Source organism: Sturnus vulgaris, chromosome 5, assembly GCF_052056855.1.
Source record: "Sturnus vulgaris isolate bStuVul1 chromosome 5, bStuVul1.hap1, whole genome shotgun sequence".
NCBI classification, from domain to species: domain Eukaryota; kingdom Metazoa; phylum Chordata; class Aves; order Passeriformes; family Sturnidae; genus Sturnus; species Sturnus vulgaris.
The window spans coordinates 7,265,980-7,318,186 of record NC_142247.1 but is presented as its reverse complement, the minus strand read 5'-3'; the positions used below and the strand labels follow the sequence as shown (position 1 = coordinate 7,318,186).

Sequence of the window (52,207 nt, the reverse complement as noted above, 5' to 3'; positions counted from 1 at the left end):
AGATTAATTTCCTCTCACACCCACTGCAGCAGTGTTCCTGAGTGATGAAGTGTCCAAACCCTGGTGCCAGTTCAGTGTGTGACAGACACACTAATTTGTCCTTCAGCTGTCCCAATATGAATGCACCAGGAACCAGGTGGATTTTAGGAGCAGGTATTCCATGCTGCAGAGCCTTGCACGGCTGAACCCAGCGTGCCTCACAAGGAACAGAGCCTGCACCCACCTTTAGAACACTCTTTCACCTAGGAAATTCAGCTGTGGGACAGGCATTTTAGTACCTCTCTGATAATGAAAATTTACATGTGTGATGAATCACATCACCTTAGAGAAATGGAATCACAGAACCATGAAGGTTGGAAAAGACCTCCAAGATTGTTGGGTCGAACCTGTGACTGATCCCCACCTTGTCACCCAGACCAGAGCACTGAGTGCCATGCCCAGTCCCTTCTTTAAAAATCTCCAGGGATGGTGACTCCAAACATCCCTGGGCAGCCCCTTCCAATGCCCGACAGCCTTCTACATTTCCAAATACATTAAGCCCTTCCTGAACTGCAGATATATCCTTGCCTAGTCCAGAGCTGGGAGCCACTATTGTCCTCACTCCCAGGACAGACAGTTTTGGATACTCCTCCCTTCTCCTTCCTTAGGAAGATTGTCAGAAAAAGCCTTTTACTGCCCAAAGCATTATTGTTTTGCTTAGGTACCCGGCACACTTTGTACAAGAAAAAATAAATGAAAAATGTAGGTATTTGAAGTATGTCTTATAAACCCTAAACTAAGATAAGATTTAAAAAGAGATTTACTCATGCTGAAGGCATAGCCTTCATATTTGCCATTCAAGTGCTTTTGCTGAGGAACATCTGATTTGGTAAGGCAAGGAGGTAAAGAACTAAACCTGTATTTCCTTATGATGTGTAGCTTTGCCATACAATCGTGCACAGTCAAGGGAAGAAAAGGGTGATCCCATTAAACAGAATTTGCACAATTCTGTTGCATTTTTACCTTTACTGAGAGCAGCAATTCTGGAGTGGAGGGAGGCCTCCTGTTCTTCTCAGGAGGGCTCCAGACAAGGCCAGGCAGTGTCTGCTTATTTCTCTTGGCTTTCAGCTGCTCCACTATGATCATTTTTTTACACAACTTTCACTGCTTCTGCTGCTCTGAACTTGGCAGGGAAAGTAGAACAGTAGGACAGAAAGGTTTCTATAGTGGATCAAAGGACACAACTGCCCCTGGAAGCCTTTCCTGGATAAATTAGCCTATGGGGAAGGTAAGACTCTAGAGATGAGTTACCATTTGCAAAGCAGCTTCTTCATGTGACTGCAGGTAGGACAAATCAAACACTATTTGCTTTCCCTACTTTCTGATTGAGTGTAACAACACTGGGGTGTTCCATTGTCCATGAAATTCAAGATGAGAACCCACAAAATTGGATCTCAATTTCCTTAGATGTCTCCCATTCTGGAAGAGAAATCCAGTACACCAGAATAAAAGAAATGAAAACTGCAACTTTACAAAAAGAATGCTACTTTTATTTTCAAATGCTGTAAAAAGCCTCATATAAATTTTTATAATGCTTCTATGTAACTTTCCCAACCACAACTAATGAAACAGTCTAGGAAAAATATAGCAGTTGCCATTTAGACTCCAAGAACGAGCTGCTGTGAGATCCCAACAGTAAAAGGACAAGGTACAGTGTGTTACAATTGCTCGTGTTATTGAGAAAGTGAGAGCACTTCCTACACATTACCTGGGCTAGACTGCAGCATTCCCTGCTTGCTGGGCACAGGAGGAATGTCACCCCTGGGGAAGGAGCTGACAGCAGAGCTGTGTGCTGTTCCTGGTGCCTCCCAGCTCAACTCCCCCCAGCAGGTGCCTTTATCCCAGACTGTCTCCAACGGCTCAGGTGGGGAACAATTGACCTATAAAAATAACACCTCTATAACTCTCCAGCAAGGCAAATTGAACAGTGCAAATGCAGTATCAACACGATTTGATTTCTGAATGCTGGCAATTTTTTTTTAAACTCCTTTTGCACATGAGACAACCTCTGCTGATGTCCTGTACCTAAGGCCACTCACTCATTGCTGATTGGAGATGGAACGAAGTGCAAAAGCTCAGCTGCAGTTCCCAATCCAAGCTTCCTCCCCACTCTCAGGGAATTCCAATCCAGAATTTGGATTCAGGCTCTCCACTTCCATCGACGCACTCAAGTTTTCCCTGCTGGAATAGGTAACATCCCAGCAAAGCTCTGATAACAATTTGCATACACAATTTCACGTTTTAACAAAAGTTTAACAAAACATACTTCCAGAAAATAAATTTTCACATGGTTGCAATCATCAAGCCATTTCAGGATCTTTGGTACTCCAAGAATAAGAAAAATAAATGGCACAGTGACAAACATTGCCAAAGGAAAACACACAACCATCCAAAAGAATCAGACAGAATTAACAAAATTAAAGATATGTTGCACTTCAATTTTTTTTGAAAGCCAGTGTAGATTAACCTGCTGTCCTCTTTAATCCATTACAGTGTCACAGTTTCACCTTGGAAAAAAAAAACCTATCATCCTAAAAGCAGTAGTTAATATTGTTTAACTTGACTTACTGATTAAAATAATGCTATGTTTACAAAAAAATTTTAAAAAGTCAACTATCACAATACAGGAGTTTATGCTAGATAGGCTGCAGGCTGTTTCCTTATGGATATAACTCCTATGTGAGCACTGATATGATTAATCATCTGCAGTTTTAAATTAGTATTATCTTTAGTGTTGCAAATAGAAGGGTTGAGCTTCTTCTCAAGGTTGTAAACCAGTGAGTATGTACAGACATAGTTGTTTAATAGATAGCTTTAAATTAAGTGTGTATTTCTCTGCCCTCCCCTAAGCCCCACAGGAAAAAAAAAAAATCACCAGTATCACTGAGCATTTGCAGTTTCCATGAAACTGAGTTTGTCTCAACAAGTTTGAGCAAAGACTTGTTTGTAGGTCACGTTAATGGGGTTACTGTGCTCTTCTGAAAGGTGGTGTTTGCAGGAATTCCAATTCCAGTGCACACGGTGCCCCATGGATGAGACTGGAAATTAAAACCAATGAAAATTGTTTTGAATAGCAGTGTCATTTGAGGCCAAGTTTGTATCTCAGGATTTTTTTTTTCTGCCTGAGCTTCCCTGTTTTGGAGTCAAGGCGTTAGGAAAGGCATTTCCTTTCCTGAGAAGCCTTAGGAGCTGTTGGGACACTGGCAGAACGATGCCTGAAAGGTGGATTTAAGTGAGTTATTCTTTTTATACAGCCTTTGGGTGGCCACAGGTTGAGCCTCAGCACACTGACAAGGCTAAGACAACACTGGAGAATTTTTAAGACCCTTGCCCCAACAGCACCCTGTTAATTCATGTAAGGTCTGGGAAGCAAATCTGGGAGATCAAGGAACTGTTCCCACCTCAGTCCAGCATTCAGGCAGAAGCTCAGCTTAACTTTGCTCTGATATAACACTGAATGGGCCTGAGGCAATGGCTACTCCTCTTTGAGGAAACTGGTATAAATAACAGATATTAGATGCTTCAAGGGAGATAAAACCATGGAGGGAAAGGCTGAATCAGGGATCCTGGCTACATCAGGGAAGACTACCTGCACATCACAAGCACTGGTGCCCAGAAATCCTACTGGCAAACGGGCTCTTGTGCAACAGATGAACATCCCAGTATGTTTTTCAGAGCATACAAATAATTCAGAACAGCTGATACCACACGGCCTAACAACAATAAATATTTCTCTGATGGCTTTATCACAGTAGTTTCCATATTGCTACAAAACTCTGTCCAATGGAATCTTTCCTGCTGTATGCCAAAACATCCTGTGCTCCACTCAGAGGGGGCTGCAAAACTTTTAGGGTGCCTTACACTGGTGTTCAGAGGAGTGAGACAGCAACAGTGACTCTGCTTGTTCAGCCACTGGGGAATTGTTCGTTGCTGTACATCTCTTTTGATCAGAAAAAGACAGCAGAGATCTCTGCTGGATGTGACAGAGTCAAAGCCCTGCAGATAAGCTGTGAGTACAGGCAGAGAAAATCACCAGTGACCAGATAATTGCAAACTGCTCAGGGAGTGCAACTCGGTCCTGAACTGCTGCTGGGCTAAAGAACAAAACCAGAGCCTGCACATGGAGCTATTTCTGCTTCTGTTTGCTCTGCCTGGGGGAAGGAGACCTTGCTCAGCTGTCAGGTTGTCACCATCCTGCAGGCTGGCCTCAAGAACATTTAGGTGGTCCCTGGAATTTGAGCTGCAGGCTCAGCTAATCTCTTCTAATCCCATGGCCATGCCAGGTGAAGATCCTGGAACAAAAGGAGAGTCTGAGTCTAGTGGGACACTCCATTTCCTCTATGTGAGCAGAGGCTGCGATTCCAGAGAGGTTAGAGCAGGATCCCTTCTGCCTGCAGCTGCTCAGGGAGGAAAAACAAGAAAAAAGCACCAATCTGATCACTTCTCTAGAACACATTTTGCACAGAGAGAAGAGAATGTTTGAATTATGAGCAGCTTTAGAGCAGAGGCAGGAATGCAGTCTTGGAAACTGCCATCTCCTCAAAACTTTGCATCAGAGCATTTCCCTTCTGCTAAAAATATTGATACTTTTTATTCAGATTCGTTTTTTCTTCTGAAACTGCCAGCAGGCATCATCACCTCTAACAGCAATACTGCCAATGATCACTTAAACAAATACCACTAAACAGATGACAGGGACTGCCTCACTGCCACACACTGTGGGAAAAGGGACAAAAGGGATGATGATAAAGGGCTGACAAAGTCCTGCACTGGCACACAAAGAGGCCCAGAGGACACTGCTATTTAAAATAATTCCATGTGCTACACTCATGGGGGATCTGCAGACCACAAATGGAACACCCTTGAGCAACTGCTCACAGAGGTTTGCAAATGTGGACAGTTTTCTTTATACTGCATATCTAAACCCCACCAGGTGAGCAGTACAACAACAATGCTGCATCAAATGATATGTTTCCCTCCTGGGTGGATTAGATGGTTTACAGTACAAACAAAGCCACAGTACAGAGAGGCATAATTAACCGTTATCCACACGTAGGCAGTGCAGGAAAAGCAATGCATGTTCCTTTTATTCCAGTACCTTTGTATAATAAAGTTAACAAAAATATTCAAATATTAAAAAAAAAAAAAAAGGAAAGAAAAACAAAAAGGAAAAAAAAAAAAAGCCAGCTGGCACTGCCAACTAATTCCTGTAGTAGTCTTAGAAATCCTAATCCTGTAGAATTTCCGTGTGAAATCAATGCGCACCAGTCGATGTGTTGGTAACTAACGCCAAGCGGGCCTGGTGATGCAGCTACCTGAGGTTTGTGTTTGCAATTTCCTTTGGGGGGTTGTGTTCTGCTTCACAACTTCCCAGCTTTCATGTAGGAAGGGATGGAGCCACGCTGGGTGAGCCCTTCAAACCTCTTGTAGGTGTAATTGAGGAAAACCCAGTCTTTGGATTTGTAGTCAGGTTCCGTCGTGTTTGGCACTAGAATTCAAAAACAAAAGCAAACACACATTAAAACAGTTAAACCCAGGCTGCTTCTGAGAGGAGCTTTCACAGAACTAAACAGCCCTGAACTCTTATTTCCTTAGTCAGCAGAAACTCCTGGAAGAAATCCTATTTCTAATCAGGTCAGCTGTCTTTTGTCAATGGTCTGAGTTATAATTTCAGGATAAACTCTGAAGAAAAGAAGGGGGGTTTTTATTTTGCCTTTTTTTTAACTATGTCTACACACTCTGCCAGGTTTCCATACCTTGACAGAAGTGTCTAACATACCCACAGGACACACAATTACAAACCTATGACATTTCTGATATTCTGATTTTTAGGTATCTACATCTACAGTACCATTTTCAGTGGGTATGAAATGCCAAAATAATACAAATGTTCTTGGCATTATCCAAAAATGGACATAACCAGTTTAGGCACTGGAGATGGGTTGCTTTGCATCAAAAGGACAAATTTCCTCACCATTAAATAAAAGCCATTTCAGAAAAAAAGAACCAACAGCTTTTGGATAATTCTTATGGCTGTTAACACAGTTACATTTAGCAGACAGCAATTAATTGCTGTTAAACATCTGCCAATCTTCAAGTAACTGAAAACAGTGGGACTTGGGACTATTTGTATGCCACAGAACCAAGCCTTTTACATATGAAAATTTCCTGTAACTTGCCAAGAGAAATCGACAACTAAAAAAAACCCTGAAGTGATTTACAGAGCCACTCAGGTTCATGAATTACTGTGTTAAGTAATCAGCTATCTGAAAATTCTTACCCACAAATATCTCAACAATTGTGTTTGGCACAAACCTCAAAAGTCACTGAAGATGAAAAGCAAATCAGTTCATGATGTTTTACCAGAATCCGGTTAGACAGACTGCCTAGCAGAAAACTCCACTGCTTTCTGTGCTCACTACCTGTACAAATCATTTTTACCAATGGGTTTGAATCTTAAAATCTCTGGGCTTTGCAGCTATCAGAGATCATTACATTCGTATTTCAGAGAAAAAAATAGAGACTTGATCTAGAGACTAACTTGATTGGGGCATCAGAAAAATTAATATGAACAACAACAAAAGCATCTGCACAGTATTCTAGCATGTCACAGAAGGAGACTTGGAGTTTACAAGGGCAGTCTCACCTGGCTGTAAAATGTCCGATTCAGGAAATTCATCGAAGTTGGAAGTATCATCAATACTTTTGATTTCTATAGGGATTGCAGCTGGTCTTTCCCTGCAAATAAAGATAAATGCCAGAAGAGTGAATACTGTGTAATGGCACATGAAGTTCCATTTCTAACTTAGCTTTTTACACTTACAGCTCCCCTTAATGCAGAGCACAAGGGTTCCACTGAGTGCATCACAGATGAATCTGACTCTCCTGTTTGCTGACACCATGGGGAGATTGTTTGGTTCCCTGTCCCCACTGGTGTCTTCTTGGCAGGCTTGGGACAAACATCATTTTCCCATTAAGTGAGAGAGCATCCCACACTTATCTGCCACACAGCTATCACCCTGATCTTGTCACCAGCCACCACTGTGGTTACTCTGTTTCACAAACCCAGCCCAGCAGGATTGCACTTGCACCCAGAGCTTTACAATTCCAGTGCTAATCAGCCTGGACCTCATCCAAAACCTTTGGACTGTAGCTCCTCTTTGTGACACTCAGCATCTCTCTCCCAAACCAGGCTGGCTCTGCTTTAGCACCTCCACAGTCAGAAAGCCCTTGAAGGAATTTTAAGGTGGCTTTTGAAACTGCCCAAGGAATCTGTGCCACCAAAACGTTCACACTGGGACACAGCACTGTGGGAAAGGGAGTGATTTACACGTGTAAACTCAGCACAGTTCTAATTACTACACTTATAATTAAATCCACAGCCACCCTACAACATTTTTTTGCCATTCTGGAGCAATCTGAGCTATCTCAAGACAGTTAAACTCTGACCATTTCTATGAATGTCAGCAAGGCCAGAAAACCTTCAGTATCACCCACCTACTGCCAGTAGCTGCATTTCAAAATGAAAGATAAATTGGAAATAATTGTCCTTGACATCACACTACTTGAAAATTCTTGCTTTCATGGCTTTCATTCTCCCTGTAAAACACGTGTGTATATACATACCTGATATGTCCCCAGTCTACCCCTTCAAAAAATGGATGACTTTTTATTTCTTCTACTCCATTGCTACCAATTCTGTTTTCTGAGTCGATACAAAATCTGAAAAAGGGGAAAAAAAAAAAAAGGGAATGTTTTACAGGGAATGTTTTACAATAAATTCGGACAGAAGCAACAGTATCCAGTATCAAAAATTTCAAGGAGTTATTTCAAATTGTTCCACTGCTTGGGGTAACATCAAAGCAGCCCATTGTCCCTAGGAGAGAAGGGAAATAGAGGCAGAACATTGTTAAATCCAGAAACAAAATGCTATGATAACACCTTTACTAAACTGCTGCTTGGCCAGGTCTGTGAAAAGTTGCTGCATGTTCTGGTTGTGTAAGATCAGTTTGGAATGGAGGCTTAAATCCCTACTACTGACAACTGCTCTGTTCTCAACTATTTAAACATCCCTGTTTCAAAGTAAAACTAAGAAGAATAGATACTTAGTAAATCAGGACTGCTCTCTGATGTCATATTTTGGAATCCCAGTGAGCTAGCCCATTCCAAACATGCCATGTCCTTATTCTCCCCCTTCCCCTTCCTCAGAGGTGCAGGTGGTGCAAAGACCCAGGGCCTGTTTCTGATACAGCCCTGCTGCATAACTTCAGCTCAGACCCCACAAAAAATTGCCAGTTTATGACAAGCAGCCATGAAATAGCAGGAAGGTGAAATCAGAGACAGAGACAGGATAGGTGAGATGGGGACTGTTACCTGCTCCAGCAGGCCAGATAGGAAAAGCCTAAAATCCTAAAGAAGGAAAATAGGGAAGTGGAAGCTCTCTGACAGCAGCTCAGAGACCTCAAGGCTTTGCTCCAGGGAGCAGCAGAGGCTGACCCTTCTCCTCTGGACTGGAAAAGCCTTTCAAGTATCTCAGCCAGGAGATGGGAATACCAACATTTACCTTGGAATTAATGAAATCCCAGCCATCTTCTGCACGTGTAGCAGAGCAGGTTAGGCTATAAACTGTTTCCAATTTTAAATTAAAGTTCTTTTGATTGTAGTTGGGTGTCAGTGGGGAAGAAAACCTGCATGTATTTGTATTGCAGCCCAGCAGACTGGGTGATGCCAAGGACTAACAACAGATCTCAAACTCTGCAACAACACTCAGCCACAGGATTTGTCAGGCTTTGTCTGAACTTGAGCTTATTTTAGTTTGGATTTATCTATATCCATAACCCTCTAGCTTTATCTTCATCTCCCTTTAAGCTAAAGCACATGTTGCCCAACTTGTCCAAGCTGTAATGGATAAAGTACCCAAAACCATGTGGTGTTGTCCAACTTGTTTTGACCTCATTTTAATAGATTACCTATAACTAAGATGTTTTACCCCAATTTCAACTCTTCTCCTTGTGGAGGCAAACTGATAAATTCAAATGCTCATTGTGTAAGTAGATGCATGAGCAAGACATGCTAACAAATACACTGAAATCTCTAAAAATTCCCAAAACACAGCCAGGATTGAGGAGGAAGGAATCCTCAGCAGTAATGCTGTACTCTGTTCAGCAAAGAACTGGAGATGCTGACAAGGAAGGTTGAGCAGAACAGGATAGAAATAGACACTGAAAATGCAATATAACTGTTTTACACAAACTTATTCATGAGGGTTAGCAACAATTCAATCATTTGAGCTGCTAGTATATTACTAGCTGGATACAGGATAACTGTTTCTTGTATTTTATGTTTTTGTAGGTTATTGGAGCATTGCTGGAACTAATAATAAATTCTAGTTTTGTGAAGTACATTCCCCTTTTTGCCTGTAACAATATTGCATAAGGCTATAACAGTAGCTTTGAAAAGGGAAAAAAAGGAAAAAATACCAAACCCAAAACCAATGTGCCCCCCAAACCCTCGCAGGACAAGAGAGCATTTCTGCCTGACCTTGTCAGCAAAACCCTCACAAAAACCTCAGTGCAAACTAAAAATTGGGACTTTGAAAGAAGTGAGTAAATCCAAAACATCCCATGATTTCTGTTCAATACATTAAATGCTGGTGAGTGGTTATTTTCTTGCCACCTCAGAGGAGAAAAAAATTCTGTGTTGATCACTTTATTTTTGGTCTGCTCTGTTTCTCCTTGTACCATGGTACAAATCAAGGTCATTCCAGCTTATTCTTTCATGTCAAACAAATGGCAAAGGGAAAAAGAATTGAAAAATCCATCAAGGATGGTGACAGAAGAAACCAGCCTTCCCTCCAACATCCAGCTTCATTCACACAGAACAGGAATTTACCCTGACGGAAGATGACCCTGTTTGGGCAAGAGGCCAGAACTGGGTTTTTCTTACTGACCTTAGAATTAAATCCTTTGCTTTCTCCGAAATGGGCACCTCTGGAGGAAATACCAACGTTTCTTTCCAGTTCATAACTTTCCTGTAAGTCTCTTGTGGCGTTTCTGAGCAGAAAGGTGGATACCCTGCACAAACAAATAAAGAATTATTAAACTTTTTCCAGGAGAGAAGTGACCTGGGCCTCTGCCTTTGTCACTGGGGCTCCCAAATTTAACAAATATTAGCCAGAGGTCTTCTCTTCTGAACAAATGGAACCTGTTACCTTAGAACAACTCTTAAGTTGGGGTTTTTAACATACCTATTAGCATTTCATACATAATCACTCCCAAGGACCACCAGTCACACAGCTTGTTGTACCCAGTCTGCATAAACACTTCTGGAGCAATATAGTCTGGGGTTCCCACAGTAGAATATGCCTGGAAAAAAAAAGAATCATCTCTTTAAAAGAGAAATACTGCAGTTTTACACTTGGCAATACCTTTTCCTGAGGATACAGGATCTTGTTGTCTGGGTGAGCAAGAATGCTTAATTTGAGAATTTAATTCGAGAATTCACAGGAACTAAAATCCCAAGAATATTATTCTTTCATATTAATAAACACAGAGAACCTCAAAAATAAATGGAAATAATCCTCTTGTGAGGAAATCATAAAATGTGATGAAATCATAAAATATTGCAAATGCAGTATCAGAAGGTCATCTTAGCTAAAGTTTCTGGTAGCTGCATTGCAAAAATACCCAAGAAGTTCTATTGTTGTGGTCTTTGTTTATTTTTAAAGGCATAACCAGTGGTAAATTCCCAGGTGTGACGCTCATGATACACAAACTGTGTATTGAGAATTTCTCTTTACTGATGAAAAAACTTCCATTGGGCAGAAGGGAGAGAAAAAAAACCAAAATCCAACAAAAAAAACCCTCAAAGACCAAAAAATCCCCCAAAAGCAGTTTTGCCACAAAAACATGTTATTTTCCTTTGTCTCAATAAAATAAACACTTTGATTGAATAGACCTGAGAGATTTAGGATTGAAACAATGGAAAACCAAAAACGTGACTCCTTCTCCAACAGTGTTGATGCAGGTTGTCATTTTGGCCCTTTATTGTCTCTGTGGGACTGGTCTTCAGCACACACTTCTGCCACATCAGCCTTTACTGGACTTGAGATAAAGTCTTTTCAGGGATCTAATTCCAGGCTGGAATAAGGGTGTGAAATGCAGCCCCATGGGGCAGCGTGGTGGCTGCAATGTAATCTCATTCTGTCCCATAAGGAAAGAAGAGACCACCCTCAATCTGTATGGGAATACTGCAGTAGATCACTTTTTTAAAAGGGTGTGGAAAAATAAAAGGTTGCAAAATTTGACAGCTGAGATTTTTTTGGTGAAAATCATGGGCAGGGATGGAAGTCTAAAATCCCACGGCTAACAGACACTTTGCTTTGGTTCAGTTTATGCCACAAGTCCCCCTGTTATGTGACCACTCCAGCACCAACACCCTCCCACAGCCTTTCCATCACATTCCCATTCAGCAGGATGGGAATTCCCCACATTTCTCTGAAAAGGAATCCTGCAGCCACACATCTGCTGGGGACTGAGCTGGAATCAGAGGCAGGAGCCCACACAGGTCCATGTGCTCCAGACACAGCCTGGCCATGGGCTGAGGACACCTGAGGGCTTGGGCCAGATACTCATGAAGGAAAACAAAGGCATAGACAAGAGCAGGGTCTTGCTATTCCAACCTGGACCCCCTTCTTTTGAGTTGTGATTTTGGGAGCTTGTAGAGCCACATATAAGGGCCTTGCAGGTTTTCAAAACCACGAGCATTAGCACTGAGTTCTAATTCAACACTTTCTGTAAATAGTTTAAAGGCAAAACAAGAATTATACATTATTTAATTAACTCACCAGCTGTCGCCTGTTCTTCTTCCATGTTTCTGCTTTCCTCTTTGAGTTCATATTCTGAAATGCTAATTTACAAAGTAGTTATTAAATAACAAATGTATTTGTGAGAATTAAGAGAAAAAAGATTTATAGGGCTCCAGTTTCAAATAACTATTTTGTACATTTAGAATCCTTTAGTCTAGAAACAAATACTTGATTATAACTGGAAATGGGAATATGAGAATAACTACTGTCCAATGCACAGCTGAAAATCATCTAAGTAGGACACATATCAGCAATTCTAAATTAGAACCTGCTAAAATTTTTAGATCAGCTTCTGGAAAGTTTCCTGAGACTGTCACTGAATTCAGTCCTTTGGCACATGGAGCCCATGTCCCTCCTGAAAGAGCAGTTCTATAACTTCACTAACATTATGAAAAATACATTAAAATATAGATACATTACATTAAGTATATTCACATCTGTGTTTGAATGTGCAAAAATACATGCCTACTGCAGAAATCATCATTTCTTGCCAGTGAAATTCTCCCATGACCCAGAGAACAAGCATTTCCAGTTTTCCAATTAAATGCAATCAGCCTGTCCCATCTTGCTTATCCCAGCAGAAACAAAGGTACAATGTACAGCTGCAGCTCAAAACCATTTACATGTTAAACTAGGACAGCTCATACTCACAGAAGTCACTTGGTGGGTTGTGTGTGAGGTTCCTGTAGAACTCTGTTCTGTGGGCTTTCTTTAAACCTGTGCAGAGCCCAAAATCTGACAACTTTACATGACCCTAAAAAAATAATCAGAGAACATTAAATCATTATTCAGATAGGTAGTGCTTGGGGAAAAAAAAGTGTTTCAATCACTGCACATCTCTCAGGCCATGATGGACTGGCACAGGACAAGCGGGGAAGCAAAGATTGAACCTTGGTATATTGGAAGGGTCTGTTTTCTCTCCAACATGCTATGGCCTCACACCGATGGTTATAGCTATAATTTCCCAACAGCTGAGGGCAGATACTTTGCCTGGTTTTGTTTTGAACTGGATACCACTGTGACTGGGAAAGCCTCCAGGACAAAATTCCTTTGCTTTGTTGATGGTAACCTTGGCTTTAATCAGGTTTCCAGATATCAGTGCAGATAGAACCCATCAAACCTGACAGACCTGTGCATGCTGTGATAATGCCTGGCCTCCATGATCTTAAAGATCTTTTCCAGCCTATATAATTCCATGATTTGGTGATGCTTACTGGGTGCATTTCACGGCCAGAATGGTCAGTCTGAGGGAGTTTCCACAGGTGAGTGGGTGATGAAATAAATATAACTGTAGGAATTGAACATTCAGCATTGTCTGAATTGTCCATAGCTACTTCAAGATGCATGAATGGAAGGGTACCACCTTTTAATGTGTATGAAAATCAGCATCTGGTCACCATGTATGCTTGTTATCCCTTAAAAGCCTTGCCTTAAAATGATTAAAAGGCTTCCGAGCAAGATTTGGCTTTGTTTAAACATAGTGGTGTTCTCCAAGGAAAATACCACGGCCATTCCCTGCTTCCCTCCAGCCAGTTTAAATCTCTGGGGTGGCACCAGAGGCTCCCACTGCTCAGCAGCAGGATGTGCAGCCTGGCATCTTGGAAGCACCAGCACTTGGTGAGCCCAGTACATGCCTTGGCATCCAGCAGGAGATTGTCTGGCTTGATGTCCCTGTGGATAAATCCCAGCTGGTGAATGGCATCGATGGCCAACACAGTCTCAGAAATGTAAAACTGGGTCTCCTCCTCTGATAAAGTGTCCTTCTTCATTAGTAAGGTCATCATGTCACCTCATCAAAGAGAAGAAAATACAGCTTAGGGATCAGAACATTTTAAATCACAAAGCTATAAGAAACCCCAGTAGAATCCAAATTTAACCTTGTAACTGGCCTTACAATTACTAATCATAAAACTATTACTGCAAGGACCTACAAACCCAACTCACTTTTCTAGTTAAAAATCCTAAACAGGAATTTTAATTGAATGGTCCGGGAAAACAGAATGGATTTTTACACACATTAAATTTATTACACAAACTGTTTCAATAAGGGCTTTTCTTCTGTTTTGTTTTTACTGTTAACAGCTTCAGTCGTAAAAAGTAGAAATTTCTATTAGAATAATTATTTAATTCAAGTCTATTTAATGCCCCTTCAACCTTCTTCCTTCCCCTAAAACTCAGGAAGGGTCACACGACTGGGACTTCATTTAAAGGAGTGTTAACACTTTTATTTTCACAAATTATACAGCATGCTTGTTTCTAATATTTTATAAAGCTGCCAACAAAAGCTAAGGAAGAAGTACCTGTATCACCTGATGCCACAGCACCCAGCTTACCTCCAGGTAAAAACTCCATGATCAGGTAAAGGTTCCTTTTATCCTGGAAGCTGTAGAACATTTTCACTACCCAGGCTCCATCCGCTTCAACCAAAATATCTCTTTCTGCTCTGATATGGGCCACCTAAAATGTTTTAGAAATTATTATTATTAAGGGGCAAGTATTGAAATATTTCAACAAGGAACATCACTTTACACTCCTAGCCCTACAGCATATTTTCATGACCTTTATCAAAGGAACTATTTTTCTAGCTCTTTCCACACTCATTTTCCATTATTTTTTACAAGATCCTACAGTTTCCCTAGAAATACAAAGCACAGCTTGTTAAGCTGGTTCTGTTTGTTAGAAAGAACTGACAAAGCTGGTGGGAAAAGTGCAAGTGAGTTCAGAAATATCTGACCTTGCTCAGGATAATCCAGTTCCAGCTAAGGCTTTGGAAAATATATGGAAAGCTACTAGCCCATAATTGCTGGAAATGAAGAATAATGGAGATTGAAGAAGGTGTGTATTTTCACTACAATGTTTCCTCATCCTGGAGGAAAAATTAAAGACATATGCATGGAAAAATATTTCTTGGCAGCTGTAAGAAAAGCAGCAAACACTCTTCTGCATCAGTTCCCCAGTTCTACTGGTGAGGAACATCTTTACATGAATCTTGTCACAGGGTTGCTCGGGGCAAAGGCTCTCCCACTGCAGGAGACACTCCAACCTGGATTTATCTAGCTTTATTTTTAGTCTCATTAGAGAGTATTTTTTCCACCCTCCACTCCTCAGTGCGGCTCTAAAATACAATAGAAAAACTTTGCTTTAAAGGAGACAGGATTTCTCCCAGATTTTTACCAGGCTTGGAAAAAAAAAATACTAGAAGATGTGTTTTTTTATGTGTGTCCTCTGTTGCTCTCCATGGAACAAGCCAGGCAATGGCAATTCCAGCAGATAAACACTCTCCAGGGAAGATCACTGTCCAAAACTGAATGTAGAGTGTGAGCTCAGACTCCTTCCCACATCAGGTTCTGAAATGGGGGCAGCACCACACAAATCCTGGCTGCTCTGCACACCCTGCTGCTCCTCTGGTTCCCTAAATTCAGGGCATGGGCTGCAGAAGACAAAATAATCTGCGCCAGGGGAAAAAAAAATGTATCACTACTGCAGGGAAATGCTGTGCAAATGATGGGTAAGGTCTGGACTAGTATGAAAAAAGTCCTCGTATCTCTTGAGACACCCACCCTTGATTTCTTTGCTTTGTCGTGCTAAAGTACTTGCTGCGTCCTCACAGTGAATTGTTAGCTACAAAGTAAAAGCAAAAACCTAACCAAACTAACAAAATCAAAGCAAATAACCCCCCAAAAAGATTAACTATAAAGCAAACCCAAGGAAGACAAAGCTGATGGAACAATGTGATTTCTGCTGGTTTTCTTTAAAAGAAAACATCAAATACCTCCATTTTTACTTTGGCACGGGATTATTTTTCCAGAAGTACTTTCCTTGAAATGCAGTTTTACAGACTCAATACTATAAGCTCCGTGTTGATAACAGGAGAAAAATAAAGTCTTTGTCACTATTCCAAATTGGCTGTAAATAAAGTATTTTTTAAATGCAGTTTCCATGACCTTGGTTCCTAACTTCTGCTGCTTTTGTGCTATGGTAGCAACACCACACACCCTTTGGACTGCCAGACCATTGCAGGTGCTTTCAAAGGTGGAAAACACATTCTAGACAGGGTAAGTTTGAAATTTAGGGGACTTATAGATCACAAACCTGCTCCTTCTCCAGCATATCTGCTTTTCTCAGTATCTTCATTGCATAAATGTGACCTGTATCCTTCTTCTGAACGAGGCGGACCTTTACCAAGAGAGAGCACCCAGTCAGTCTTCCCTGCCTCAGAAACCCACTGCAAGGCTCCCAGTTGCCAGACATGGAAAAGTTATCTTGTTAAATACTTAAAAACACATTTAAATACATTAAATATTGAAAAAGGAATTATTCTGCACCATGTACAACACTAACACTAGTGAGGAATTATTTTTGTTTTTTGGAAAGCCAGCAGGCACAGTGAATTCCAGGAGTGTGTAGGTTAAAATCCTGTTAAAATCCTCCTGTAGGAGGAGAAATAACTGAAGTGACACAGGACAGAAAGGAGGTTTATCAAGAGGAGTTGTGCTACTACAAATCCATAATTTCAGAGGGTCATGTGGGCAACATCAGTGTGGGAAGCCATGGGAAACTAAGTGTCTTTCCAGAAGCCTTGGGAAATCAACGCAAGAGATTAATCACTTCTCACTTGGAGAACGGCACAAATAGCTGCCATTCTGCAATAAAAATTCATTAAATTGCAATTAGAATGTTTCATTAGAATGTGGTCAATCCCATTTTAATCTCCTGTTCAAGCAAGAATGCCACAAACCTCCCCAAATGCTCCTCTTCCTATGACTTTCAAGGACTCGAAGTCATCCAAGCCGAGCCTGGTCCTCTTGAGCCGCAGGAACTCCGTTTCCTTGCGAGCGTGCTGTGACCTGCGCAGCTTTTTCTGAGGACACAGGCACAGCACTCTGTCAGTCATCTGCCAGCACAGGGTCAAGATATGCACCCTCCCTTCCTGGGAACTTGTTCTCTGGAATCCCAACAGGAGAAAGACTTCTCCTTCTACATTTGTTTCTGAATTTCTCCAAGTATGATCCTGGAGTATGGTCTTTTCTAGAGAAGCCTCAGGCACAGTGTCACTTTTTTTGGTGGATGGTGATATTTTATTTTTGTTAGTTATTTAAAAAAAAAAAAAAAAAAAAAAAAGAAAAAGAAAAGAAGAAAAACTACCACACTGGTCCAAACAAAGTGTATCAGTCCCCCTGAGGCAAGGACTTTTCATTTTGGGCAGTGTTAAAGATCAATAAAAGCTGAAACTTGTACCCCACCAAAAAGAGTGATGACAGGCAACAAAGAGCTTAGCAAGCAGCAGAGGTCCTGGTTACAGATCTACAACAAAATCCATTTGGTTTATGGCAGGCAAGCACTCAATTCTCAAAGAAAAATCTGTCCAAATTCCATCATCTATTTTTTCTGATGAAAATGTCACTAGGATTCACCCCAAGAGAAGACAAATGCTGCTCCCAAAGATGCTGAGATCTCAGAAACTGTTAAGGAGGTCCCCGGATCAAGCACCTGCCAGACTGTGCTGAGATTACAGCATCTTTTAAAGCCACAAGATGGCAATACACACCCACACTTATTTTCCCACTTCTCAGGCGTTACAGCAGCCACAAAAACTCCAAAATTACTGAGACACTCTTCCCACTTATTTATCAGCCTATTCTGAAGGCAGACATGGTATAATGGACCTCAAAAAAGCAACTTATTGACCAAAGTTCTAAGAGGTGGCAACCAGACTCAGATCCCTCCTCATCTGTATCCAAAAGCAGCAACGGTATGATGGTTTAAATCAAGAAAAAACTGTTCAGCATTTTGCTTTCTACCCACTGGCCACTTTCTTTTTCTTGCCAAATACAACAGCAAACAATTTTAATCTTTGAAAAGCTTGCTAGATACTTGCTGTGACCATGTCGCATAAGAACTACACGTAGCATGAAAAGCCTTGGATAGCTATTGCAAGTATCAGTCAAGCACATTCCCAGCTTCCCTAATAAACAAGTTATTAACAGGGGCAACATTCATGTACAAAATAAAACCATCTGTCATGCTGGCTGATGCTTCTGTGAGCTCTTCAAATGCCCATTTGAAGCAGTGGGACAAAAAGCAAAGCAGTTTGTAAAGTTACTTAAGCAGCATTTACCTCCTCATCTGCAAGGCCTTCCTCTTCCATAGCCACTTCCAGCTTCTTCTGCCTGCCAAGGAGAGAAACAGGGGATTGCACCTTTTATTATTTATTAAAACCAAACATAACACCACAGCAAGTCAACATCTTTGCTTCATATACTCCAAGTACTGAAGAATTTGCCTCAAATGGAAAATTGAAGGCAAACAGTCCCACTCCACCCAGTTACTCATTTGTGTACAAAGCTGAGGAAAACGTAGAAGCAAACTTAAGCACGTGTTTATGTACTTGCAGAATCAGGCATTAAATATATATGAAAAAGTATGTCATTAGAGTGATTATATCTTGTTGAATTACAGTTGTTTTTATCAATTAGGATTACAAACCAGAATAAAAATGGGTTTTTTCACCGTTTCTATCTCAGCTCAGCTTCCATCCCCTCTGTGTGACCACCTCCCCTGGTCACACACCTGGTCCTGCCCCACTTCCTCCCATGCCAACTGAACTCTACTCCCTGGATGCACCATCCTCTCCCTCTCAGTGTCCTTCCCAGGCCAGGGCTCACTGTTCCAGCTCTTCCATCAGTGCCATGCCAGGCTAGGAGGCTCTGAGTGGGGAGCAAAGCCTGGGAATACCCCACAAGTGGCAGGGGGTCAGCACATGGCAATGTGTCTGCAAGACCCCTTCCTGTCCATGCACAGGATGCTCCTTTATAGCTGCCAGGGTGCAGCTTTCTGAAGGCTGGTTACCCCCTGCAGCAGGGAAGAATTCAAAGGCTTGGAGCCAGGCTGCTGGTGCTTTTCTGCACTTTGGGAAGTACAGTGGGATCCTTTAAATTGCAGGCCCTTGATAGACAGTCTGTTCTCCTAACTAGAAGCAACTCCATTACATGGAATAATGACTAAATATGATGAAGAGAGAAACCCTGCTGCTTGACTGAAAACCCTTCAATTAAAAACATATTACCAGGAGGATGGTAATTTCACACACTAATGACAATCCAACACAACATTCATTATGATCAAACACTTGGTGCTTTGACACTTAATTCAAGTGGCACTTCACCACCTCACAGACAGGACTGGACACTGCTGGGAGAAGCTGAGTGGTGATGACCAACCCATACTCCTGGAGTACCAGGCAGCACCACCCAAGCAGATGGGGATTACATTATCCCCAAAAGTCTTCCTGCCCACCTGAGAGCCTCTCAAACCCTCCATCATCAACCCCTTATTTCTTTGCTGTCCTTTATTTCCACGCCAGCTGTTTGCCTCCTTTCTTTACTCCATCAAACACCTCTCAATCCTGTTCTCTATCTCCTATGCACTCCCTCCTGCAGGGTTTGGGAGTCTTGGAATGAACTCCATGGTGCAGAGCAGGAAAAGACACCACAAGCCACTGCCTTACCCCAAACCAAGCTCCCATTCCTCAGCAGCTGTGCAGAGCTCATTCCCTGGGGCACATGCAGAAGAATCAGAGATCACCAACCTCACAGTCTGCAAAATAACACCCTGCACAGAGGAGTTCCCACAAAGTAACTGATGAGGAGGTAAACTGCATGAAAACACCAAAAGTGGAGCTCCTTGATCACTCAGTGACTGGCGTGTTCACAGGTTCCCCCAAAGACAGCCTCTGCCCTCTAGGCATTCACTCCCTGCCACCACATACAGAAAAAGTTCCCAGAGCCCTCCCATCCCTGGGGATTGAAATGCCCTTGAACAAACAGCAAGAAAAGCTGCAGAGGGGTGAGAAGAAGCAGAGGCAGCACCTGGTTTCCCTCTCCTCGTGCTGTATAATGAGGTTGCTGTAGAAGTTCTCCAGCGTGAGTTTGGCCACCGTCACTCTCTCCCGGGTGTGGTTACTCATGGGAAAGGATGTTGTAGTCCCTGCAGTCATCGCCATGGTAACATGTACTGGAACAGAGCAGGTCAAATCATTACTCACTTCAAAAAGAAAATTAAAGATATATATATTCTATATATATTCCCCTTTCCAACTCTCCATCTCCAAATTCTTAGGCACTCCAGAATTCACAGTAAAGGCATTGTTCTTTAGATATAAGAAACTCTATTAAAAGCTGCCTTATAAAATTATCCCAAGATAGCAGGAGGATGTGCTACCCAGTCTCTAAAAAATAACAACATGTTGGCAAAACAAAAAGAGTGAATCATAGCAAAGAGCACGTCGGGCAGCTCACCCAGCTGTGCTTGTCCACAAATAAGGAAAATGTCCCACTGGCAGACCTGGGCCCAGCCTGGGGGAGGGAAAAGGCAAAGGGGAAGGAGAGAGAAGGATCAGGCACCTCCCAGAGCTGGACTTGTCACAACTCTGTGACAATTTCAGACTCCAAAAATTCCAGATGCTAAAAAAAACGACGGGATAAAACGAGACAGCAAATGGACCAATCCCTTAACCCCAGGCCAGAGGAGAAATTATTTCAAGGGTAGAGATAACCATCAAGAATATTTGAATTTTAAAGGTGTTCCACAAAGCTACACGTGGACAAGTAGTACTTATGGCTTAGGACACATGGTCACTGGGCACCTAAAAACTGGGAAGAACCAGAAAGAAAGGAGAAAATCTGCTCTCCTTGAGAGCTTTCATCCTGAACCCAAAGAACTTGGATGTACTGGAACAACACTTTTTAATGCTGGAAAAAGACATCTCAGGGCAGCTCTGAATGTCCTGCAGCTAATCCAGGAAAGTCAGGGGAGATGAAAAAAAACCCAAAAAACCAGCACAGTTTGTTCTAAGATTCATGCCCGACCTGGAAGTGGGTTGATGCACTTTAGGGGAGCCTCATGGAAGAAAAGCATGAAAAGCAACATCTCAGCCCTACTCTCATTTGGTCAGATTGATTTGAGGTTAGTTTTGGAAAATGACACAGAAGTACACATCACAGAACCATGGGATGGCCTGGATTGGAAGGGACCTCACATACCTTGTTCTCCACTCTCTTGCTATGGGCAGGGATACCTGCCACTATCCCAGCTTGCCCAGAGCCCCTTCTGGCCTTGAGCACTTCCAGCGATGGAACAGCCAGAGTTTCTCTGGGCAACCTGTGCCAGGGCCTCAGCACCCTCAGAATAAAGAATTCTTTCCTCATATCCAATCTACCCTGCTCTCTGTCAGTGTGAAGCCATTCCCCCTTGTCCTGTCACTGCAGGCCCTTGTCAAGAGTGTCTCTCTCCATCTTTCCTGTAGTCTCCCTTCAGGCACTGGGCCTCCTTTTTATTATTTATTTAATCCTTCCAATTCACCAGAGGATTGCAGAAGACAAATCCCGAATTAGGCTTAATTTAAGCAGATCCTAATGGCTTTTAAGGTGAGCTGATTAGGGGTTTCATACAGAAGAAAACTCGCACGTCCCCACTGGAGTAGGAGGATGGCTGAACTCTGCTCCAGGCTCTGTGCTTTCATTCTGCCTTCTGCACTCTGAGAGGGTGGGATTTTATCCTGTGGATTTTTCATAGGATCTGATGTGACAATAGGATATTTGTTGCCAGAAACGCAGCTGCTGTGTCACAAATAAAGGCGTTTTATAGTATCACGTAGATATTATTTTAGCTGGTTATTTTGAAGTGCACAAGACACCAGAATTCTGAGAATAAAAATATATCTCTCCATAAAAGCACAAAGAGGTTTTAATAGCATCACAGCTGCTTCAAAGTGATGCCAGTATTTCTATTTTTTAATCAATCTTTTATCCCCTTCAGTTTTCTACCAAAGAAAGATGAGATCTATCAATTCCTAGTAGTGTTTACTAAAAATTAGGCTGTTCTATTCTTCACACAGAGACATCCCCCACGCTGGACATGTCTCCAAAAGCTGGGAGAACTTGTGAGCACTTGTCTCACTGTTGTGTTTATTGTACAATTTTACCCTTTTTCCCTCAATAGGTGGGAAAAGATAAATAAAAAAAATTGATAAGAGCAAATCAAACAGAGCAACTGCTGACCACACACAGAGGCATCTGTGATTAAGTTATTTCAAGAAATGACCTAACAGAGCAAAAACCTGCCTTCTGATAATTTTGGAACATGAGGATAGAGCAGCATTAACCCAGGCTTGAAATGGATTAACCTTTACTTAAGGTATAGCAAGCACACTCATACCGGATATTTCTCCTTTGCACGTCTTGTATTCCTTGTATGATAAAACAACACTGCAACTTGATTTCCTGTTCATTTGTTTACCCCATGCTCTACACTCACAAATGCAGGCACTGCCAGACAGCAAATCCAAGTCACTGGGCTTTATTAAACTTGTAAAAAGGAGATCCCAGCTCCAGCACTGGCACCCCGGGGCTGACCCTCTTGTGCTTCACAGGAGGGAAATACAGATGAGTGTCCCCAGTTAGCTCTGCCACTGTGGGGAAAACACCAAGCAAGACCACCACAATGAAAATATTTGTAAAACCAAGAGATGCCTTAAGCTCTCCCGAGTCCCCAAAGTAAACAAAAAATAGCACAGACCTGAGAGGAGGCACGAGATATCCCACAAAATCCTATGTAAGCTCACAGCTGAGAGAGCCTCTTCAGCTTTTTTCCTCCTGTGTCTCTGCTTCCACTAACAAGCCCTCAAACACAGCACAAATGCACATCCCAGAAAAATATTCAGCTGGGAGTCACCAAGTACAGTCCTTAAGCATGACCTTTAAAAACAAATGATGCAGAGGGATGGGGGTGGGAAGGAAGGAGCTCCAAAATAGGACCTTTTATTGACAGCACACTACTTGTACTGACCTCACCACATTAACGGGAATGCTTTGAAAAGGTGCCACCCATAATTCTTGGAAATGCCCTCACAAGCCTACTAGTTCACCCAAATTCATGCCACTTCCATAATGGAACCATTCCACTCCTGCTGCATCACTGGAATTACTTTAGGCTCCCTGGACCATGAAGAAAGTCATATTCAACCAGCCGGCCACATTTAGCCAGAACTCCTCTGGCTGACAGGGATTGTTCTGAAGGGCTGGAACATCCCCAAGTGCGAGGAAGAAAGACATCAAAAGGATGTAATGGACAGGAGCCACTGAGCCTGCAGGACCAGGGCTCGGAGCTGCCAGGAGCAGGGATGCCATATGTGCTCCTGGCCCGGGAAATGAGCCTGTGCCTCCCGCAGGGATGGCTGGAATCCCAGCCTGAGCTGTCCCGGTGCCTGCTCGGCACCTGCAGCACGGGGATAAGGAGTTATGCATGTGCAGCAGCCGGGGAAAATCCTGCCACCAGAGGCAGGAAGGAGAACAGCACAGAGGGGAGGGGAGGAGGGGTGTTCCCGAAGGATTAAGGAAAGCAGAGAACAGCAGCCAAATGCTACTGAACTGGAGTTTTCAAAAGATGTCTCCAAGCAAGTCTCTCCTGATCCATCACTGAACAGCATATATCAATTGTAAGGGTCCTCTCCCTCCTGGCGGAAAAATGTTGCCTAGACAAAGCATACATTTGACCTTTTTGTTCCTAGATCTTTCCTGATTGGGAAGCAGAGAAAGGCCAAGCAGCATTGACTACAACTTCAATCTGCACTCCCATTTGTCACAACAGCTCCAAATCAAACTCTGCATCTGTTTGCCTGGAGTTTTCACCATTTAAACCCTCACACCGAGATTCTGCTACACCACTGGGAACTCCAAACCCCACATCCTCTCTGGGGCACCTCTCGGCAGCTCCCACAGCCTGTCATTCATGTTTTCATTAAACTATTGGATTAAGTCTCCTGTTAATGAGTGTAAAAATCACTGAGGCATCCAATCCCACCTGCTGCAGGAGCTCTGAAGAAGAGAGATGGAAGAAATCAAAGCAAATGGAGAACTGCTCTGCCCTGAAACACAGCACTTTGTGGGATCATTTTCTAATCAGGAAGGGATAAGAGATGGAATCCAAGTCTCCTGCACAGCTGTGCCAGTAAGAAAAGCCACAGGATATATCAGGCTGGATTTATACTGTCAAACTAATCTGAACCTAAGTCACACAATAGTAACATCATCTTGTTTTTTGAAGCCACGTGTGTAGTACAGTAATACAGTAGCCCTAAAATAAATTTACTCAGGACTCAGTGAGTATTTAAGTTAGGGAGCAAACCCTAACCAATTCTTCCAGAGAGAAAAACACTTTTTTCCACATGACAGAAGGATGCTGCCAGGTGTCTGATTTGGATTTACAATGTCAAGCTACACACGTTCGGTAGGACTGGGAAGAGCAATCCTCCCTCCAAAATTACATCAATTCACAAAAAGACTGATAATAATTTTAATTTATCCACCCCTAAAGCCCAGCAGTTAGGAAGGCAGTTTGCTATTACAGTAAAAACTTCCAAGTTGATGAAGTTCCCATTTAACATTCCAAGAGAATTTGCCTCTTGAATCAAAGCCTCTGGATAAGGCAGATACTGAAACATATTTTTGCCTTTCAAAATTTCCATTGTTTCAGCATGACATTGAACCTGCTCCTGAAATGAAGTATACAAATGGCATTTTTCAAGAATTAGGAAGTAAAAGAGAAAGGAGAGAGGAAGCAAACACACAGAGCACAATAAAGTGGGTACCTTCAGAAATTCCAGCTGTCACCACCGTGCCCAGAGCCGGGGCTCTCCTGGGTGAGAAGCGAGAACAGACTCTGGCTCCTTCCAGACACAGCCCAGTAACTCACCAAGCTGGGCAGTAAAAGCCACGGCTGACAAGGATTGTATTAAAAAATGACAAGGATTATATTTTAAAAATGAGTTGCCATCTAGGAAAGCAGCACAGACACAGCAAAGCTTCAAGCACAAGCGCCAACCCCGCAGTCTCCAAATTGTTTGAATTCTCCTGAAGAGAGACAGGATATATATAAAACTAAAAAAAAACCAACCCACCATACACAAATAACAGCATGATTCACACCAAGGGGCAGTGGGCAGGGCCAGACAAATAAAAAAACAGCCCAAGGCTCAGCAGGATGATGTGGTGGGACATACACTGAGCAGCTTCAGAGACGTGCAGCCATACGTGGGGTGAGCAAACAGAGAGCAGAAATAAAAATGCTGTACAACAGCTGATAGTTCCAGTGAGGGAACAGAAGGAGAAAGTACCACCAGCCCAGAGGGAAAATGACTTTCTGCACTACAGCTTCTGCTAGTACAGGTTTGGCAACTGTGTTGTGCATATTTTCACCATCCAATTGTTTATGCTGAGCCTCCTTCTGTTAAGGATCACAGAATGGCCTGGGCTGGAAGAGACCTTAAAGATCATCTAGGTCCAACCCCCTGCCATGGCCAGGGACACCTGCCACTATCCCAGCTTGCTCAGAGCCCCATCCAACCTTGAACACTGCCAGGGATGGGGCAGCCACAGCAGCTCTAGAAAACTTGTGCCAGGCCTCCCTCATAGGGAACAGTTTCTTCCTCATATCCAATCTAAACCTCCTCTCTATGAGTGTGAAGCCATTCCCCCTTGTCCTGTCACTCCAGGCCCTTGTCAAGAGTCTCTCTCCATCTTTCCTGTGGCTCCCTTCAGGCACTGGAAGGCCACAGTGAGGTCACCCCAAAGCCTTCTCCTCTCCAGGCTGAACAATCCCAATTCCCTGAGCCTTTCCTCCCAGCAGAGCTGCTCCATCCCTCTGATCCCTTGGTGTCCCTGCTCTGTCGTGGCTCCAGCAGCTCCCTGTCCTTGCTGTGCTGGCCCAGGGCTGGGTGCAGCCCTGCAGGGGGGTCTCAGCAGAGCGGGGCAGAGGGGCAGAATCCCCCCTCCCCTGCTGCCCTGGGGCTCTGGGTGCAGCCCAGCACAGGGGGGGTTCTGTCTTCTTTCTTCTATAACTCACTTTAAATCCAATTCCAAAGCTTTTGATTAACCTCCAGACACACCCAAAACTCGACAGTCCCTGAAGTCTCCAAGCAGCAAGCTGACAAGAAAACCCCATTAGTCCCTCCTATGTCAATCATGGGCCAGTATTTTTCAAAACTCTTCGGGTATGATCTTAATATTTGTGTTCTTTCTACATATAGATTTCTGTACTTAAAACCAAAGCTTGTCCAAAGTTCACTCCTGTCAACAAAAAAACCCCTTCAGCTCAATAGGTTTTGACCTAATAGTCCCATTCCAGCCTCAGGATGATGCTAGCTGCTGTTACCGAGGTTCATAATTATCAGATCAGCACGTTTGCCAAGCAGTGCTCTGGGGTATGTTTCAGACAGAAAAATAAATATTTTTTTGCTCCATAATTCATTCTTTCAGGAATATCACCATTCACAAGTCCCTACTTTATTTAATCTGCTACCTAAAGGAAGCAACATCCCCAGCCAGATAAAACAAATCAGATATTTCACGTGCAGATTCTTCTTCAATATTATTGCCACGACCAGATCCTTCTGACACCCCTCAGTTTTTACAACAGTCTCCCTTTGGGAAGAGAAACAAAATAAGACTGCAACATGGCATCACTGACACTTCAGAATTTCATTTACCTTGTTTACTTACTTCATCTCCTTTAGCTTTCCTTCTGCAATGTGCATTATGGCTGAGTAAATTTTGTTACTTGAAAGTTACAGAATTAATTATATTTGTTCTATTTAAAGCACCACTAAGAAACTGAGTAAAATTAGCCCCATTGGAACGGGCTTTGCTATTTTAAAAGCCAAAGATGTTCAAATGTTTTAGCCATTTTCAGTCATTCTTCCCCCATGGGGCATCTGGGTGAGGCATCTGTTATAGTCCCAGCTAAAAGCAGAAAGTGCTCCATGACTCCTGAACCAAAAGGAGTGGACACTCCCAGTGCCTGTCCCCAGGGCTGTGAGAAAACCCTGGGGAGGCACTGCCAAGCACACAGGATTCGGGATGCAGACACTGCACGAATCCTGCAGCCACCGTGTTGATGGCAACGATGATGATGATGATACCAGGAAAACCCAGGGGACACTGAGACCCAGAGAGCATTTTGGGGTGTCAGCAGCCAGCTCCAATAGGCTCCCTAAACCCCAGAAGACCTTAATGCACCCCAAAAAGATGTTTTCAAGATGAGGGAAGGTACTTTCCTGCCTCGAGGTAGATTCCTAAACCTAAAAACATCCCAAAATAGCAGTGTGGGGCTCTGATTAGAGCAGGCAAAAAGTCCCTCTGCCAAACAGCAGGAACCCCTGCCAGGCCAGGCCAGGGCTGTGTGTGTGCTGTAAGCTGGCACGAGCCAGGACAGTCTCCAAAAGGAGCCATCCCATTTTCCATCCAACCATCTGTTTGTTTCCCTCCCACTGCCGCTCCCTGCTTTGTGCCAGCACAAGAAGCTGCATGACCCAAACTGAGGAACCATTATGAGACTGGAATAAATTCTTTTTAAAATAGCTTGGGTGAGGCTGGTTTCACCTGCAGGGATTGACAAGGGCCACCTGCCCCAGGCTGAGCCCGCTTGGTCCTTCCCATGGAGTCAGTCCAAAAGCGGGAAATAAGCGGGCAAGGCCTCCTCATCTTTTAATTTGGGTCACAGAAATTAATCTTGGAAATCATTCCAACACACCCACAGTAATGATAAGGAAATATTTCCTAATATGGAATAAAAACTGAATATTGGAGTTGTGCTGCACTCCAGGATTTCCTGCTATTCAACACAGCTGAGCAGCAGAAGCCTCCCATGAACAGTGGCCGAGATTTTGCTCTCTGCTGCTTTTGACAAGCAGCAAGCACAAATTCACTTCCCTGACAGAAAAAGGTACAGCCTGAAACTAAGTATGGGTATACAGGGGAATATATGCATAAACTAAACCTATCTACACCTATGTAAGATCCATAAACTATGTTTATTTCCCTTGAGAGGTGAACTTTTGTCCATTTCAAGTAGCAAAGAAACTCTTGATCCAAACATCATAACCTTGGCTTTCACAAACAATGGGAGACTGGCCATCTAAAGTTTAGAAAAGCAAATCCACTAATAAGGTCACTTCCATCTCAGCTCCACTTGCCTCAGCCTTTGGTGATACAAATACATTCTTTAAGCTCTACTAGCTTAAAGAGTCAATAGCTCTGTCCCAAAGTGAGGAGCACATTGAGACATTCTGTTCTTAAAACACTCACTCAGCACTGAAGGACACGCAATGACTTACCAAAATCTTCCTGAGCTCACTTCTTTCAAATAACTCATTTTATTTTCTTTACTTCTTAAGACAATCCAGCCATTGGGGTTTAGCAGTGCTAAACTGAGTTTAGCCTCAGTGTGCCCATGTGTGTGACTGTGGGCAGGACTCCCCCACCCACCCCAACCTCAGGGACAGAGGGGACACACAGGGGTTGTACCTCTGCTCCACCAGCAAGGATGGAGGGCTAGAGCCAGAACAGGAAGCAAACAGAGGTGCTGGTGTCTCCACACACTGCTGTCTTCCAAGGAGTGCTCCAAGTGGGAGGTCAGCTCAGGACAACACTCTGCATGACTAAATGAAGCATGAGACATGATGAGGGAACCAGACCTGCAGTCCCAAGCAGCCACTCCTTTCTTTCAGTGTTTACCACTGAGTGCATTTTAATTTCCTGGGGACAAGAGAAATCAGTAGCTCGCTGGAAAGCCAACAGTGCTGTGCAGTGAAATAGCATTCATAGCTTGCTTCACCCTCACTTGTATCTGTCCTTTCTCCTGGCTCTCCCCACGTTTCACAGTGCTGCAAATCTCTGCTCTCTCAGAAGTGTCTGAAAACAGGAAGCTCTTTATTTACTGGAGTAATTGCATTCCTGTGCACTTAAGCATTTTCACAGCTTTTAGCAGGTACTTGCATCCAGGCGTAAGAAAACATTGTTTTAAGACTTGTTAAATTAACTGGCATAAAAAAAGCCAGTGCTAAATATCTTGCTGCAATGTTTTGGATCATTAAATAATTACAAACAGAGCAAGGTCAACAATCATAAATCTGCTTCCTCCTCAGTTATTGGTTTTCTGGGTAAAGTCCTACTCAGGTCAAATGAAAATATGCCCCACTCTAAAATATGTACAACTGTCTAAAGGTAACATTCAGTCACAGAGAATTTCTCTACATCTTTTGTGACCAAGAGGCACAAGTTAGAACAGAAGCAAAGAATAAGCAAAAAAGCTTCTAACACAGCACCAGTACAAGTTTCAAGCAAACTGTATTACATTTTCAGATGTCATCCAAGAAGCTCTACTCTTAGATTTTAGGTATCTGTAAAGCCTTTCTACTCCCTAAGGAGCCTAGGGAAGCAAGATCATTGGGAATTAGGAGGAATTCTTGCACTGAAGAATATTGGAGAAAAAAGCACCAAGTTTGCTTTTCTTTTTCACTGATATATGTTCAAATCCCTGACTCTTGCCAGGCTCTTTTTAGATCACATCAATCAAATTAAGTAATTACACATGATAAGTCTGTGCCAGCAAAGGAGCTGACTGCTGAATGAGATGCAGAACATCCGTGCCCAGCCATGGCCTGTGCAGTGCCTCCAGTCAGGGTTAATGAGCACAAAAGATCCCTCTGGCCCTGCAAAACTGAAAACACAGGTACTGTCTGTTGTCAGCGTACACAACACTGAAGAACAGATGTTTGCCCATTCAAATCCCACTGCAGCACTTCATTCCTTTAACTGGGGTATTTGGAGCAGCAGCTGCTGGCACACAAAGCAGACTAACCTGGTGAGGCCCAGAGATAAAGAGATCCTGGTTTCCTGACGTAAGAGAAGAACACATGGTGCCACCCTCGTGGTGCCTGGAGCTGGGAAGCAGATTTGGAATGGTGGGCATGGAACTGAGCCATACTCTTATCACCAAATCACCAGCACCAGAGGTGGAGAATGAAGCATTATCTCATAAAGGAACCATAATGACAACCCCTAATCCCCACAGTGATAATAAGGATAACTGAGAAGAGAAAGCTTTACCACTGTCCCTTATTATCAGACTGGTTTAGGGGAGAACAGTCAATACAACTGTGGCCTTGTATTCAACATTTCCATCACACTGAGAATGTACACATCACAAACACACAGCAAGTGGGTAGCTGGGGCTTATCCTTCTGAGATTTAGAGGTTTAGGTAGAGAGGAAACAGCTCTTGCAGAGGCAGACTGCCTCATGAAATCCCAGAGCCTTCCTGCAGCCTTTCCTTCACATCCCAACTGCTCATCTCCTCTAGGGCTGAAGGGCACCAGGAATGCTTTGTTATGACAGTCTGTGTGCCCACATGATCCCTCCTACACAACTGCATATTCACCCTTCCAGGAAGAGGAGAAAGGCAAAAAAGGAATTGCATGTAGGTGAACGATGATGAGGTTTGTGATGGGCATTCGTTCCCTGTGAGTAGTAATTCTCCAGCCTTGGCCTGGGAAAGTTCACTCAGAATGGGTGTTGTTTTCCTTTAAAATAATCTCAGATATTTGATTCTATTATCTGGTTTCCAAGTTAAAAAGAAGCAAAGGGTGTGGATAAAAGCTCTGGCTATATCCAGCTGCAAGGGAGGAAGAGGGGAAAGGAACAGAAGAGATCTGGTTAAGTTTCTATATGATATTAAGGCTGTATGTTAAACATGCATGAAAGGGTAAATTTCCAGATTAAAAATAAATAAATAAAATTTAAAGAGCCCAGTTTCCTATGCTTTCAAGATGAAATAGATTACAGCAAGAAAAGCAGAAAAAGATGACAAGTTCTCTAGGAGCAAACCTTTCCCACCATGGAAGCCCTGAGAACAGAAAGACCTGGAGCATGTCCTGAGGGCTAAGCACTCTCTTGACTGAGAAAAGGAGCAAGACTCATCAGTAAAAGAAGGACTCTTCATGGAACAGGGCTCACCTCAAGTAAGAGAGACGAAACACTTGTGTTCCTACAGAATGGCTCTCACTGTTCCTTTTCAAGGTGAAAGTCTCTACTGCCCTGTAAGGTGATTAAGTGCCATTGTGCCACCATTTCTTTATCAGTCAAGTGCAGATAAATACAAGTGGTGTTACCTGCAGGAAATCTGAACGGAAATACCAGTTTTGTACAAACAATGGGTCAAGATGGAGATTGGTGGAGTGGCAAATACAGACGACTTGCAGGCAGTGATCTGAATTGCTTGACAAGTTGCATACAAGCAGCTATTTCCCATAAATAGTAACCAGAGAAAAACCCAAATAAGCCGTAGGAAGAATGAGATCATTTCCACTTCTGAAATATTATTTAACATTAACATTTCCTTATGGGGATGGGCCCTATGCTCAAGGCCCTTACACAGAAAGGACAGACATTGCTGCCAAGTCCTGCTTCAAGGACTTGTCAGTGCAGGTCTACAATTGGTTCTTAGAAAGACGAGTCCCCTTCCTCTCCACTGGGCTGATCCCTCTAGTCCCAGCCACACACTCCTACAGTTTTCCTAATAATGCAGCTACAGGCCAGTTAGGGTAACTCAGCAGCCTGACAAAATTAAGCTACCAACCAGCCCATGCTCTTGTGAAAAGACCACTCTTCCATAAGATCAGCAAATTGGTTCGTCCCATCCTCCAACTCCACAAATTCAGTGAAAGAGAAGCAATTAAATAGGAACAGGCACAGAGGACAAGGGGGAGAACAGCACTGCCCCTTTTGCAGGCAGCCAGCCTTGGACTACATCCCAGTAAAGTTTGGATACACTTGTGGCAGTGGGAGGACAGGGCTGTCCCTTTGGACAGAGGCCATTTATGTCAGATTGGGTGCAATAGAAACCCCAGAGCCCCACGGTGACAGCTGTTACACAAACATTGACTCTCACTAGTGAGTCACATCCCTCTTGCCCCCACTTTGGCTGGCTCTGTTTGGAAATGGGCTGGTGGAGAGGAGAGCTGTGCAAAGCTCTCAAAACACACAAGCTGTAACTACTTTCTGACATTCCCTTTACTTCAGACTGCAACAGTACAGAACACAATCCACTTAATTCTAATGGAAATGCTCAAGGTGAGGCTAATCATGATGAACAGCTGAGCAGCCACCAGTGAGCTGCACTCTCCATGATCACCCCAGTCACATTTACAAAGTCCAGGAAGGGTTTGCACCATGTGGTGCTCCCATGTGCCTTGTGAGCTCTCCCAAGTTCTCCTCCTGGGGCACTGCTTGGTTCCTGCACGCTGGGCAAAGCCCAGCATGGACAGAAAGCTCAAACAGCAAAGCTGAGCTGCAGCAGACACAGACACAACCTGTACTTGAATCTGAATTGTTTTATGGTCACTCAAAGACTTAAGGCAATACCGGGTACCTGATCTTTGGGAACACATCAGGAACATCCACTTAAAAGCCCATCCTAATTTCTCACTCATTCCTTAATGCATCTCCTCTCAGTTTATTCAGCCATTCTAGAAGAGTTACCAGCTCAGGTACCCCTAACAAAACCTCTAATGGTGACTTGAAGTGGACAAATCCTGCAAAATAAAACCACATTAAACTGCTGTCATTTGCCAATGATGCAAGCATTGAAGGAGTGAATATCTGGAGTTTTCTGTTTCTAATTGCAGATGATGTATGCACAGAGGAAGGATGCTCTTGTGGCTACAACACAGGAAACTGTATTAAGTAACAGATGATCTGGATTCTATTTTATTTCCTATGTGCAAAAACAAACCATACAGAAAGAAAAAAGAAAAGCATGTACTTAGGGTGTGCCCCAGTTACCCTACAAGAAAGCAAACATCATTCCTGTAGCCAGCAGGTCACGTTAGGAGGCTTAAGGAATTCACAGGCACAAAGGACTGGGGTCTTCAGTATTAAGAAGTTATTAATTAATGCTGAAAATTCATTTTTTTAACCTAAAACATGAGACATGTGGGCCCTACTTTGTGCGAGCTGCCCATTTGAGGGGTGCAGCCAAGCACTGATCGGTATATTGTGGCTTTGGAAGGGTGTGTGGCAAGATAAGCACCTGAGGTGGCTTGCACTGTTCCAAAGACAGGACTGAAATCTCACTGTGAACTCAGAAACAGGGGGAAAATATATGGAAAAGAGCAACAGGAAGGACCACTGAGTATCAATGCTCTGCAAGAGGCCAAATTTGGTGATAGCATTTCCAAGCTGAGCTACAACAGCCTTGGAGAAATGCTGCTCTTGTGAGTCCAGCTCATTCCTCCAATGACTCCCCAGTGTTTACATCTTCTGTTGCTCATATGCAAATAACATTAATCAGCTGCCTTTTAAAGCACTGATAAATAGGCAACCTTTGGAAAGTTTTACAGTTTCCCAGCAAAGCCACACGCAGTATCAGGAATGGGGTTTGTCACACTGATATAGCACAGGGTAGGAGAATATGTCCCAGTTTCTCAAATCACAAGGAAGTAGCTGCTCTGCTCCATTCTCTTCACTCTGGAAAATGTAAGGAGCACCAAAAAACAAAGAGAAAATAGTCTAATAAAGTAGTATTAGCACAGAATCAAAACCATTTACATCCGTGATTCCTCAGATGATTAATTATTGCTTCAATTGAGCCTGAAAATATATTTTAACTTACACTCATTTACAAAATGAAAAGCAAGTGAAATCCCTTATTTTAGATCTACCCCTGGCAGTCAGGTGTGGGAGAAACTAGCACTTTTTACTCCACAGCTTATGCTTCATTGATACTGAGCCCTACCTCCCTAGCCTAGATCCATAATAAAAAATTCATTTCTCTCCCCAGATCTAAGATGGTAACTCAGGGTTGGAAGCAAGATCTGGAGGCTGGTCTACCTTTTTTTTTATTTCTTTTTTTTGCATCCCCTTGAGTAAAATTTTGCAAAATAAATTATGGAAATTTCAGCAAATCCTGAAAGCACAGGGAAGCTGCTCTGCTGGCAGCCTCCAGGAGGGAAGGTGTGCCCTCCCTCTTCCCAGCATGCCCAAAGCTGCAAAGGTCTCTTGGGGTTGCTAGCAAGCCTCAAGCTGCTTTCCTCTACTCTGGGTTATCCCTCCCATTAATAATGCCAGAAAGGATCTCCATCTTGCAATGAACTGGAGCTGCAGGCTTTATTCTGCTTCCCTGTGTCATTTACCTTCCTCCCAGACTTCAAGCAAATTACACTTTGCCCCTTTAAAATATTTTCCAACCAGATCCCCAGGTGCTTTGCAAAACTGAAACATAAAACACAGGATCTTGATAATGCACGTTGGCAACTGTATCACCTGGACTGAGAAGGAAATGAAAACACCCAGCCTTCAGTCCTGGCAGAATTTGAAGGTGTATGAGCAAGGGAATATCCCTGACTTGGAACAAGCATCCACAGCAGCCTGCAGGAACAGACTCCTTCCATTTAGTAGCAGAAACACACCCAAGATAGCAGAAAATCCTAGAGCCATCACGGTTGGAAAAGATCTGCAAGCCCAAGTCCAGTCCTTGACCAAACACCACATCAACTCAACAAAAGCATTAAGTGCCACCTAAAATCCTGTCTTGAACACTTCCAGAGATGGTTCTCACACACAGTTCTCAAGAATGCAGACAATTTCAGTCTGATTTCAGAAATGCAGAAAGCAAGGCATAACAAAATTAATCACAGCCGCCAAAAAATAAATTAACTCAAAAGTTAACTACGCAGCACCAGCATCGGAGGCACAAGGAGCAACTTGCAGAAGCTGCCAAAAACCTGAAGGAAGAGTTGAGACACAGAATCCGTGCATTGGTCCTGAATCTCACCTTCAGTTTAGTATTACAGTCAGATCAGGTCAGCACTGGGCAAAGACACACTGCTCCTCTGGCAAGGCTTCACACAGACACACGTTTGAAAAATAAAGTGTGTGCACTTCAGGAACATAAAAATGCTTTATGGAATCCTATTTTTAACACTAAATGCCACAATGAACTATGGGAAAATCTAGAATTACAGCAGGAAACAGAAGAAAAAGCTCAGATGACCTAAGCCCAGGGATCCTTCAGAGGTGCAACTACAGAGGATCACAGGAGCCCTGGGGCTCTCACAGCTGCTGTTGAGGGAGCACATTCTTCACGATCTTCTGGAGAAAAACAAACAGATCCTGACCACGCTGCTGGCAAAACAAAAGGAGGCTCGGAATTCACAAGTTCTTGCATGCACCTGCAGGGATATTTGACAAAAGTGAACCCGCTAGATCCTGTTACTGTTGACATTTCATCTGCCACAGAGAGCTATCCAGAAGTCACACAGCAGTATCAGGGTGTTCACTGGAGGCAGCACAACTGCAAGTCCACTCAGGCCTTCCCTGCACCTGTATTTTTCTCCATCTCTAGTCACTCTTGCAGGAGGCAGAAGCAAACACTTCCTCCCAGTGCTTTTCCAAGTCCACAGACTACACAGGATGGTTAAGATGTCAAATTGCCTTTAATGTGCAACTTTTAAACACCCAAGGGCAGGCAGATGAATCCTGCCTGGCATCTGACACAATGCCAACCCTCATTGTGATGAGAATGAGTCTTTGGATTTAGCAGTTTGCTTCTCATAATCTCCAAAGCCTCTAACTGTTGGCTATGCCTCTAACAGGTTCCTCAAGCACTTTTATAGACCCATCCTCAGCAAACAGATTTCACTTTCAGTTAAATAACGTTCCAAAAGTCCAAACAGGCAAACAAAATAGGTGGCATTCCTCCTCCCCTCGTCCCCATCTGCACCACAGGACACTGGACCCCCCAGCAGAAGAGGCCCAGGCAAGTCTGTAATGTGGACAGGCACAGCTCCCACCAAATTTAAGACAATTTGAATCCAACTGTGGCTTGAGCATCTTGTAATTTTTACAGCCTTTAACTCTGGGCACCTCACAGACTGTAAAAATATTCTCTGCATAAAGAAAGATCTGAAGCTCTATATATATAGTGTTTGCTAAAAATACCTCTTTGGAGACATCCCTTGCCAAACAGGTGCCAAAACTTCAAAGGCTGAATTATCATGTTGAAATATTTGAAATGCAAGTTGTTATGATTCTTGTGAGGCATGGCTGGCAGGCAGGCAGAGATGGCATCTTTCAGCTCCAAGACCTGGTCCAGGCAGTAACTGGAAATTGCTCTTTGGTGGCTTACGTGAAATGAGTCAAGGGATCTCAGTCCAGCTCGCAGCAAATTAAGAACCACATCACAAAAGCATCTGTAATAGTCACTTCCTTTGTTGATACCATTCTAAAGGCCAAGGACTGAATAAGGTAGGGAAAAAGAATTATCCTCCCTCAAAATAGCCCTCTCCTTCAAAACACAAAGTGCTTTTATCCAGTATCTTTTGTGAAAGCATCCCAGTGCATTTTTACTAATATGAACTAATCTAAGCACTCCTTTAAGTAATACCTGGAACCCAACACTTTACCAGTAGTAAAGCCCAAGACCTGCTGGCTTCCAATATGCTAGAACCATGCAAAAGGAGAGCAGGAATATTCCCATCCATCATTCTAACTGCATTTCTTTCTGAAGCCAACCAAAGTTTCAGAGCTCTCAAGCATTTTTCTTTAAGAAAATTTAGCACAGAAACAGAGGTTCACCTTGAACCAACCACTTCATTTCAAAGAAATCAATCATTTTGTATTTGCCTTGTATTCTGCCAGTAAAAGGGCATGAAGCAAGCAATACAAATTTAGAAAACTAAGTAACAATATTACAGACTCTGCTTTAAGAAAACAAAGTAATTTTAGCTGGATGCGTCACAAACACAATTCAGAGCAATAGCTTTCAAAACATCGGTCGATTCCATTAATTAACTGGAACTTCTTGTATTGGGATGGCACGAGGTAACAGTCTAATCAGACAATATTAGGGGACTGGTGCTGCTCAGTAAATTCAGAGATGCCAAGCTGAGCAGAAAGATTGTGTTTCATTCAGAGATGAAAGCCTTCTGAATTTTGGTGCTTTGTAAACAGCTGCTAAACTGATTGAACGATGCCTGTGAAGTACACAGGGTCAAATGTGGCCAGTACCTCAAAGAGCACCACGTTTCAATATTGAAAAAGCACTCGTGAAAAACATCTCTGTACACTCATATCTGCCTAGCACTTCAAAAAATGTCCTAAGTATCCACAACAGGCAGGATTATTCTTTGTCAATCCCCTCTCCCTCAAAGCTGATGAGAATTATACCACCAAATTCAATATGGATAGCAGATTTATCAAAAAAAGAGGCTTCTTGGTTAGAATTAGCATTGGCTGAAGTACCAAAGGAAATCAAGAATTACAAGAAATCCTTAGGTGTTTATTTCATTCACACATTAGTCAATACCATTAATCTGGAAAGCCATTAGAATGCATTCAGTAAAGCTTCCTTACCTAAATTCTATTTCATTTAAGACTCTACAGTCAGGGTCAAACACAAACTACACTCCTGATCTATCCAAGGAAGGGAAAACTGGAGGGAAAAGCAAAGGCAGGTACTTGCTACAGCACAGGACAAAAAGCTCGTTTCCCTGCTCTGACACACATCAATACTGGCAGCCCACTTGTGTCAGTGACTTCATCTGGTAAAACAGGTGCTTTGTTGACAAGATCATCCCCACCCCTGAACAGAAGGAAGCTGCACCCAAAGCACCAATTCAGATGTTCCAGACAGAAGTCTGGCCTTCCATCCAAGACAAATATGGAGCTTGAGCTGCATTGCTCCTACTTGGGGTTTAACAGTTTGCAATATCCTAGGATTTACTTGAGGATCCAAGGAGAAGGGGGGTGGGTGGCCCTTAATTAACCAGTCTTTGTGGCAAAACCCAGCCTTGCCTTGGCACCCAAGTGAGGGAGGGAGAGGACTTGGATTCCACACTCACATGAGAAAATCTCATCCTGCAACTGCATTCTCCAGCTGCACACAGGCACATGCAGATTTACTCTCCCTAATGTCCTAAGTAAGGATACAGAAGCTTTTATCTTTTCAGTCTCTACATCTTTAAGGATGACACAACCAATGAGGAGCACTTCAGCAAAGAACCAACAAAATACATTTATGCTCTGGTTCTCAGACTGAGAAAGTTACAGGCATAGAGAAATAAGAAACACACTGTCAGGACTAATTTCAAAAATTAGGTTCCACAAGGAAAAAAATATAAATAACACTAACAGCTTTCAGTTTCTTGGATTGTTTTTCTTAAAGTAAAACAGTAAAAGCAAAATTGTCATTATAATTCTTCTCTTGCAGCCCTTGCTCCCAAAGCAACACAAGCTCATTCTGTGCCTCAGGGTCAACACCTGAAACTGGACTGAACCATAAATAAAATTGAAATTGGCATTCTAAATATTGCTGCTTGTTTAACAAAAAAGGCAGAGAGAAAATTAGCTAAAATTACTCACCTTTATTAGAGTATAACAATTTCCCCCCCAATTACTTCATAATTACTTCCCCTTTCTTTTTTGACTTTCCACTATGATTTCAATCCTTTCAAATGCAGTGATCCAAAGTACACATTAAAAAAGTATGTGCATCCATTGGTCGTTCTCCAAATGTTCCTTTTGACTGTAAAGATTATTTCACAGAGCAGAATGTTATTTTGCTATACATAAAAAGGGCAAGCATATTTCTTCTTTGTACCCTCACAAAGGCCAGAGTTTTGCATCTTACTGAGGACCAAAGGTGAAGGCAGCAGTATTTTTGGCAGGCTCCAAGGAACCTCTTTGCAGCAGAGGTGCTCAGCAAAGTTATTCTGTCAGCAGCCAGGCTGCAGCACAGGCTGTGAGCAGCAGCTCCAGTCAGTGCTGTAGGTCAGCGTGTATTCAGACACGAGACATTCTCTCCTCCCTGGTTTTAGTGATACAATGTTCATCTCTTTCTCCTGAACTCTGAAAGGGATTTGTTCCTTCTTTTTTCATCTGCCACTACAAAAGTGGCTTATGTGTCTGTGAGCAAAAGCAAACAGTTCACATGAACCAGGTGCCCTCTGGGATTAAAAGGGGCTTAAAGGAATCCAAGTGTGAGCCTAAGACCCTGAAGTTATGAATGAACCCCAGCTGCCAGAGACAATGCTTACAGTGCTTTCAGCCTGAACTGGGAGCAGGTTGTACTCAGATGCCTCCTGAAAAACCAAGTGCAAAGTTCCTTTAGGTCAGCCTACAGCAGCATCAACATCAGCAATCCTCACAGAAGGAGCTGGGATTAGAGCTGAAACACTTAACTCCAATATCCACATATTGGTCAAGCCCACTGACACATCCATGGCCCGAAATTCTCTGCATTGATCACATCAGTATGACATTAATTTCACACTCTTCATCGTGACAAAGCCCAGAGCAAGGCTGGGAAGACAAGAGCACACATCATCACTCCTGTCACAAGAAACTTTTATACAAGCTCACCTACATCTCAATTACATACCAGGTATAACCAACCCTTTGGAAGTGCCAAGATTTACCTGCTCAAACTGATCAGCTGATAAACACATTCTAATATTCACCTGGAGACCTCCATCCTTCCATACATGACTACCACACCAGCACAGCTGGAATCCAAGGATTCATCCCACAGATTTGCTCTCCTGTAACACCACCATAGTTACATGGCCTCAAATATTGGAGACAATTCTGCACCTGGGGCACACAGTGATTTCAGTGTGTTCCTTCTTGTTGAAGAAATGGATTAATGCTACCTGTAAACACTGTTATTACTGAGAACTAGAGCAGTCAAGAACTGGTGCAATGTAAGAAAGGTAAAAAAATTTCCAATTTCTTTGAAGATTTGCCAGCAAAGCTTGACAATTTAAAGCATTCCACTTTGTTCTCTTCCCTTTATCACTGGCTCATGGGAAAAACAAAAGACAAGGAGTATAGAGAAGAAAAAGATTTAACAAGGCAGAAGAATCCCCTTCTGTATTCCCTTCATCTTCTAAACAACTGGTATTGTTTTTCCAGATCTCCTTCTCAAAATCTTCCTGCACTTCAATCTCTTACCTGAAGCTATTTCTGAAGATGCTCATTGCTACCACAGCTCATCAAAACTTCCGAGATTTCCAGCCTGTGGTCCAGAGTGCTGGGAGGTGGGTGATGGGCTGAGAATGTGCTGTGCCTTGACAGCAGTCTGGGCCTTATTGTCATTTTGTCCAACTGCAATTTCACTTTGATTTCACAAAGAATAACCAACTTATAGGAGATTATTCCAGGTGTTCTTTCACGTAATTGTTGCGGTTTTTTGTTTGGGTTTTTTGTTTTAAAGAAGGAAAAGTTTCTAATTGCTACTTAAGCAATTGTTCAGTGAGGTCCCCATACCCAGACTACAAGTGATACAGGCTTTATATGATCTCTCATTCTCTGTCAAATTAAACACAGAGCAGGAGTGTCCATATAATAATTAACCCTAAGAGGAACCACCTAATACACTTCAACATAAAGTGGTCATTTACATTCTTTGCTCACAGGAGATTTGAGAGATGAATTCATGAAAAACTCCTGTTTTGATAAACCTTGATTCTCTGCCCTTAGTCACTACTTTCTATGGCTGTGAAGACTGGGGAAGGACTAAACAATAAGACTTTACTAGAAATTGTGCTTACAATATCATCAGGATCATTGGTCTGTTTCTCTCCTCTCTCCCCAATAAACCTGAATATTTCCTTTCCTGCAGCATTCATGGAAATGGAGATACATGCTATAACTAATTTATTTCCTTCACGTAATGAAATTAAACTACCAGCAAACAGATTAGTTTAGCAAGAGAAATTTTCTTTAGGCACAATAAAACTTTTGATTTACACAAGTGAAATATGGCAAGTCAGTCCAAGAACAGCCACCTGTTCAACCAGGGTCCTTTATCACTTTAGTGGAACCAACCAAGCACAAACAAAACCAATAAAAACCAGCGAGAAAGACGCATGATAATGACACCAGAAATGATAAAATTCCTTTCTTTCACCTTATCTTGAAAGTTGGAATTTGCTGCAATGCACTTGACTGCCTTCCAAGACATGCAACTATAGGATCTGCACCACAAGGCAACTTTACTTCAGAGAATCACAGACTGGTGGGGTTGGAAGGGACCTTAAAAACCATCTAATTCCAGCCCCCTGCCACAGACAGGGACACCTGCCACTATCCCAGCTTGCTCAGAGCCCCATCCAACCTGGTCTGGAACACTGCCAGGGATGGGGTAGCCACAGCTGCTCTGGGCAACCTGTGCCAGGGCCTCCCCACCCTCACAAGCCACACTTTCTTCCTCAAAACCAATCTAAAACTTCTCTGTGTCAGTATGAAGCCATTCCCCCTTGTCCTGTCACTCCAGGCCCTTGTCAAGAGTCTCTCTCCATCTTTCCTGTGGGCTCCCTTCAGGCACTGGAAGGCCACAATGAGGTCATCCCAAAGCCTTCTCCTCTCCAGGCTGAACAATCCCAATTCCCAGCCTTTTAAACTGCCTTGCTAAGTCTCACCAAGAATATTTGCTACACCAGCGTCTGATAAGCAACAGCCATTACTCCACTGAATGGGAATGTGCTTTCCCAGCTGCCTGTTACCTGTCTGTACCAGCCATGGCTCTCATTGCTGAATGACTGTGTCCCACACAGAACTTCATATGCTGAACACAAAATTCCCTTATAGTTCCCGATTTTACAGCTTGTTAAATTATACTTTTAATTACTGTTAAACAGGCTTCATTCTACATATCCAGTTGTTACTGTGTGAAGAAACAGGTACTCCCACTAAATCCTTACCTTGTGATTAAATTTGTTCTCCTTTCCTGCTCTGCAAACACCACAGAGGAATCTTTAACTTCAAGAAACAACAGCTGTCTTTAAACAATGTAGTGCAAAGCTTTTGTCTGGGGAGCTACTAATGTAAGCTCTCCTCTTCATACAGGACTCAGCAGGATAAAAATTAGTGACATTTTAAGTGGAACAATTCTTTCATCACCAGGCTGATATTTGGCTGCCATTCTGGTTACCTCCCTTATAAGGCACCAGCAAGAGGGAAGGGCAGGGAACACATTATGCAACTGTTCATTGTAAAAAGTAATTAAAACAAATTTTAAGAAATGCCTGTAATAAACACTTTTCCAATACACAAGAAACAAAAGGAGCCTGGTGCCATTGGTCTAAGGTCTGCCATTTCTACTTGGCTAACCTGGGAAAAGAGAATTTCTCCTGAAAGATAAGGTTTTCCTCAGTTTTTATGGGAAAGAGTGGAACACTGAAGCCTGTGAACTTCCCCTGCTTTCTCCAGAGTCTGGTTCAACTCTAACTTATCAGCCAAAGAGGCAGCTCTGCACTGGGTAATAAAGGGGCAGTACAGGGACACCTGCATCCTGTCCCCTCCTCTGTGTGCAGGTGTGATCCATGGAAATCTGAGACGTCTAATTCAAAGTTCAGCTTCAAACAAGGCTAAGGGGATTCTGTGGTGAGGCCATCCACATCTTGGCTGGCTTGTAGACAACAGCCCTCCTGCAGACAAGGAAATATCCTTTGGAATTTACCTATCAGTTCAGCTGTATGTAGATTTTTACTAGTGAAGTCATAAAAACACTGAGACTTTTTACCCACAGAACAGACTCAAGAGTCTCCAAAGTGGCAGTGACCTGGCAGGAAGAGGCCCCATCTGTCCTGTCTCAGTGATCCTGGAGGAAGTCCATGGCACAGCACAAGCATGGCAGAGAAGCTGCCCCCCTCCTTGTTGCCCCAGGGACAGGGACATGGAGCCTGCAGCACCAGCAGACAGGCCTGTGCACACACAGCTCCCCACTTGTGTCAAGCTGCTCCTGCCTTTCCTTTGCTCTTCTGCCTCCAGCAGCCATTTAGGGTAGTCAGGTGTCTTACTCAATTGATGACTTTCATTCCCTCCTCATCCCTTGGTTATGGGATGGAAGTTATGACTACTGCCCCTTCCATACACTGCTGTACAGAAGTTAAGCATCTTTGGTTTGGTGCTACCCAATATCTTCATTTTAACTGTGACCAGCTGATGCACAGCTGTGTTCCTCATAAGCATTATTCCACTACAGTGGTTCACAAAAAAAGCCTTCAACCAAGTACAACTTTCTGGGAAGGCCAAGTTTTCCAAGTGCTTGTCTGTGGGATGGTTGGCTGGCTTTTGTTGTCCTGCCAGGAGATTTAATTGCTAAAATACCTTGGCACATTTTATAAATGCATTACATACAGTGCTCTCAGAATTGTAACCATCTTTTACAATAAATTCTCTTTATTACACTGAGTAGAAAAAGGTTTCACAACCTTTTATCTGGTCAAAGAGAAGAAAAAGATTTTTTGTTTCCTCTTCCGTGGAAAGCAATTTAACACACTCCAATATGGCAAGGTCTTTGCTAAGACTGGAGCTCCTCTACAGCATGCCAGTGATCACAGGCTCAAACTCTGGAACATAAGAGACACAGCTAATATAAGTTGCAATACAGTAAACACTCTTCCTCTCCCATACAGATCTGAGCTATCCCTTTACTTCCTCCCTCCCATTCATTGTCACCTTTGATAAACTCCATCTGTTTGCACAACCTGCACACTATTACAACCAAACTATTACTTCATCTTGGCTGTTCCATGTTACTAAAAGGTGAAGAGTTGATTTCCTTTTTACTACTTCGGGACATTCTCACTCTTGTGAAATCCCATAAACCCAGGCTACCATTTTAACCAACCACTGCTCCTTTTACTAGTAAAAACATAAAGACAACTGTTCCTTAGACAATCAAAATCCCATAGAAGTAGTCTTCCAAATTCTAAGTATCTCTTTCCTTCATATTCTGATCAATTGTAACTCTCTTAAAACCATGGGTCAGCTAACAAATTTGCAAGTTTGTAGACATAAATATTAAACTAAGTTTCAAGTCTACAGTTCAGACCAGAAAATGAAATCCAACAACTAAATTACCAAGAAATCAGAAAATCAGATATTTGAAGCATAAAAATTAATGTTCTCTTCTGATCCACCATTTTCCTTTGCTTTTTTCTTCTGTAAAAAGTATTTAATGAGATATCAATGCACGCCTTACAAGATTACCTAATTTCACAACTACAGCAGTACTATGACAACTGCCCATTTTAATGCTTCCCATATTGATTAAATTATTTATGACAAAGAAACTGAGCTTTTCTTGATCATTTCTTTCTTCCCTTACTTCCTGGGGTTTTTTTATATGGTTAAGAGGAAAATGTTCTATTACTTCCCCATGCAAATGCAGGAGCAGTGAGACTGCCAGAAGTTATTCTGTAGTTTTAAACTACAGACTTGCAGGATTTTCTGTGCCAATCAAATCATAAAGTCTGCTCTGCTGTATTTGACAACTAATTTCTGAATCTTCAAGACAAAACTCCATCACCTTAAATACAGTTCATTATTTAAATTCATAACACAAAATAAATAGTTCTGATTTCCTACCCCACAATATTAAATTGGCTTACCCCAGCATAACAATTTTTTGCACAACAAAAGCTGTTATTCAATCACCATTCTTTGAAAAATTCTGCACCAACCCATCTCAAAAATTAGTCTCCAGTTATTTATCAAACCCGTATTTTCAAACCATAGCAATGCAATTACCACTAGTGGCAGGTCTGCTCTAAGTGCAGCTATATGTTGAAATGAGCAACAAGAGAAGATTAAATGATTTTGTGGACAATTGTATGTTTGATTTATGTCAACTGCCATTACCCTAAGACACAAAGCCTCTTTCTGGGAGACTAAAAGCAAACCATTTACCATATAATATCAGCTTAGCAGGCTTTGTGCTGATGAATACTGCATTCAGAGAAGCAATTCGTTTCATTGCAATTTCCATGTCTACCCTGCATCTCCTGGAATACAAATATCAAAGTTTATCAATTGGCTTCACATTTTAACTAATGCTCTACTTAAACTTGGTGGGAAGAACAGTATTTTTATTGGAAAAAACATGGTCAGAGCAAAAACTGAATCTGTAGGGAGAAGATAAGGTTTGAAAGCAAGACAAACCCACTGCCTAGACAGATCCAGTGGACACACACAGTGACTAAGCTCCTTGTGGTCACCACAGGATTCAAGAGCCATCCCAAATTACAGCAGTAACCTAAATGATTAAAAAAACTCCTACCCACCATTCAGACTTTGGGGACAAAATGACAGATGAACCAAGGGAGGCTACACAGAACTCCTGAGAAAGAACAGGTAAGCAAATTCCAGCCACGTGCACTGTGCATGCACTGAGCTCCAGTGTGATATCCCACATTGTCCCAATCCAGAAGAGTCCCACCAGGGACCCCACTGCAGATCAGACCCCCGAGGTCAGCACCAAAAACCTCATACAAGCAGGTCCACAACAGACCATCTGACAGAAATCCAAAATTTCTGTTCTGGGAACGTTCCCTCACCAAGAGAATAGGCCTGGTCCAAGTCCACTGAAAGTTAAGGATGGTGTGTGGGTTTGCTGTTTGTTTAACACAGACTAATTTTCTGGAAAAAAAAAAGGCAGAAGGAAATAAAGCATAATACCTGTCCTCTGTAAATATTTGCTTCTGAATTCTGCTTAGCTAGTGGCTTGGGATTTGTCTTCCCCTGAAATGTTTGAGGAATAAATGTTTAGAATTTTTTAAAGCTCTGTTAAGCAAAAATATTTAAATTGAACATACAGTATGCTGTGTACATTATGAAAAACAAATGAGTTCACAGAGCTATGCAAATTTGACTTTTACTATCCAAGACATTTCTTAACAAAGCCAGGAAAACATGTCTACAAATGGCACAGAAGGTAAACTCTACTGCAGTAATTCTATTGGATATAGTAACAGATTTCTCACATGCAATGAGGGTGCCCACTGATCATCAACTCTCAGGTCAGCAGACTGCGGGCTCCCATTTCTTTTCACTCTTCAGAGTAAAATTAAAGCTAATATTCTTTCATTCCTGAAGGATAAGGAATGAAAACAATTTTTCAGACTCCTGTGTATATTCAGGCATCTTTTATGGAGCCGGCACAACAACTCAGCGAGATTTATTAGCGTTATAAACTCTCATAAACAAGATCCCTCTGCTTTAAGTGACTTTAAAAAACTGTAATCAAAACACTGAATCAGCACACCTGACAAACCCCAACATCTACAGTCAACAAAAACCCCACTGCTCTCCAAAAAGAAGGTAGAAGAAAAACCACTACATACTACCAACTACCATACCGAAGAAAAAAGAAAAATCAAACGTCGGCACTGCTTTTGATTCAGAGGCTACAGCAAGGCTCATTTATTCCGAGCCTGGATTTTGTAAGAGGAAACCAGGTACATCAGCGGAGGCACGCGTGTGAACTCTGCTATTCCAACCCAAGGCGTTCCAGATCAGGTAAAACCAAACAACAACTGCGAGAGCTCTCTAAGTTCTTAGCACTTAACTTTTACCTGAATCAATGAGAATTGTGCAAAGACACAGAGCACGAGCCGGACAGCCAAAGCACGGGGGCCTCAATGCCAAACTCCACCGGCTCGGCGGAAGGTTTGGGATTTGCTCCTCCCGCGAGTGGAAACTTGTGAAGGTTGTTGGCTTTTCTAAGCGCATTATGGAGATCATTTCGTCCCTTTATTTATTTATTTCCAAAGAGGGCAGGACACCCTTAAGCCCAGAGCCACGTTCTGTAGCACGAGTACAGCTCAGCCCTGACCTTCCCGGCAGGGTCCCCGCACAGCCCCGGCCCCGCTCCCTCCGCCGGGCTCACCTCGGTCCCCGCACCGACACCGCGGGGGCACCGCAGCCTCCAGCCGGCGGCAGGGGGACAAGTCACCCCCGGGGCAGGGGGAAGAGCCACAAGTCACCTCGGGGGCAGGGGGACGAGTCACAAGTCACCCCGAGGGGCAGGCGGAGGAAGTGCCCCGCAGTCCAGAGCCGCCCCCGATCGTCCCCGCAGCCGAGACTGAGGCTGCCCTCCCACAGCCTCCACGGCGATGGCTGCTCCTGCTGCCTCACGGTGCGGGGGGGAGGAAAGAGGGAAGGCAGGGGGAGATTCCCAGTCTCCAGTGGCAGCGTGCCAGCGCTGTTTCCGCGGGCAGCGCCGGGGCGGAGGGTGCCCAGCTCCCCTCAGGACCCGGCTCCCCTCAGGACTCACCTCCCGCCCCGTCTGCGCGCGGCGCCGCCCCCGCGCTAATGGCAGCGGGCGGGCCCGCGGCGGGGGCCGATGTTTACCCGCCGGATCTCGCGAGAGCCGCGCGCCGCCGAGCCCCGCGCCGCCATTGGCCGCGCCCGCCGGCGCGCGCCGCCCGCCCCGCCCAGCTCCGCCCAGCCCCGCCCCTTCCCGTCCGCCCCGCCCAGTCCCGCTTCGCTCGCAGCGGCGTCCGGCCATGGGGCGGGCGGAGCGGCGCAGCGAGCACCGGGACAGCCGCGTCTGTTTCTCTGTTCCTCTGTTCCTGCGGGGCCGTCCCGGAGTGCACGGCACTGGACTGTGTCCAAACGGTTCTGGAATATCCCCAGCGAGGGAGACTCGCCATCCTCTCCGGACTCGGTCACTGCACAGGACAGAAGTTCTGCCCCACGTCCAGGTGGAACCCCCTGGGCTCAGTCCCTGCCCGTGGCTCTGGTGCCATTGCTGGGCCCTGCTCGGAGCCCTCCCTGCACACAGGGACACCCAGGGCTGAGGGCCCCTCTCAGCTGGGGCTCCTCTCCAGCCTGGACAGCCCCAGCTCCCTCAGCCTTTCCCTGGCACAGATGCTCCAGGCCCTGAATCATCTCCGCAGCCTCCGCTGGCCCCAATCCAGGAGCTCCCTGTCCCTCCTGTGCTGATGATCCCAGAGCTGGACACAGCTGTCCCAGGGGTGGACAGAGGGGCAGGATGACCTCCCTCTATCTGCAATCCATGCTCTTCCCAGTGCATCCCACGATCCTGTCCCTCCAGCCCCGCAGACCCCTTGTCACTCAGCAAGCTCTGCCAGTCGGGACTCACTGAAGGGCTCCTGGTTGTGACAGGTCTCACAGTCAGGAATTAAACTGGCCTCAGCTATGCAGTGGACAAATCTGTGAGCTCAGATTGGAGGAATGGCAAAGGACAATCACCTGCTTCCATTACGACATGGAGCAAGTGGAAGTGAGGGAAAGTTTGTCTCGATGTCATCACTTGACTTTAGGAGACTTGCTGGTGAGGAGAACTTAACTGACAGATTTGATTTATTTTACCCTGTTAGTCTTTATGTAGAGATAAGAAACTTAGGAGTTCTGTGCACTGAAGCAGATTTCTTGCCCAGAAACCTTACAATTTCAGGATCTACAGACAGATCCAGAGACTCCACCATGGACCCGCTGAGCACTGTGAACCTACCTGCTCAAACCGGGTTTTAAAAGCATTAAATTTTATAGGTTTGAAATAACAGAAGCCTAAAATTAGCATGTTTTAACTTGAATGAGGTACAAGAATGCTTCCTGAAGAGACTGACTGTCCTTTGGGACATCTGAACTCCGGTCCCACGTTTGAAACCTGAGATAATGAAGTTGTGCACTCACATTCACCATGTTGGAAGCATGGGCACATAATCCAGAAACAGAATTAGCAAGAGGGGAGGAGAAACTCTACAATAAATAAATTCAAAATAAACTGGTTATGGATCTAGAAAAGTAGTATTTTGCTAAAGCTCTCTTCCCAGAGCAAAAGTCCTTAATAATCTGTGTAACAATGGTCAGTGGGAGTGACAGACATCCTTACCTCCAGCAGGAATGGGACCTGGTTTTGACTGGGGATTTGGGGTTTTTGTGAGTTGTAAGCTTTGGTTTCAGTGCTTTACTCCTGTCTGCTCCCCCAAGCTGCCACAGGGAAGTCGGAGGAGGCAAGGTCAGTCTTGGAGAGATGATGAGGCCCAGCTGTGACAATGAAAATGGAATGAATATTCACGACGTGACGTTCCAGTTCCTGCCTTGCTGCTGGTGCTCCTCTGGTGGGTCCTGCCAGCACAGCAGATGGCAAGCACTGAGAGGCTGTTGTGCCAGTGGAAAATTACTGAGTTTTGTTGGTCCTGTGCACGTATGTGGATGTGTGAGGGGGGAAGTGGGGCAAACTTCCATTTATTTAATTATTTTCAAGAGAGAAAGGGAAACAAATGGCTCCCTAAGACTACAAAAATTACTGGCATATAAAGAACCAGTCTCTCGTCTTAGAGGAATGAGGCATGTCTGTTTGCATTTCGGGTTTTCTGCATAATTCCATGTAACTTCCCTCATAAGTCGGGATTGTGAATTTTTTTATATAAAAGTGCAATTAAAAAAAGAAACCATAATTTAATAAAAGCACCAGCTGTTGCTTAACAGACCTATGGAAAAACTAACTAATGTTTCTATTTTTATGTAGCTGTAAAAGTATTTATGTTAGCGGACATTCCATTGCAAAACACATAGTTTATTTTAATTTTCTAATTTTAAATATATGTTTTTAACAGAGCTGTGAAAGTCTGATTAATGGGTTCACCACTGTTGCAGTTGAAGTTAGTGGGCTGGTGCCTTGTGAATATTTGAGTTTGTCCATAGTCTTTGACAGTCTGCACAGCTAAAGAAACTTAAAACCGAATGCTCATCCTGAAATGAACTGTGGCAGAGCCAAACCTATGGTGTCTATGCAGGCAGACGAAGTTTGTTGTTGAAAGAGAGCTGACAGAAATACCTAAGGTTTTAACCCAAACTGTGACACAGTGTAACCATTACCAACAGCCCATTAAACTTTTATTTCTGTGTACTTCCAGAGTTAGCCCTAATATAGAAATGTAAGCACCTATTCACCGTGTAGAAAGGCAGCAGCTCTTTAAGCTGCCAGGCATAGGAGTTAGACAAACATTTTGAAACAAAATCTTTGCTCTGAGCATGCAAACTTCTGCAGTGTGCTGTCCCAGTCCTGCAAGCTGTGACAAGCAGCCAGGGTCCTGTGCCCTCTGCTCTGGCTGCAGCAGCAGCGGGATCCACCCCGGGGTGCAGCAATTAAAGGCAAACACAAAAGCCCAAATACCTCTTGTCAAATTCCACCGAACCTCTGAAGCCTTCAAAAAACTTAGGGGAACGTCTGTGACAAAGCAAAACAATGTTGTCCTCGTTATTGTAGTTCAAAAGAGGGAGAGCTTGTCAGAGAAAGGGCATTTATGTGAGGGTTTGACATTTCTTTCTTTGCAGTCAATTGGTGTAACAAATCCAAATTGCTGTATCAGAGTCATGCTGGAGATGTCTCTTGGAAAGTTTCAGAGAAGGTTTTAACCATGGAAGCTCCTTCTCAGCATCAGAAAGAACCTAGAAATGTTTCATTCACAAGTAGTTTGCATCTAACTAGCTAATGAACATTTAGGAATCAATTCTGACTTTCCTTTCTTTCTTACTGTTTTCCTAATATAGTCCAGGTGTATTTCTTAAGAATAAACCAGAAAAGTTCCAGAACATTTAAGATTAGTCAGGAAATAATGCAGAGTTAGGTAAGCATAGGGCCATTCGGAAACATTCCCACAAACTTTCTACTTGTTTATTATGACCTTTTTTGTTGCTATTGATACTACTTGTAATCCAAATTTTACTTGTAGCTCTCTGATCTGTCTGAATAACAGAAGTCTATGTTTTCTATATTCAACAGGTAGAAGGCCAGGAAAAAAACCCAAATGCTTTAATCTATTTTATGACACTTCAGCATTGTGCTGTTACACAGTTCTAATAAGATTTCACACCTGTTGAGTGCACTGTAGATCTTCAGTTGCTTGATTCCAGTGGGGCACAGTAGTAAATCAAATGTTCAGAAAATGCTGCAGCATAGACAAAAATGTAATTTCTTAATAGGTGGAATGCAAATGTAAAGGGAGTCACATAGGCACATATGGTCATACTTCACATGCAGTGTTTCACAGTTGAATTAAACTGTTAAGATCTTGGGTCTACAAACCCTTGAAAAATGAGACAACTCAGAAATTCCTTTGGTTTACTTCTGTGAGACCATTCATAGAAGTAACATTTGCTCACCCAGTTGTTTCCTGCCATGCTCCATCTTCAGGAAACCATCATCAATATTTAAAAATACCTAATGACATCAGAATGTCTGCACTGGTTCAGAGCTGGGCTCTGTCTCAGTCACATTTCTGTCTTCCTGGGATCATGGCCTGACATCCAGGGAAATGGAAGAAAGGAAAAGAATCACAAAGAATTCCTTTAAAACCCTCTCAGCCTTCACCTATCCCAAGCCTGATGTTGTCTGTCTGAATAATAGCTCCAAGGGTTTTGCTCTTCCAAATGCTTGTGCAGTCTCCTCTTAAAAGCCTGGAACCATCTTGTATTCCCAGCATGTGGAACAGCCTGTTGTGTGAATTCACCTCCTTTGGCTTGTCCTGAATCTGGTTCTGAGAACATCTTGGTGTGCATCCTGATTTTGTTACCAGCACAGATGATGAACTGTCATTCCATGTCCATCCTGGCAGCGCTACTCTTTTTTGTATATCCTGTTCCTTCTCAGTTTTCTTTATTCCTAACCTGGAAGCCATTCCATACTCTCATCAGTCATGTTGCCATGTTGCAATTTCTATTACATTTTTGGAAGGAAGGGAACCATAATTTCACCATTCAAAGTTTGGGCAAAACATGAATTTAACCCTGGGTATTTAATTTTTGCTTCACCTCTTAATCTAGAGGCAGAATACATCATTTGTTATGTCTCTTAAAATAGGAAAAAGTTAAATGATGTCAACAAATAAGTAATATTAGTTCAATTTTAAAAATGAGGTGCCTTTTGAGGGTATTTTAAACATTCCAGCTCTGTTCCATACAGGCAACCACAGACTGTTCTATATGCACACTCTTTCTGAGAAAGTTCTAGTTTATACTTTCCTGAAAGCCCAGATAACTTTCTTTATATTTATAGCATCTATGTCACAGGGAAACCATTTATATTTCCATGTGTATAGTCTAAGGAACAAAGCAACTCATTCAGCTCTACAAAATCAAGGCAATTGGTATAGTCAACTTACAGACTGTCAACTCATATCCTGAACATCTTAGCAAATCCCAGCAGCCTTTCCAAAAGCAGGATTTCGCCAATTTTCAATACCATTGAAATGACTTCTTTCCAATGTAAGTAGTATTATTTTTTTTAGCATGAATTTCTGGCTTGGCTGTGACTTTTGCAGGCTATTTGGAACCCGGAGCATAGTTCTTCCTGGCACAGAGATACCAGATTCTTCAGGCAGGAGTTACGGATGTGACAAATTTGATTGGTTTTGTAAGCAATTAAAATATTTATAGCTCAGTTCGCTTAAACAACGTCATCTCTTAAAATATTATTCCTGGATTCTCCTTGGAGAAAATCCTTGGTGGACTTGCAAGAGACATATTTAGCACATGGTATTTTTCCATAAACAAAGAAACATGGAAAGTCTGGAACAAAACAGTTAACAAATACACTAACTAATAATAACTATTTTTAATTAAGGAAGCTCAGTATTATTCATCAGTTAGCACAGTCA

General features: G+C 43.1%; 1 protein-coding gene across 3 annotated transcripts; it reads right to left on the bottom strand.

The window, feature by feature from the left end:
- Nucleotides 1-1,507: 1,507 nt before the first annotated feature.
- STK38L (serine/threonine kinase 38 like) lies at nucleotides 1,508-46,905 on the bottom strand. Of its 3 annotated transcripts, none has more exons than XM_014889106.2 (14): nucleotides 46,855-46,905; nucleotides 19,774-19,918; nucleotides 18,024-18,075; nucleotides 16,644-16,766; nucleotides 15,998-16,081; nucleotides 14,239-14,362; nucleotides 13,540-13,694; nucleotides 12,557-12,659; nucleotides 11,885-11,946; nucleotides 10,286-10,403; nucleotides 9,989-10,112; nucleotides 7,666-7,761; nucleotides 6,686-6,777; nucleotides 1,508-5,527 (listed from the first exon to the last, which is right to left on the bottom strand). In XM_014889106.2, the coding sequence occupies exons 2-14, from the start codon at nucleotides 19,905-19,907 to the stop codon at nucleotides 5,400-5,402; spliced, it is 1,395 nt and encodes a 464-aa protein (XP_014744592.1). In that variant the 5' UTR covers nucleotides 19,908-19,918; nucleotides 46,855-46,905; the 3' UTR covers nucleotides 1,508-5,399. The 3 variants fall into 3 exon arrangements, with proteins under 3 accessions (XP_014744592.1, XP_014744593.1, XP_088020846.1); XM_014889107.2 differs by lacking the exon at nucleotides 46,855-46,905 and adding an exon at nucleotides 24,552-25,113; XM_088164720.1 differs by lacking the exon at nucleotides 46,855-46,905 and adding an exon at nucleotides 22,481-22,621.
- Between the last annotated feature and the right edge of the window lie 5,302 nt (nucleotides 46,906-52,207).

What these genes read in the sequence shown, in the direction of transcription:
- STK38L (XM_014889106.2), bottom strand. Translation starts at nt 19,907, where the DNA reads ATGGCGATGACTGCAGGGACTACAACATCCTTTCCCATGAGTAACCAC. An exon ending in CACGAGGAGAGGGAAACCAG is followed by an intron (nt 18,076 to 19,773) that starts GTGCTGCCTCTG and finishes TCTCCTTGGCAG; the next exon opens with GCAGAAGAAGCTGGAAGTGG. An exon ending in TATGTATGAAATGCTAATAG is followed by an intron (nt 10,113 to 10,285) that starts GTATGTTAAAAA and finishes TTGTTTGTGCAG; the next exon opens with GGTATCCACCTTTCTGCTCA.